The sequence below is a fragment of the Panicum virgatum genome, chromosome 5K (assembly GCF_016808335.1).
Source record: "Panicum virgatum strain AP13 chromosome 5K, P.virgatum_v5, whole genome shotgun sequence".
Taxonomy (NCBI): Eukaryota; Viridiplantae; Streptophyta; class Magnoliopsida; order Poales; family Poaceae; genus Panicum; species Panicum virgatum.
Window position 1 is genome coordinate 43,745,473 of NC_053140.1, and position 67,069 is coordinate 43,812,541.

Genomic DNA, 67,069 nt, shown 5'->3' on the forward strand with positions numbered 1-67,069 from the left:
CTAACTTGAAGTGATACTCATACATCTTCTGATCATAGTCCTCAATGCCAGAAGCAGGAGGAAATGGCTTGACTGTATAGAGCACATAATCTTTTTTGAAGAACTTATAGAGCACATAATCAAGCTCCAGAAACTCGAGAATGCCTTCTATCATCTTCTTCCATAAAAGAAAGTCAATGCCATTAAATTGCTTAATAGCCTTCATGTAGCTTGCGTCTGAAATGATAAAGCCAAATAATAATATTTAGACAATATCATAATCTTATGACTTAGAATCAGCATGAGTGGAAAAAATTCTAAATGTCTTAATGTGCTGATAGTGCAAGTACTTATGGGAACAATAATGCAAGTGATGCATTATTTAATCTTAAAGCACAAAAATAATTCATGCACTTCTTATTAATCTAAGACATAGCTTATTATGATGGAAAATCACTTAAGCTTGAAACTGGCAAAACTTAAGACTTATTTAAATAGTGCATAGTCATGATGGCAAATAGAATTGCACTAAGATTATCAGAGCTTAATAGATTAATAATATCACTCATGAAATATGTACATTGTACATATTAAAATTTCCCAAAACTTTAGCTTAACTTAATTTCTAAATTTAATCTTAAGTTCATGATGAACATATATTCTCAAGATGACAGCGGAAGCATAAGGTTGCAAAATAAAATTATTCCTACGAAATTATTCTTGAGATTTTAGCTTAAAATCAATTTTCCAATTAATAATTAGAAAATTTATGACAAATAAATTTAGGAAATTATGAGAAAATTTTATTGCAGCAGAACTTAATCTTATAACACCAAAATTATGGAAAATATCACTATTCATACTTGAGAAATATCTATCATAGATAAATTAAGCATTAAACTTATTTGCGAAATAATAAACAATAGACATTTCAATTATGAAATGAATACTTATGAGCATTAAATAAACATAAGGCTGATAATTATAAGTGCAATAGTAATTAATTAAAGCCTTTAAACTTAAATAGTAATAACTAAATAAAGCCTTTAAACGCGAACAATAACTTAATTAAAACTTAACTCATCAAAACATTAATGGAAAAGGCTTTAAACATCAAGTGGGCTAAAAGCTCATAAACGACCCAAAGTCAAAAACTGGCCCGTAAAACTCCCCTTGAGCGCGGCCCAAACTGCGCACACGGCCCATTTGGCCCATGTGCCCACAAACCCTAATGTAAAGCGATCTAGACCGTCCGTGCGATCTGATGGCTGTGAGCTGTCGTCACCTCATATGCGATCTGATGGCTATGAGCTGTCGTCACCTCATATAAAGCGGAGAAGGGCTGTCTGAAAAACCTAATCCCTTCACTCCGTCTCCCACCTTCTCTCAGCCCGAGCTGCCGCCCTTCATGTGCGCCACGCGAGCAGCTGCTCTGCTGGCAGCGCAGGCCGCCGCTGCAGCAACTCAGCGCGCCGCACTGCGGCTCAGGCCGGCCGCCGCCTGGCGCCTACAAGCCACCGCCTCAATCCACGCGCGCGAGTCCCGTGGGACCCGCCGCCTGATTCGCGGATGCAGCGCGGGCCGCGCGCGCCGATCTGCGCGGGCGTTGCGCCGCGTGGGCCACAGAGCCGCCGGCCGCGTGAGGGCTGGCCAAGATGCGCCGTCACGGAGCTCGGCCGCCATGACGCCTTGTGGGCCCTCTCGCCGGCGTGCCGTGCGAGCAAGTCGCGCGACATGCCGTCGAGGGGCTCCACCGGGTGTCTCTTTCGGCGCGCCGGTGACCATGCGCACTCCTGTAAACTCTGGTAAGCCACTGATGCTCACTTAGGATTAGGGTTAAGAAAAATTTGGACTTTTGCTTAATTTGTCTTTATTTGCCCAATCCTCTCCTTCTCATTTCTTCCTGATGCAAGAAAACTCATGGATCTAGCTTCAATTTTGCGGAAATTTAACTTAAACAGAGGCTTAATTTTGGGGAAAAACTTAGTACTGAAACCCTAGATCCCTAATTGCATAATTCCTTAACTTAATCATGAAAATTTGTCTCTGTCTAACCATGTATTAGCATAAACATTAATGATTTGCATCTAATCCGAGACACTTAGTATTAACAGATCAAGATTAAACTTAAACTTGACCTGAATCGAATTAGATTAGATCTAATCTCATGATCAGAAACATAATTAACCATGATTTAGATCTAATCATGCATGATTAATACATAAAGCTTTTCTGCATGAACTAATTGCATCTAAAACTCAAATCAAAATTAACTGTGCCATAAGATCTAATCTGCACAGTCATTGCAACTTAAACCGACAACAATAGAGGCATGAACATGACTTAAAAGAAGGTAGATCGTGCATGAAGAGATCCAAACAGAGATCAACAAAAGCTTATAACATAATGGCTCTTGATTAGGACCATGACAGATCTAAGAAGGCTCTTGATACCTATTGCTAGATTTAATTAACCATAGACAGGATCTTAGCTTAGCCTAATCATGATCACTAATTAAAGTTAATGTGGAAAACTTAGATTAAACTGACCAGAGCTTTTCGATTCCATTATTGCCTCCGTAGACGTAGCAGTAGAGTTGATGTAAGGTAGATCGAGGGACACCGTGCTTCCAAATCTTCCAGCACCTTAGAGATTGGTTAGGTTAGGGATACGCTAACCTCGACGGCTTAATTCGCGAGTAATCGCGCTTAGGGAAAACCCCTGGTTTTCTCTTTGTTATATAGTGCTGTTCGCGAGTAATCGCGCTTAGGGAAAACCCCTGGTTTTCTCTTTGTTATATAGTGCTGTAGGCTTGGGGCCGGGCCCTTAAATGGGCTGAGTTTGCCTCCCGATCAAAAGCAACTAACAGGAATTAATAATTGGATTAGGATTGGGCCTTTCGGCCCAATTAGATCTGACCGAGGTCAATAATTCCAACTCTTGGTTGTGGGTCCTATCAGTTATAATGCACTCATTGCAATATGAAGCAATGAGAGTAGAAACTGGTGGTAGAAAATTATGCGCCTGCTTTTTGCTAGCATCTGACGAGTCGGCCGCTTCCTTCTCTCTCATATTTTCTCTCTCAAATTGGACTTGGCCGGCTCTTTGCCGCTTATAACACTTCTTACTGAAATATATTCCAAAGCATCTCGCGGGCCGACGGTCACCGGTGCTAAGTGCGAGCCTGGCCAAGTGCCCTTGCCGACGCTAGTGTCGGAGTCGGAGTCATATATATATATATATATATATATATATATATATATATATATATATATATATATATATATATATATATATATATATATATATATATATATATACATATATATATATATACATACATATATATATACATATATATATATACATATATATATACATACATATATATACATATATATATATACATATATATACATATATATATACATATATATATATACATATATATATATATATATACATATATATATATATATACATATATATATATATATATATATTCCGATGCATCTCGCGGGCCGACGGTCACCGGTGTGCGAGCCTGGCCAAGTGCCCTCGCCGACGCCAGTGTCGGAGTCACACCTCGTTCGTCGGAGTAATGACAAACCTAAAAGAGTTACGGAAAGTGCGATGGCGATGGCGACGATCAGTGGGTCACCAAGCTGACAGCGAGGCGGCAGCCAGCGCCAAACCGCGCACGGCCGCATGCAACCAGCGAGCAATCGAGCCGGCCCCTCCCCTCGCTGTGGCCGTGGCCGTGCCAGCGGGCGGCATATCTAGCCGTGGTCCCGGTCGCACGTGAAGCGAATATCGGCGAGGATCCCTTCCCCGGCTCGCCAAGCCGCCAGAAAAAGAAGAAGAGCTGCCCGGCCGGCTGCGCGCGATCTCTGCGCCCACGCCGCATGTCCCCGGGGGCGGATCCGCCCGCACCCGCACCCCCACCCACCGCGCCCCAGCGAAGCTTCTGCTGGAGCGGATCGCTCCCCGACGCCGGCTAAATCGCGCCCCGGATCCCCGGGTAGATCGCCTCTGAGTTGTACGCGCCGGGGCCGAGATCCGCCTGATGCTGCTGTCCCGGGCTGGCGTGTACGTCGTCGTCGTTGCGGCAGGCGCATAAACTAGCCGGCGTCGGCGTCCGGTCCGTGGTGGCCCGCGCCGCGGCCGTGGGTGGGTTTCTTTATGCTCCGCGCCCGCCGTGTCGGGGGCGGGCACGCGTCGCGCCGCGGTTGGCCGCGGCGGCCCCCAGGGAGTTGGTGCGGGCGCCGGGCAGCACGCATTACGCAACGCAACGAGCATTTCCAGTCCAGGTCCTGGGAGGCTGAGCTAGCAGATCGAGCTGCTGCTGCTACCAGAATCGCACAGGATTTTATTTCCAGGTCCCGAACCCGCCATCTGCAAGCAAAGGGCACGCGGAATCACACACACCATGCATACATCGCAGGTCAAGAATCTCCAAAGTGTATCGCCGTCGCGTGCCCAAGATCGATCACGATCTGCTAGGTCATGTGGTGCCAGTCGGTACTACTAGCACATTGTACCAGTGTTCGATCTGCGGTTTATATATGCGCGCGCAAGGCCCGTCTTCTAAAGTTGGCTTTGTTCCTACGCTGATGGTCAGGTGAGGGCGTGAGGCTCGAGCTCTACAGGTTCAGTCGTTCAGACGACGCGCGGAATCGATTCCCAGCTCGAAAAGCACGCGCGCCTACATCTACATGTGGGGTGGCACACGTTCCCCATCTCCTCTCTCTCTCTCTCTCTCTCTCTCTCTCTCTCTCTCTCTCTCTCTCTCTCTCTCTCTCTCTCTTATCCTCTCTACCGCGCTGGATGGGTGGCCTCGCCCCAACCCCAAGTCGTCGCGCGCCGTCGACTCGTCGTCCTAGCGCTGGGCGCCGTGCAGCACGCAGTATTATTATTATTATTATTCTGAAGCTACCGTCTTAATAACTAGATGTTAGGTGCTTAATTACAACAGCGCTAACGTGGGCAGAGTGACCTGGGCGCTATGTGACAAAGCGGAGGATCACTGTCTCAAATTCGCCTAAGCCATCCTTCTCATTTCTTGGATTGGATCCACCAGCACCAGAGTTTGCACCCCAGCTGGAGGGAACAAAAAGGGCCCATGCTGCTTGCCTTTAATAATTCTTTTCCTCTTTTCTCTCTTTCTCTCTCTCTAATGGTGTTCCTGTATATCTTTGAAACGTCAGCAATCAGCATAGTAGGGAAAGTAATTCGATCTTTAAATGATAATGATGCCATTAACTCGGTACCAACGATCTCCCCAGAAGAAAATTTAGTACCTCTGTCTTGAGATCTAAGGAATTTGGGCTATCCACCTAGTTGATCTGAGTATATGCAAAACTTGAATCTTGATTGATAATAGACAATCCAAATTTTCTTTTGATGACTAGGGTCGTTAGAGCTCAGCTAGCAAACTTATCAAGAAGCTCCTTGATAGTTAATTAGACCTTCTTGTTCTATATTTATGCTCTGGTATATAGTGGTATTGCCAGGAAGTAAATGGGACTATATATCTACATGTAAACTAGTACTTCTCTAACTAACCAGCAAGGGGGTTTGATGGCAAAGATCCTAGGAGATCACCAACAACCAAATTAAAATGAGCTGCTCCTTTTTATTTAGTTTTGTCTAGATTTTTTCTTGCAAACGATAGGGTTTTGTGGCACATGGTATTAACTATAATCTAAAGAGGCCAGACCGGTAGACGCAATTTAAAACTTGAGGCAAGAAAAGCTTGGGAGGCCAAGTCTCCCTTTTAATAAGAGGGGGGATATATTTGCCCTGCAAGGAGATCTCTTCCCCTTCCATTTTAAAAGGGTCTCGTGCATCATCCAATCGATCTCTCTCTCCTCCGGCCCTCTCCCTCTCCTCCACCTAGCTTCCTTCATCTTGTTCTTCCAAGTCTTCCTCCTAAGCTAGGTCTCTTCGTTCTTGGATATGAGTGGGAGCAACTTTGGGGACAGCATGGGGTGGAGCAGTAGCGGGAGATCGTCGTCTGGCTCCAGAAGGGGCAAGAGAGGCGGCGGCAGCGGCGGCGGCGCCGACAAGCCCAAGCAGCCGCAGCGCGGGCTCGGCGTCGCGCAGCTGGAGAAGATTAGGTTACAGAGCGAAATGGCCGAGTACTTCCATCCTCTCGGCCAGCCCCCCAGCTTGATCCACAGAACAGGCAGCCTCAACTTGGTAAGTGATCGCGTCGCCTTTGCGAACCGCTTCGATCCCTTCTGTGCAGTTTATGATTAGGAGTCCTAATTTCTTGTGCTTTTGGGAATGGATCGATCTAGCAGGAGGATGCACGGGCGTCGACGTCCTCGCTGTCGTCGTCGCCATCTTCCTCCTTCTATGCTACCGCAGTCTCATCGCCGTTCCCAGTCCATCCAAACATTTCGGTACATGGACACCTCTTCCCCTGGAACGATTATTAGTTCTTTAGGAAGAAATTGGTCTGTCAAAAGTTCAGATACATATCTAGCTTCCAACATGAAAGATGGATATATATAATCCAAATGGGACTTCCTTTGATGCATATGATTCGGTGGTTGTCTATATTTGACATAGGAAACATGCATGTGAAGATAGTAGCAATTGGTCCTTTTAATTTCCCGAACACACAAGAGGGGGGTTTTCAGTATTGTCAGAGATCAACAGTGAATTGGTTGGTCTTTCGTTTGTCTCAGAAAATTCACCGAAGAGCCATGCTTTTGTCAGTTTTCATTTGAGTTGCATGCGTTTCTAGCTAAGTTGGCACAATAGCTCTAATTTTTTCCTCTTTCCATGCAATTCATTATTTGTCGCCTAGCTTTTTCTTGTTAGACCTTTGATCTCTACCTACACAATGTGTTTTCTTTGTCTGTGTGGTTCTGAATGTGCATGACAATCCAACTCCTAAAAAGGAGCATATCATCTTCTTGTGCACCTTTCCATCGTTATACTTGTAGCCTATAAATTATTGTAACACCAAGATAGCGTTCTTACATTATTTCTGACTTCATCATGTAGACGGCATATGGTGAGAGAGGTGGAGACCTGCGATATGGTGAATTCCAAGCTCCCATAATAAGGTATGGTAGTGTGACCTTATAAAATATTATCACCTGCATGCTCATCTCTTGCTGAATTTGAGATAAGTCTCACTAGCTTACAATAGCTTGTGATCAAGCTCTAACTAACATTGCTGAATTTACAATTATGTATCAACAATCAGATCACCGAGCAGCAGTGCAATCTATGGCGCCCCACATTATGCACATCCTAATAACATCACATTGCCACTCTTTGAACCACAGGTACGTGTAGACCATTATAAGTCTAAAGCTTTGAATATGATGATGTTCACCCTGGATGTAAGCTATATCCTACCATTACTGTTTATACAGTTTTCTGATTAACACGCTTGGATGCAAAACTTTGGTAGGAATCCACTCGATTGAGGGGACATCATGATAGAAGTCGGTCAGCTGATTCAACAAGTATGAACTCTGATGATCCTCAAGACGTCGACCTTGAGCTCAAGCTATGATCCTAAAATTTTCCTCCTTTCCCCTCTCCTTCGATGCGATGTGATAGCTATATTAGATAGTCTTGATGGGCCTTTTCACTTTGTGGTGCAATAAGTTTCTGAATTGGTGCCACTAGCCAAAACCAAAAGGACTTGCCGTCTTCTGTAATGCCTACCACCAGAAGAGAGGAATAGTAATGCACCTTTTTTTTAATCCAAGACATGCATGCTGTGTGTGCATGCATGGGCATGGGATCTGGTGATCATATCTAGCAGTTATTCTTATTCTTATTGTACTGTGAAGCATAGATGTGTTGACTCCTGCCTGCAACTGCAAGCATACACTGACACAGTTCGTACATGGTGGTTATTAATTTATGCAACACAAATTTCATCATTGCTGAGATCAGAGAGAATGTTCATATGTGTATGCACTTGCATGCATGCCAGCTGAATATTTTGATCCACAAGCACAAGATGGAACAGAATAATAAATAACTTTATCTGCATTATCTCAGACACTGCACAGCTGTCTTTTGTACTACTTCTAATGCAGCTCGCTTCTTCTCTAGATCAGACGTTCTATTACTAGCTAGTTTCTTCATATTTGTACTTCAATCATCTTTCCATGTGCACCAAATAAAAGGAGGCTTCTTGATCTACCTTGGCATACAGAATTATATACCGTAATTTGTCTATTGATCATGCCTTCAGTGTGGGTACTCTTTGCCTAGGCGACAGATAAAGATACTCCATAGGGTTTCCTATATACTGACCCTAAGTTATCACATTGTCACACTTTCGGACTTCAAATATATCACTACAAAAAATCTGGTGATCCATGACGATTGAATTTCGTCACAGATCACTGAAAAACCGTCATAAAACAGTATCTATGACGATCTCAAATAACGTCATGTATTGAGCGTCACAGATCACACATCGTGACGTTTCTTAAATTTTCGTCATAGATTGCTTGATCCATGACGTTTTAAAACCGTCATGGAATATCTCCGGGGCCCCTGAAGCCCAACCCAAGCCCGTTTTCTATGACGAAAATTAACGTCACGAACAGTATAATTTTCGTCACAGATTCTATTGCCATGTCACACATTGATGACATGGAGGATGACATGATTGTTGACTTGGCGATGACATGGATAGCAATGATGACGTGTAAATTGAGGTGGTCGATGACATGGCCGGTGACATGGAAAGTGGTGCTAACGTGGCGGCTGATGTGCACGATGACATTGCATTCACAGCCCATTTTAAAACTTGAGCCATTTTTTCAGCCCATAAAAGATCAATTTTGGCCCAGTTTTCAGCCCTTTTATTAGAATTGTCATTTCAGACCAGAAAACATACTAAAATATTCAGCCCATTTACCACAGCATAAAATCAAATATATCTCATATTTACATTGAGAAGCACATCAAAATAGCAAGTTACATGTTGTCATCTAGTATCAAAAGCAACACATCAAAACAAAAATAGAAAAGGTTCTAGCATTTGCCTCAATTTTTCCAATCTCTTCACACGGCTTGTTGCTTGTTCCATTTCATCCTATCATGAAAAGAGCACATTGCCATGGAATGAATTCAGACAAATCATATGTATATTGTGTTTTGTATGAAAGGTATGCACTAGTCGATGATTATAAAGCATCGGAGCTCAAGCAGAAACAATCACACCAAGCTATCATATTAGTTCTAACTAGATGTGATATATCTGAACATGTTCAACAAGCAATGAGACAATAAACAGTAATAGTATACTTGTTTTCTATGTTAGAAACTAAGTACAGCTCGATAGGAAATATAGCAGCAGTAATAGTATAAATTATTTAGACGAATGGTTCAGTTCTAGGACTTCCAATAGTACACTGGGCATACAGAACTATTGGGGAAAAAGCAAAGGCACTATTAGATCTTTCCAAACTGTTAATGGTTGTCATGCTTAACATAGCAGCAGAGTTTCATCAGGAGTAATAAATTATTCATGTAATAAATAATAAAGATCATAAATCAATGAAACAGGACCAAACATATTTTCATTTTTAGGTTTTTCACTCTACTGGGAGTTATCACATTCCATGACATATGTGATAAGGACAAGAAAGGTTCAAATATTCAGAAACTTCTTACAGCATCATGTATTGGCAAATGTATCATTGAAGAGAAAAAAAGGATTCAGTATAGTGGTGAATGAGGACTCATTCTCATAACTGAGTCCCAACCTATCTGTATTTGGCACTAGATATAGTGAGTTATCACAAAGAGGTGCTTGCAGGTAAAAGATACTTAACAGAATGTCGTAGGAGAACATAAAATGGGGCTCAACATGCTGGTAGTTAACTGTCCTGCAAAAATGAGCAGCACATTCAGACAATGCAGAACATGGCTGAGCACTAGACTTGAAATCAGTGACAAGGCCGACAGATGAAGACATGTTATTAGATTCAAGGCAACATGCTATCCAATAAAAAAACACAAGCTACTAACAGTCTGGCACTAGCCTAATGCAGATCTGAACAACAGGATGAGGAGGGGATGAGGAAACAGAAGGAGAGGATGAGGAGGATGGAAGAACCTGCACAACCTGCCATTCTCTGACTGGATCGGAGGGGGGATGCGCACCAGCATCGTCGTCACGCAAGAGAGGGCCCCTGAACCGCAGCCATGGAAGGGGGCCTCCGCCCAGGATTCAGGCCTCCTGTGTCGGAGCTCCACGAGACCCACCCATGGGGAGCGCCGACAACAGGGAGGACACCCCGGGCCCGTAGACGACGGATCCGGGACAAGGGGTGGCGGATCTGGCACTGGCCACCGGAAGCCGACGAATGCGGCGGCCGGCAGGTGCGACCTCACGACCTTGGTGCCGATGGGCAGGGGAAGCGGGGGAAGAAGGGAGTGGAGGAAGGGGACAGGAGGAGCACGCGGCCTCCAGTGGCGTGCTCTCCACAGATCCGGGCTTCACCGGTGTAGACGGAACCGCCGGTGGTGAGGAGGAGATGGGAAGTGGGGAACTGTGGCGGCGGAGATGCGAGAAGGGGAGGTGGAGGCAAAGAAGGAGGCGTAGACTGGAGCGGTGGAGGCAGGGAGCTAGGGTTTGCCAGCCTATTTAAGCATCTGCGCATCAATCCGAATCGTTGGATTGGAGATGAACGGACGTAAGAAGCTGGATTCTGATGGAAAACGGCCCAAGCTAACTTTTTGGCCCATTTAACGTCTATATTTTTGTTTTTTACTTTATTGCACTTCTGTGAAATAATATATAAAAATAATTATTTATATACGTAAATATATTTTTTATATGTAATAGACTACATATAGGGTATTCTATAGAAGTTTCAAAAATTTTGGAACTGATTTATTATTTTCTATATGTTAAATGAATTTCTGGACGGTTATCAAAATTAGTTCCAAATTAACTACATGTAAATCTAATAGGATATGAAAAATTGTACAAAAACTATATTTAGACTTCTATGTTTCATTGCAGACCATGTCCAAGAGATAGGTGAAAAAATTTCATGGCCTTCTAGGGACAATTCAAAATTCTTTTTCCAAAGTACCATATAATAATCATCATAATATCTAACTGTGATCCAAAAAATCTACAAATTGGTGTGGCAACTTGTTTTTGGTTCATAAGCTTCCCAAAAAAATATTAAATGATTTTGATAAAGTGAAAACATACGTTGTTCACAAATGGATACATCTTTCATATAGTTTCTTACAACTCAACTCAAACTTTGAGATTGAACTACCATATAACATTTTCGAACTCGTATGAACTTCAAATATGGATATAACCTTGTGGTTACCATAACTTTAGCAAATATGAAGTTATATTATTGATTGTTATGTTAAAATAAATTTTCTATTCTCTTCTTTGGTGGGAGAAATGATGCCATGTGAATATGATTCATAAAATAGCAATTAACACAAAAACAAATTATATTAAATGAAAGATCGTGATTTTACAAAAAAATCAGGAAAAAGAATCAACAAATTTGAAGTTACTATGATAGAGAAATACCAGTTTCAAATTTGTAGTATGAATTAAAAAGGGAAATATGGACTATCCACTATCCAGCATGCTCGACGCCCCACGTGTCACCCTGGACCGCTGGTCAGGCATGCCCAAGGCCAGTTAGATCGGGGCCAAAATATGAGCAAACACCTAACTCAGGAACAATGGTATATAAAAATATTTATTGCCCGTGGCCCTCACAATCCAAGGTTTGGCGCACTGGTACGGCGCTCGGTTCTGGTCCTTGTGACCGCGGTTCGAATCCCCAATCGTGCCTCCTTTTTTGTTCGAATTAAAGCATGTGATACATATGTATAAAAGATTTAATACCTGACTTATACAAGCAAACATTGTTGTGTGGTGATGGAAATGTGGGTGCCTCTTGTTCTGATGACCAGTTCGAACCCCTCCACTCCTTGCGCTACGTTTTTTCCTATTTAAGCCATACTAACTAAAAAAATAACGCCTAGCATCCCATGAATGAGAGCATACCTCATTTGTCGCGGGATCGACTCCCAGTCCCTGCACAAGGCGGATTTTTTTGATTTTACTGGCACTGCACAAGTGGGCCCCGCTCAGCAGACCACGTGTGCGCTGACTAGACTGCCACGTAAGCATCAAATAAGAGAAAAAAACTTGTATTAAAAATGAAAATATCAAAACATATAGTTAAAATAGCTATGATGATTTTTATGACATTAATGTTAAAACGTCATGTTTTGTGGGCTCCGTTATGACGAATTCAATAAAATGTCATATTTTGTGAGCTCAATTATAACGAATTCAATAAAACGTCATAAAGTTCTGGGCCTAGGGTCCATACCTTCAAATTCGTTATAGATTGTGTGCAATTGTGCTCCATTAAAATGTCATAAAATTTTCGTCATAGATCACCACATTTCTTGTAGTGTAGGTTCTCAGTTATATGTGGTTTTAGAACTTGTAGATACATGCAAGAAGCATTGTTGTCAGCATGCTGGAATAATGTTGATCATATCGGCTAGCTCATCCGCTCTGCAATAAGCTTAAGGTATGATTTCCCCATGCTCAAATTCTATATTATCAGCATGTCCGCGTTTATCTACCAATATTAAACTAGCTGCATTGTAATGGAACTATAAGTGTTTAAATTTTGACATCGATCAATAAAGAACATGGATTGGATTATATCATAATTGTACACCACATGGTGTCGTATATATGTGTGATCTGAATAGCTCTCTTTGTTAGTGCATTTTTTTTATTTATGTACCATTGAAATGCCTCCACACGAGTGTTGGCACTCCCTCACACACACAACACCCTCTTGCTTGCAGGTGGAGGAAGAAGATGATAGGAAGAAGAAGGACTCAGGAAGAGCACACGAAGTGGAGCTGCTTTTTTTTTGTGAGCTGCAGCTGCTCTCTCCTTTATAGACACAAGTAGTCAAGGTGAGCATTTACAAGGTAAGGCGCTATAGTGTTATGCAGTCTCTACCACTACTAGCTACTGCTGCTACTACTAGTCAATACTGCTACCATGCTGCCAACTGCAGCTACTACTATACACAATAGTATTTGTCGCCCAATATTGAAGAGGCAGTCTTGACTGAGCAGGAGCAAGAGCCCCTACCAGTGTAGAACCTAGACAAGCCAGAGCATGGGTAATTATCTAACAATTCTTCCCCTAATTGCACTGATCTTGCTTGATCTCCTCAATTCCAATCTTGGTCCTCAACTCTGTGAGTCGAACGCGCCCAAGTGGCTTGGTGAGGATGTCCCCAAGCTGTCGAGCTGTCTCGACATACTCGAGCTTGATCTGTCCACTGTCGACGCAATCACGGATGAAGTGATATTTGGTGTCGATGTGCTTGCTCCGGTCGTGGTGGACGGGGTTCTTCGCTAAGGCGATGACGGACTGGATGTCCACCATCAGGACGGGTGCCCGAGCTTCTTCTCCGGTGAGCTCTGCCAGCAGCCGCCCCAGCCAAACTCCCTGGCAACATGCCGCCGCCACCGCAATGTACTCTGCCTCGCAAGTGCTTAGCGCGACGACCTTCTGTTTCATCGATTGCCAGGAGATCAGGCACGCTCCAAGGAAGAAGAGCACACCAGTCGTGCTCCTTCGTCCATCAACGTCGCCCGCCATATCGCTGTCGCTGAACCCAATCAGCTCTAGCTCTCCTCTGCTCCTCCTTGGGTAGACGAGCCCGTAGTCGCGTCCCTGCCACATAGAGGAGCAGATGCTTGACCGCGGCGAGGTGATCCTCCCGCGGCTCCGCCATGAACCGGCTCACGTACCCCACGGCGAACCCAATGTCCGGCCGCGTGTGCGTGAGGTAACGCAGTGCGCCGACGATGCTCCGGTAGCTCGTGGCGTCCACCAAGGGGGCAGTACTATCCTTTGACAGCTTCACTTTCTCCTCCATGGGCGTCTGGCACGCCCTGCACTCGCCCAATCCGCTCCGCTCCAGCAGCTTCCTCGCGTAGGCGCTCTGGCGGAGCGTGATGGCATTCCCGGTCTGCTCCACGTCAATGCTGAGGTAGTAGGTGAGCAGACCGAGGTCTGACATACGGAACATTGACTTCATCTTCTCCTTGAACGCGTCGATGTCCCGCTGCTCAGCTCCGGTGACGATGAGGTCGTTGACGTACACGCCGACGATCACCAGGCCTCCCTTCGACCGCCGTGTGTAGAGGGCGTGCTCGGTGGCGCACTTGGTGAAGCCGAGCGACGCGAGGCTGGCGTCGAGCTTGATGTTCCACGCACGCGGTGCCTGATGCAGCCCGTACAGGGCCTTGCGCAGGCGGAGCACCCTGTGCTCCTCGCCGGCGATGACAAATCCCGGCGGCTGCTGCACGTACACCTCCTTGGCGAGCTCTCCGTTGAGGAATGCCGATTTTCATGTCCAGGTGATGGACCTTCCAGCACCTCACCGCCAGCAGCACCAACAGCAAGCGCAAGGACTCCATGCGCGCCACCGGCGCTAAGACTTCCTCGAAGTCGATGCCCTCGCGCTGCACGAATCCATTGGCGACGAGCCGCGCCTTGTGCCGCACCACCTCGCCGCACTCGTTCCGTTTCACCTTGAACACCCACTTGAGCCCAATTGGCCGACAACCGGCCGGCGGATCCACCAGCTCCCACGTGCGGTTCTCCTCCACTGTCGCCATCTCCTCCAGCATCGCCGCGCGCCAGCGTGCCTCCTGTTCTGCTGTGGCGAAGTTTGGTGGCTCCTCTGCGCTGCCCAGATGCAGCTCGAGGTCATCCAGCACATGGGCCGCCTGCCCGGGCGGACTCCCCATGCCAACGATGTCATCCACTAGACGGAATCGGAGTGGCTCGCCGGAGTAATCGGCGTCGATGTTCGGGGAGGCGCTCGGCGGAGGCGTGATGAAGCGAATTGACGAAACAGTGCTCGTTGCGGCGGAGATCAGAGTCCCCTGTCCCGCTCTCGAGGGTGTCCCATGCGCCTCGCTCGAGGGTGCCCCCTGTGTCGCACTCGAGGGTGCCCCCTGCGACTCGCTCGAGGGTGCCCCCTGTGTCACACTCGAGGGTGTCCCCTGTGACTAGCTCGAGGGTGCCCCTGTGCCGCTCTCGAGGGTGTCCCCTGTGACTTGCTCGAGGGTGCCCCCTGTGTTGTACTCGAGGGTGTCCCCTGCGACTCGCTCGAGGGTGTTGCTTCCCCTTCGTCATGAGCCAGCTCCCCCGCACCGGAGTACACCATGTACTCGACGGTGAAAGAGGTGCTCAAGCCGCCTGGCGTCGCTTCCCCATCGCCGGACTCCCAGACCCAGCACGCCGCCTCGTCGAAGACGACATCGCGGGACACGACCACCTTGCTGCTGGCCGGGTCGTAGAGCCTATAAGCCTTGCTCCCGCGCTCATACCCAAGTAACACCATGGGAGTGCTCATGTCTTCCAACTTGGCGAGGTTGGGCTTCGTCTTCTTCACGTGCCCGACACAGCCAAATGTCCTGAGGAAGGACACGTCCGGCTTCCTCCCGTGCCAGGCCTCGAATGGCGTTGTGCCCTCCAAGCTCTTGGTGGGCGCGCAGTTCAGGATGAACACTACCGTGCTCACCGCCTCGCCCCAGAACACCGCCGGCATCCTCTTGGCCTTGAGCATGCTCCTCGCCTTGCCGACCACCATCTGGTTCCTACTCTCGACGACGCCATTCTGCTGAGGCGAGTACGGCGCCGTGAGGTGGCGTTCCAAGCCCTGTCCCGCACAGTAGAGGCCGAATTCGGTCGAGGTGAACTCGCCACCGTGATCCATCCGCAGCACGCGCAGCTTCTTCCCTGTCTCCGTCTCCACCTGCGTCTGGAACTCCTTGATCGCCGTCGGCGCCTCATCCTTGCTCGACAGGAGGTGCAGCCACATGAAGCGGCTGCAATCGTCCACCAGGAGCAGGAAGTAGTGCCGCCCGCCATGCGTTGCCGGCGTGATTGGCCCACAGAGGTCGCCGTGGACGAGCTCGAGGGTATCGCCAGTGCGGTAGCTCGCCTTCTTGGGGAACGGCAGCCTCCTCTGCTTCCCGGCAAGGCAGCTGTCGCACAGCTCGCCGGCATGCTCGATCAGTGGCAGCCCTCGCACCATGCCTTGCCGCGCCATCCTGGCCAGAGCATCGAAGCTCAAATGGCCGAAGCGCGCGTGCCAGCGCCACGCCGCATCGTCGCACCTTGCCGCCAAGCACACCGGGCGCGCAATGCGCAGCGCCAAGGTGTAGGGGCGATTCCTGCCGCACTCGACCTTGGGGAGCAGCTTCCGCTCACGGCCCCTGATCCGGAGCATGCCGCCGTCGATCAGCGCCTAGCAGCCTCGCTCGTCGAGCTGGCCAATGCTGACGATATTGCTCCGGAGCTTCGGGATGTAGTACACATCCGTCAGCGCCTTGTGCTCGCCATTCTTGCACTAGAACACGACCGTGCCGCGCCCCTGGATGTCAACGCCAGAGTTGTCCCCGAACTTCATGGTGCCGACGACTCCGGTGTCGAGCTCGGAGAAGGCCGCGCGGTTCCCGGTCATGTGGTTGCTCGCGCCGGTGTTGAGGTACCACTGCTCCTCTGCCTCCTCCTCCGCCCGCCCGAGGTTGACCCGCGCACGCGGCTCGTCGAGCTCGACGCGCCCGCCACGGTCCTCTGCCTCGGTGTTGATGGCGCAAACCTGTGCCATGAGCAGCGCAGGCTCTTCCTCGTCATCCTGGGCGAGGTGCGCCCGCTCCTGGCGCTGCGGCTCCTTGCAGTCGCGGGCCCAGTGCCCGATCTTGCCGCAATTGCGGCAACGATCCTTGTCGGTGGCACGATCTCCGCCGTCCTTGCCGGCGCCCTCTGCCTTTCGCCGTGGCTTGACGCGCCGCCTGCCGCGCGCCGCCTCCGCCGCCGCTGCGCGAAACAGAGGAGCCCTCCCCATGCTTCCTCTCGCGCAGGCGCGCTGCCCACTGCTCCTCCGTGAGCAGTAGCTGGCCGCCGGCAGTCGTGCGGGCGGGGGCCTCCGCGCGGTCCTCGACCGCCTTGAGCCGCCTGATGACTTCCTCGATCGAGAGCGTGCTCATGTCGAGCAGCGTCTCGATCGAGAGAGCAATCTGCGCGAATCGCGGTGGCACGACGCGGAGATACTTCGCCACCGCTTCCTCTTCGGCGATGTCGACGCTGACCTGCGCTAGCTGGCTCATCAGAGATGTGAGCCGCAGCACGAAGTCCTCGATGGCCTCGCCATCGCGGAACGCGATAGCCCCGTACTCCCGCCGGAGCTGCTGCGCCTTCGCCTTGCGCACGCGGTCGCCGCCGAGCCGCATCGTCTCCAGGCTCTCCCACGCCTCCTTGGCGGAGTCCTTGGTGCCGAGCAGGACGACGTACTCGGTCGGCACCGACTTGAGAATGGCCTCCATGGCCGACTGGTCGTCTTCTTCATCAGCGGTGCCCACGGTCACTGCCGCCCACAGGCGCCTCGCCTTGAGCATCACCTTCATCAGCACCACCCACTCGGCGTAGTTCGTGCGAGTGAGCATGGGGTACTGTGCGCCGCCGACGTCCCGCACCGTCTTCTTCACGACGTACGTCGTCTGGCGCCCACGGCCACGCTCTTGAGAACGCCCGCGCCCATGCTCACGATCCAGGGAAGCCATGGCCACCAAGCTCGAACACTCAAACTCTGAATACCACTTGTTGGCACTCCCTCACACACACACAACACCCTCTTGCTTGCAGGTGGAGGAAGAAGATGAGAGGAAGAAGAAGGACTCAGGAAGAGCACGTGAAGTGGAGCTGCTCTTTTTTTTGAGCTGCAACTGCTCTCTCCTTTTATAGACACAAGTTGTCAAGGTGAGCATTTACAAGGTAAGGCGCTATAGTGTTATGCAGTCTCTACCACTACTAGCTACTGCTGCTACTACTAGTCACTACTGCTACCATGCTGCCAACTGCAGCTGCTACTATACACAGTAGTGTTTGCCGCTCAACATTGAAGAGGCAACCTTGACTGAGCAGGAGCAAGAGCCCCTACCAGTGTAGAACCTAGACAAGCTAGAGCATGTGTAACTATCTAACAAGGAGCACATCATGTACTATATATGTCTACATGGATTGGATTAGGAAGATTTGTTGCATACATATGTACTGCTTATTACTAATGCCGGTTAGCTCCTAATAAGTATAGAATTTTAGAATTACGGCTCCCTTGAAAGACTAGAATTAGATCACGGTTCAAACTCAGATAGGCACACAACTATATACTGGTAACATCATCGAATTCAAAGCTTTAGACTTCCTTCAGCCACATATATAAAGCACAATGTTCAGACTGGATATGCACGAGCTTTGACAGAGAGATTTTGTTGCATGTTCTTGGAAAAAAAAGAAAGGATGTAATGATAACCTCTTACCCTTGTTTTTTGTAACGGATCACATCCATATCATCACTAGCTAATGCATATGTGTATATATAGTAGTATGTGTGTTACTGCATAATTTCGCAGCATCTTCTGTGAACACAAAGAATTAGGCGTGAGAGGCATGCTTTATTTGAATTTTGTGAACACAATCATGCATGTACGCACACCGCGCGACTTTTGTTTCTTCAACAAGATGATTATTGTTCGTTATCTGATAATAATAAAGGGATGGTTATCGCACACAAATTATATATCTGTACACACGCATGCACCTGTGTGGGAGACATTACATGACATCCTAATCCATAAACTATACTGTTAATCATCGACACGATCGGAGCAGATGATCCTCCCAATCCCCATCTACGCGTGTACGAATCTTCCTGGAAAGATCCTACTCATCATGCATGCTGTACCATATGATGAGGCCTCGCTGTCCCCCCAAAGCCGTATCGGCTTCGATCGGGCGGTGAGTTGCCCCAAATCCCGAACCGTACTTTTCTAATCGGTACTTTTCAGTTCATCATCGCATGCATCTGCCGCGCCCGGCCTGCATTTTTATATGCGCAGCAGGCAGTCTCTCTTTTCAGTTCGAGAGGAAAAAGAAGAGGCTGCCTTCTTGATCCTGATGGAAGTTGCTCCGTAGAGAAGGTGATGGCGTGGTATATTCTATACGCGTACCACCCACAGGGTATGCAAGAGCTGATCAGGCATGTGTTTGTGCATGGACGCACGTTACTGGCAGCAGCAACTTGCGGCTAGTGGCGTGCTTAACTGCCGATCATCACCTTCCTCAAAGGCCTTTTAGTATTATTAGTAGTAAGTAGTATTCCTTCCGTTCCAAATTGTAGGTGGTTTTGGCAAATCTAGATGCACAATTTTTGTCATGCATCTAGACATATTGTGTTATCTAGGTGCATAGCAAAATTTATATATCTAGATTTGTCAAAACGACCTACAATTTAGAACGGAGAAAGTATGTGCGTGATGAGAAAGCCATGATCCATGGCCATTGGTTTGCACAAACTGCAGTACCAACATGCAGCACTTGGGGCAGTTGATTGCATGCAGTTGCTAGCTACTTGATCGTACTATATATACAACTGGAGAGAGATATGCATGTCATGCCACTTGATGTGTTTGTACTTTGTGTGCACTGCATAACCGTACAACTAGCTGTATGCCTAGTACGTGACTGCATACTGCTCCCTTCATTTCAAATTATTAATGGTTTTGATTTTTCTAGGTGTATAGTTTTCGCTATGCATTAGATATATATCATGATGTTTAGATGCATAGCAAAATCGATATATCTAGAAAAGCAAAAACAACTAATAATTCGGGATGGAAGGAGTAGTTAATAACGGACGATGGTGTGTATCAAGATACCAAGACTATATGTACTAAGCTAGATGTGATCTACCGCCCATTGTTTTACAAGTAGCCATTTTGGATTGTTATTAGTAAGTTGCTTGTTGTGGTAATTATTGGGTTCTAAAGGAGACACGAGGAAGAGGTAACCCTATATATGTTCTGTCCTCTAAAGTGAAATGGCACGCATTTTAGTTTTGTTAAATGAAATGCAATCGACCAACAGCAGACAGGCCTAGCTTACGTGGGGTACACCCAATGTTGGCCAAAAGTGTATCAGTCGAATTTCCTCCTTAATTTTTCACGTATAGTAGGGCCGGTACGGTCCCTCTAGCTAGGGGCACCACTTTATCTAGCTCAAGCTCGCTGGTTGCCTTGCTGGTTGCTGCCTCCTTATCAACAACTATGATCATTGGCCGTGTTCTAGCTAGCTCTGTCACTGTACACGTACGCATGCCTATTCTGATCAGATCCATATGTTTCAGAGGAGCTTTTTTTTTGTTTGAGATTACACACTACAACTTAGGCACTCATAATGCACGCACACTTACACCCTATGAACACGCGTACGCAAACTCTATCCTTATGAGCATTTTCGAAGATTGAGCCGACAAATTCTCGAGATTGACGAAGTCATCATAGACGTCTCGCTGTCGACGGAAATGTCGCATTGCACAGCGTTTTTAAATCTCAAAATATTCACTCACATGGAGAGTCGAACTCAAAACCTCAAATACTACTGAGACTCTTATAATCATTAGGCTACACAATCTTTCGCATATATTTCAGAGGAGCTGGCTGCTGCATGCTGCGTCAACCAACAACATCGATGTGTGCTGCTGATTTGACAGAGCAAAAGCCCACGGCCACTCGATCGAGGCCGGCCGGCCCGGCCGGATTAGACTAAGGGGCCGTGCTAACAGAAAGTCGCGACGACCACACATATACCAGATAGATGTTCTTGGCGCAGAGGCCAGAGGATGAGTTAGTTTATTCAGGGTAAATCAGGCCCATCATGCCATGCGATGACATGCATCATGCTTCAAGACTAGATTTGTAATTGTTTATGCAGTGAATTAAGCCAAACTAGAACAGTGAAAATGAATCAGGTCTTAATTAGCTTTTCGCCCCTGAACAAGGAGGTTACACACAGGCTATATATATAGACGACGATCGATCTGATGAGCTGATATAGGAGCTTTGCTGGTCTCGTGGATATATACGCATTTAACTATATAATTATATTATATAGTTCCATGGAAATTGGAAACAGCATATATACTATAGGTAGCGTGCTTACCGTACGTGCTCGGTTCGTCGGGCGCCGCCGCGCCGCCCCCGGCCGGCCGGCTCCCGCGCGCAAGATTAATTGGCGACGGTTGCGAGTCCATCGCCGTGATCGCGGTGAGATGTGGGATGGGGCTGAGCATGGGATCCCGTCTCCACGGGCGGCTCGCGGTCTCCCTCGGTCTGCGGACTGATGGCCTTCGTCGGCGTCGGAACGGTCGCACGTCGCGCCGCCGCGGGTTGGGAGACGCCGGGACGGCGGGGGATGGGAGAGGGAGATTGCCTGATTGGGTGGGGGACTGGCTGCCGTCGCGCATTACTGGGCCCAAATCGGCCCGTGACTTAGGGATTCGGAGATGGTTTGGGCCAGTTTGGCGTTTGGAGAGATCCTCCGGCCCAGGAAGTTCCGTTCATGCGTAATTCTTCAATTTCTTCCACAATAATAACTGGTCGTTTTCTAAATTGATTTTCAAAAACATAGGCTCGAGCGCGGCCGCGTTTTTTAATCTTCTTTTAGTTGATGATTTGAGAATATTTTTGACGCAGCTGGATTTCACGAATGTGATTGTGTGGCTCTTGTTACTGACTCTGTTCTTTCTGTCCCTTTTGCAATTACTCTATACGACCGTACTTATGCATTAACTTCTGAACGAAGTGTTCATGTTCATGTTCATGTTCATGTTCATGCCGGCGTTACTGCCTGCCATTGTTCCTCGTTAAAAAATAAAAAACAAAAAAGGCTGGATTTCACGAGATGAACAAACCGATTTCGGCTCACAACAGCAGCGTCTTCCCCATTGTCCCTGTCCATCAATTTTCAAGTCGGTGCAGGACTTGGGGGAGTGGACTCGAGAAAGCTCTCCTCCGGCCTTGCTGTTCGCGCGAACCACAGAATGCCGTTAGCTATATTTGAACGGCCCGTCACTCAAGCTTCTCCGTACCCAAGCAAAGCACACGCCCACCATACAATTCGCAGCTCGCCGCGGACAAAAGGCGAGCCTGCGACGAGCGAGGCCCTCGTCCTCCTCCCCCCCAGCTTACAGGAGGCCGGGAAAACGACCGACCCGGAGCGGGCAGCGCGCGGAGCACCCTCTCGATCGATCCCCTGGATCTCCGACGACGACCATGGGGCCCCTCCTCCGCGCCACCGCCCTCGCCGCCGCGCTCCTGGCCCTCGCCGCCGCGGGCGAGGCGCACACCGTGAGCGACTTCCTCAACATCTTCCGGCCCCGGAACGAGCACGACTACTTCCACAGCGCCAACCAGGGGCAGGAGGAGGACGTGATGCCCCGGGCCAGCGACCAGCAGAGCCTCGTCGGGGCGCCGGTCAGCCGGAGCGGGCTCATGAACGTGCCCGCCCGGTCGGCCCCCACGGCGGTGGCGAAGGACACCATCGTGCTCCCCGTGGACAACGCCGCCGGGTACCCCGGCGCCTGGTCCATGATCAGCGGGAACGCGGGGGTGTCGGCGATGCACATGGTGATCATGCGCAACGACAAGGCCATCATGTTCGACACCGTCACCACGGGCCCGTCGCTGCTGCGGCTGCCCAAGGGGAACTGCCGCCTCGACCTCCGGAGCAGGGAGCAGGGCACCGAGGACTGCGCCGCGCACGCCGTCGAGTTCGATTTCAACACCGGCGGGGTCAGGGCCCTCAAGGTTGCTTATCTTATCTTGCTCGATCCGGTGCATCGATCTGGTTCCAATCAAGAAGGACAATGTGTGTGACGACCATTGGCTTGGGCGCGTACCCTGCTGCTGCAGATCTTGACGGACGTGTGGTGCTCGTCCGGCGCGCTCGACGCCGAGGGCAACCTCGTGCAGACCGGCGGCTACTTCGAAGGCGAGAAGGTGGTGCGCTACCTCAGCCCGTGCGGCAACTGCGACTGGAGGGAGTTCCCGGCGAGCTTGGCTGAAGGAAGATGGTGATGCAAATATTATTGTGCACGGCACGATTACTCACAGCATGCAGCGACATGCCTTGATGACATTGCATGCATGTGTGCGTGAGCAGGTACGGGACGCAGCAGATCCTGCCGGACGGCCGCTCCATCGTGCTCGGCGGCCGGCGCGCGTTCAGCTACGAGTTCGTCCCGGCGGAGGGCCAGAAGAACGCCATGGCCAACAACATGCAGCTGCTCCGCGACACCACCGACGACGTCGAGAACAACCTGTACCCGTTCGTCCACCTCCTCACCGACGGCACCCTCTTCATCTTCGCCAACGACCGCTCCGTCGTGTTCGACTACCGGAGCGGCCAGGTCGTCCGCGACCTCCCGGCCCTCCCCGGCGGGGGCAGGAACTACCCCGCCTCCGGCATGTCCGCGCTCCTCCCCCTCGACCTCCGCCGCGGCGACGTGCTCAGCCCCGAGGTCATCGTCTGCGGCGGCACCCCCAAGAACGCCTTCAAGTTCGGCGAGACCAACGTCTTCAACGCCGCGCTCCGGGACTGCGCGCGCATCAACCCGCTCAAGCCCGGCGCCCGGTGGGCGATCGACCAGATGCCCGTGGCCCGCACCATGGGCGACCTGCTCATCCTGCCCACTGGCGACCTGCTCATGCTCAACGGCGCCGCCAAGGGCTGCTCCGGCTGGGGCTTCGGCCGGCAGCCGGTGCTGACCCCGCTGCTCTACTCACCGCGCCAGCCGCGGGGCTCGCGCTTCCGCGCGCTGGCCGCGACCACCATCGCGCGCATGTACCACGCCTCCAGCGCGCTGCTGCCCGACGCCACCGTGCTCGTCGCCGGCAGCAACACCAACTCCGCCTACAACTTCACCGGCGTCGACTTCCCCACCGAGGTGCGCGTCGAGCGCTTCACGCCGCCCTACCTCTCGCAGGAGCGCGCCGCCAGCCGGCCGGTCATCGAGATGGCGACCGTCCCCGCCGGCGGGATGGCGTACGGGGCCAGGTTCAGCTTCCAGATCTCCATGCCGCCCATGATGCACGTCACCGAGGCCGACCTCAAGGTCACCATGTACGCGCCCCCGTTCACGACGCACGGCTACTCCATGAACCAGCGGCTGCTGGTGCTGGCCGTCTCCTCGTTCATGCCCCGCGGGCCGCACATGTACGAGATCACCGTCGACGCCCCGGCGAAGCCGGAGCTCGCGCCGCCCGGCTACTACCTGCTGTACGTCATGGCGAGGGGGGTGCCGAGCAAGGCCGCTTGGGTGAAGGTACACAAGTGACAAGGCGACTCGATCTGGGGAAAAAAAAACGTGTGCCCCGGAGTACGTAGCCGCACCACCACGCATACGAGGGGTTTGGCAATGGCGCACAGGCAGGCAGGCAGGCATGCCTGAGCATCGATTTTGGTTTTTGTTTTCTTCATCAAATTTGGTAAGGTTCTCCCCAATGTCTAGGGGCAAGTATAGGATATGGATCGACTCAAATTCGTTAGCCGATCCAAGTGTGGCAATGCCCGGTTATTAGTAGCGTTAGTTCGCAATAACATTGGAAAAACATGGATGTACTAGTAGACAGTAGAAATGTATCTGCTGTTGGTATACATTATAAAATCACTTTTTTCTTATGATGGATAAGCAAGATCTCAATTCATAGCAATTCTGTATTTTTTGGACCGAATTATCACGATTATCACGACTGCGATGTTATATATCTTCTACCTACATAAAAGGTCATCATCCACAGTACTAGCTCCTCGTACCTGAACGTTATACTTATACTCCCTCGGTCCCAAAATATAAGATATTTAGGTTTGTCCTAAGTTAAAATAGTATAAATTTGACAAAATTTATAAAGAAAAATATTAATATATAACACATCAGATAAGTAAATTATGAAAAAAATTATAGTGCATCTAATTTTCTCATTTGATATTTAAAATATTATTAATATTTTCTATAGACTTGGGCCGGATCAAACTTATAACAGTTTGACTTAAACAAACCAAAATGCTTTGTACTTTAGGATGGAGGGAGTAGATTCACACGCGCGAGAGATTTCCCTACAAAAATGATCATATCACTGGTGACTTGTGTTTAGAACAAATTTCCAAAAAAACAGCATTTGGAAGCAAAAAAGAAAAAAAAAACAATAGCTGCATGTGGTTTCAAGTTATCCAGCTCATGAGTCATGACCACCTCCCGGAAGTTCGGTTCTCGTTTTATCCTTGTTAGTTAATTCTTTGCATGCATATTAGAGAAACTTGCCTATATTATTTTGGCTAGCTTAGTGTTAAACTCTTAATCAAGGTTTTTAATCTCCCGCTATATATATAGCTTCTGCTATAGTCCGCTATTGCTATTTGAGGCATGGTACCGCTATTTGAACTCATTTGTAATTTAGCCGCTATATCCCACTATTAGCCGTTTTTTAAGTCCAACCGCTAAACCCCTTAGCCCGCTATTTAGAACCATGCTCTATTAATAACTAAAGCAACCAACTACACCTTTTTTGGGAGACAGGAAGTGTGTGTGTGTGGGGTGGGGTGGGGATAAAGGATAAGAAATTTAATAACTATGTTATAGAAAATATAAGAAATACTCCCTCCATTCCAAACTATAATTCATTTGATTATTTTAATTTTATGTTTGACCACTCGTCTTATTTAAAATTTTGTACAAAATATCACTTTTTTGTTGTGGTTTGCTTTACTAATAAAAGTTCATCAAGAATAACTTGAATTTGACTATGTTTTCACAATTTTTTTTAATAAGACGGGTGATCAAATTTAGGATTAAAGAAATTAAACGAACTATAATTTGTAACAGATAAGTAGAAAGCACAAAACAACTTTAGCAGACACTGCACTCCAAAGGACAAATTATATTATCAATGTCGAGAAGCAATAGCTAAGAAAAAAAACAATGGTATTGCGCACTGTGCATACGCACTGTCCGATATGGATCAAAAAAAAGTCTATATCACCCCCCACCTATGGGAGATGGACTACATAACCCCCAACCTATAAAACGGTCTATATCACCCCCTGAACTTTCCAAACCGATCAAATTACCCCCTAAAGCAGTTTTGAAAAATCATAGTAAATCACAGAAAAATTATAAAATGTAAAATCCAATTGTGTTAGACTCCAAATGAGTAGATCTACACAGTGAATATATAATATGGTATGCTTTAGTATATTTTTTTTGCTGTAGCTTTAGATTTATGTTTTTTCTTCGTAGTTGTAAAAAATGTACTAAAGCATACCATATTATATGTTCACAGCGTAGATCTACTCATTTGGAGTCCAACACAATTGAATTTTTTATTTTATGATTTTTTGTGATTTGTTATAATTTTTCAAAACTGTTTTAAGAGGTAATTTGACCGATTTTGAAAAATTAAGAAGATGATATAGGTCGTTTTTTATGTTGGGGGATTATATAGTTCATCCACCATAGGTGGGGGGTAATATAGACTTTGTCGTACATCAAACAGCCGTCGTTGCACGTACAGAACACTCGTTCCTACCGGCCGCCTCGAGCAGCCTGACAACTTCACCCAGCACAGCCGCGGGCTCGTAGGCGCCCTTCATCCCCACCAGCGCAGCCAACGCGTCAACCTTCCTCGCAAAGCCCTCTTCGAAGAAACCCTCATCGTCGCAGCTCCCCGCCTCGTCGTCCTCGGACTCCTCAGCGGGCTGGTGAACACCCGACGTGCCCGCGTCGGACACGGTGTCGTTGGGGTCACTGCTGATGCGAACCACTTGTTGCGCCTGCCGGTGAGCGGCGGCGAGGTCGTCGGCGCGGGAAAGCCGTGTCCGGCGAAGCGCCTCGAGGCCCAACGCCACGGTGCGGAGCGGGACTCCGGCGTGCTCCACGACCGGAGCGGGAGCGGTGAAGCACCGGAGGCCCGCGCCGGGCGAGAGGTCGAAGACGACGTACCGCGGCCGTGGCTGCACGGCAGACTCCATTTCCTTCGACAGACTCTGTATCTGTATACTATAGTAGGCAGCTGATCTGTCAGCTTAGTACTGGTAGAATACAAGAAGGCAGAATCATGATGGGGAAAATACTAATGGATAGGATAACTGATCACCTATCTATCAGCGTCGAGTACTCTTTGTTTGTAAATGTTGCAGTTGCAGTGCAGCGCTTCTTGCCTCTGTGTAGTGTTATGCGAAGCTAAGACGGCCCTATAAATAGAGGTAGCTAGCCCCGAGCCGGTGATGATTTGACCTGCTCCTAATTAAACAAGCATTTGCGGCGGCATTAGAGAAAACCGCCGTTCGATCGGCGTGGCAGCTTCGGACTCCTGCGACGCTGAGGTTAATGTCCAATCCGGCAGAGTGCTTTCGGATGGCCCGGCAAAAAAAAAAAGTTGTCAGGAGTATATGCTACTGCTCGTAGCTTCCGGCAAACATGCCCCCCGTCAAGGGGCTTTCCGCTTGATCAGGACACCCGGAGCACGAAAACTAGTACCAGGCCCTACCACAAATACCCGGACAAGCACACTGTCGAAAGGGTGTTAGCAACAAAAGCGTTCGGCGGGGTGTTTGATAGGATTGGGTTTCGCCTAACCAGCAAGGCAAACAGACACGCCCGTGCATCTCGTTGGTGGTGGAGGAGGAACTCGGTGCTGCTAATGCCGTCCTGTGTCCACAAGCATTTGCAACCGGCCTGACAGCCTGACAGATTATATGCTTATGCAGCAATGGTCGAGCCCGAGATTGTCCTCTGTCTCGGGCTATTGGGCGACGTGGTTAAAACTCGAAAGCTTCCTTTTTTTTTCCTCGGCGGGTAAGTAATCCAGCACAAGTCATCCGCGTAATGATGATGATTAGTGGGAGGGGCGTGCGCGGGGCCGGGACGGCGAAAAGCACAGCGCGGCTCGTGTTTACCAAAGCGCTCGCTGCACTCTGCGCGTCGGCCGCGCGAGGACCCGGAATTCGGGGCCGCGCGTGCACGCGACCGCGGCGTAGTGCGCGCGCGCGTGCGCGTGCGCAGCGCTACCGCGACCGCGTGGCCTTGGGGCGGGTGGCCAGAGCCAGGGCAGGCGGGCAGCAGGGGGATTTGGACCGAGCCCGGCCGGAGCCACGCTTGCCGAGAGCGCCTGGTCGCGTAGAGGCAGAGTTGCCGACCATTGCCATGACCATGCAGCTTCGGTCTCTCTTCGAGCTGGAGGAAGCGTGACGCGCGCTGTGCTCTTCTACCGCTATGACCATGCAGCCTGCACGTTGCGTGCGGTCCACCGTTTACAGTGTGCTACTCGGGGTGCCTGTCCTGTTTTATTATATATAAGGCCAACTAAGAGCAAAACTAACAATTTAATCTTCTGCTGGCTGTAGATTATTGCTATATTATATTAAGCTAATTTAATAGTCAGTCTGTATAATAAGTTGGCTGTATATGTTGATTGCAATATGCCAATATTAATGTTTGATTCTTCTTCTTCTTTCTCTCATTCTCTCACAGTTTATAAGAGTCGTATTACAGCCGGTTGGAAGCAGGCTGTAAACTTGCAGTCCGCTTCTCTTCTCTCTCCCTTCTAACTCAGTACAAATATGACGTGATGCTCTATTTAGCCCGCCTACGTCATCTCGTAATACTTGCTTTAAGCAGGCTGCGTGAGGTGCCACATCACATTTATGCTGAGGTGGAGCAGAAATGAGAGGAGAAAGAGCAGAAGCGGACTGCAAACTTACAGCCAGTTAAGACATAGATTTCAAGGTACTCCCTTCTCTTGGAATGTAAGTCATTCTAGAGTTTTTAAGGATAGATTATGGTTGTGTAGAAAAGACTCTCCTACTCCTAATTATTAAGTACTCCCTCCGTCCTCAAATATAAGTCATTCTGGGATTCAAAATTTGTCCTCAAATGTAAAGTCATTCTAGGTTGAGAGTGGACCCAACCATTTTAATTATGCATCGTTTTGGAGTCTTTTCTAATAGAAAGATGTGCATACAACCATGTAGGGGGAGATACATGTGGGGGAGGTACATAGAAAAAGACATACTAGTTTAATTAGCACATTCCAAATACTTAATAATTAGGGGTAGAAGAGTCTTTTTTACACAACCATAATATGTCCTAAAAACTCTAGAATGACTTGCATTCGAGGACGGAGGGAGTATTGGGAATTGCTAATTAAACTAGCATGTCTTTTCCTATGCACCTCCCTCATATGTACCTTTCCTACATGGTTGCTTGCACATTTTTTTTATTGAAACGAGCTAAAAATGATGCACAATTAAGATGGTTGGGTCCACTCTCAATCTAGAATGACTTATTACATTTGAGGACAAATTTTGAATTCCAGAATAACTTATATTTGAGGATGGATGGAGTACTTTATAAGAGGGGTGCTGGGTCATTTATTAATAATGGAACTTATATCGATAACAAACTACTTTCTCCATTTTAAATTATAGGCCTTCTGGCTTTCTTATCTAAGTTTGACCACTCGTCTTATTCAAAAATTTGTGCAAAATATCACTTATTTTGTTGTGAGTTGCTTTATCAATACAAGATCTTCAAGAATGACTTAAATTTGGCAATGTTTATACTAATTTTTTGAATAAGACGAGTAATCAAACTTATGATAAAAAAAAGTCAAACGAACTACAATAATTTGGAACGTAGGTAGTATTATATCAGTAAGTGATGTAGCACAATTAAAAGCCTAGCAGCAAGCTAAATCATTAGCCTCACTCTAATATAGAGAGAGCTTTGCCAGCACATGAATTGATTACGAGCCTGGGATGCACCATTCTGAGCTTAATTACTGTGGCACAGCCACAGGCTGATTAGTGTCTTCTATTTGCAGTTGCAGTGTTGTAGAACTGAAAGAAAGCCGGCGATTCGCGGAGCAATGGAAGAAGACAGCACATCTGCACATGTACCGCCGGACACGATGGCCTTCATCCTGACAGGACACTAGACAGAAAACATCCAGCGGAAAGACGAGGACGCCGGCTGCCTTCTCGGCGAAATAAAAGATCGTCACGCTGCAGCTCCTAGCTTGATGATGATGCAGAGACGAATCACTCTTTCCACCAAAAGCCTCTTTGAAAGTTGAAACACATGATTACCATACCATTTATCAAAGCGCGAAAATAAAGGACCGGCGCTACGCCGTTTTTCACCGTACAAAAGACGTAATAAGAAATCTGCAAAACCAAATGTGGCGTCTTATGCACGCACGCGCTCTATACACTGAGAAAATAAGAATTCTTATTGTTCATTTATCTATTTATTTTTTATAGATAGTACTTCCACCTTCCACTTTGAGAAGACCCATGCGCATATGAAGATTCAAACTTTGCTATCTTTGACCAATAATTTAACTATTAATTATTTTATTTTTATAATATAAATTTTATGTGATTGGATTCCTATATATATATATATATATATATATATATATATATATATATATATATATATATATATATATATATATATATATATATATATATATATATATATATATATATATATATATATATATATGGCAGGGCTAATCCCTACCCAGGATATGGAATAACTATTCCATACCCGAGCCCGTCCGGACACCCGACCTGCGCTCACCACCCGACGCGGCCGCGCTTCTATCTTTTCAGTTTTTTCCCGACGCCTGGTCTGGTTTTTTCCCGAAAAAATTGCAATATTAGGACTGCAAACACTGACCACTCGTGAATTTGACACTCCCAGTGAATGACACGGTGGGACCATCTGTGCCTATGAAATGTGGGGCCAATGACAAAACTACAAAGGCTAATGTTTGCGGTCCCATTTTTGCAAATTTCTCGCTTTTTCCCTAGCGGTTTCCTCTCGTCCCGCGCCCACGCATCACGAGCATTTGAGGAGCTGCTTTTCCTTCCAGCTCGCCGCCTCCTCCGCGGATCCTGGTGCCGACGCGGTCGAATCCTGCGGTAGCTGGCTCCTCGTCGATTTTGGTGATCACGCCCGGTTCTTGGACTGCGACCTTGTTTTTCCTCCGCCCGTCCCTACTCCGGAATCTGCGATCATGCACGGGTGCCCGCCACACGCCGCCGCCGGCGGAACAACAACAACGCCCAGCCAGAGTAGCACCAGCACCATGGTGATGGCCTGCTGCTTCCTGCTGGATGAACTACCGATCGCCGCCATTGCTGTCATATCAATTAATAAGCATCTCTATTTTGTCGATGGATCGATCAGCAAGCTACAAGTGCCGTGTAGTGATGAGATGATGGCTGCTTCAATTTGATCGTTTTATTTGCAGCTAGCTCGATCTGCGATCAGTGTGCATAATTGGGGATTGAGCTCAATTGTAATCATCATTATAAATATCAAGTGTTTGTATCGTCTTACATTCTGCTAAATTCAATGCTGGGGATTGAGCACGGCACTGGCTAGTACCTACTGCACTGATCAACCTGGACTCACTAGTCACTACTGCACTAGCTACTGAATTCTTGGCAATTCTCTGTTTTTAGATTGGTCTTGCAAATAACAGGGTGGTGTCTACCTGCTGTGTAATGCAGTTAACTGCAATTTATCTGATGTACCATATATGTATAATCTCATCTTGAAGATTTCTTCCACGCAGTGCAAGATCTGCATGCAGACTTTCGTAACCCACTGGTATTGTTATCATCATCATGTACGTAATGACTGGTTACTCTATGTATTACAGGTCTGAACTGCTGCGGCAGCAGCTGCTGCTTTAGTTGTGTTTGCGCCATCTGAATATGTAATCCTTCGCTGTCCAGTGTCAACCTGTTGCGTTGCAGCGTCAATTGTGTGGATTTGTGATCCCCGTGCTTGCTCAATAATTTCACCTTGCTCTATGTTCTAGATTTGGGTATGCTGGTGCTGCGGAACCATGATATCGTTGGATTTTGATTTTAGAAGGATCAATGCCTGGATCTAATCTCATCAGATTAGCTGTAAAGCTATACATGTCACTATGATGATCCGTGACAAGAGAGAACTGACAAATCACCTGAAAGTTCATTTAAGCCAAATTTTGCAAGTCATCTTTGGTTTCTTCGCTCAACCTTGCTAGCTAGGGAAGGAAGGAAACATTTGAAAGGGCACAGGTGCCACAAAACACGACATTTCTTAAGGTAAGAATAGCCCACGAGAGAGCTTGATGGGGTCCAAACAAAAGGTTGGTAATTCTTTACAAGCTCAATAATACAGTAGTACAATCTGCCAATAGATAACCTTTTATGCCAAACACCTTACATGAAAATAATGTTCGCAATCACATCTCAAGCTCATAATCTAAATAAATTTGCGTTCCTTCTCAATGCAGTTAAAGACAGGCTAAAACAGAGGCTCCCTCGTAACCTTTTGTTCCCGTCAAGTGACACAACCGCTATTATACAACTGAAGATTGATGGAGCCCAGCTGATGATTCGGTTAGCGTGTCTCTGCCCTTGCTTGTTATGCGTGTGTCCTGCTGTTCTTTGCTGCTCTCACTTGTTGGAACAATGGGTGCACCTACAAGAATACAAGTATCCCGTATAAGATGACACAGACTTGGCAACATTAATAAATTATGAAGAGGAAATACTATGCAGCATAAATCAATTAAATCTGTTGGGTCTTATAAATTTGCATGCAAAAGATCTGGCTCAGAAACCAAAATGCTCAGCCAAAAATACCATTCACAACTGACGAGGGGCAGTGGTTGACAGGGACCCTAACTGAAATGCACCCTAAACTTTTGTAAGTACAGCCTATCAGTAAATTGCGTCCTGCATACACTTGTTAAAAAACACCAACCTCTGTTCTGTTTATGACATAATTCTTAAATGCATATAGTGATTAGTGTCAAGAAAAAACCCATAATTATTTTGAGGGTAAAGTCCGTTTTTCAACCCTGAACTATCACGATACTCCGATTTTGGCCCTTAAACTACGAAATCGGACATTCTACACCTCCAACTAACGAAACCGTTTGAAAAACAACCCTGGCTCAGCCAAAGGCGGTTTGCTACAGTAAAATTTCCGAATTTCACACATCTCTCAATTAAATGATAAAGAAAGCATAGTTAATATTGTCTAAAAATCATGATATTTTTTTGGGAGGTAGATAAAAAGACAAGAAATTTATTTTGGCTAGATGTGATACATTAAACATAATGGAATTTGAATTATAAAATTTAAAAAATGGGTAGAATTCAAAATTTCTTCAATTTTTGGGTCAGCTAAACCTTTGATAAAAATGAACTAAAAATATGATAATTCATAATTTTTATTTAGTTTAATAAGGTATTTTTTATTGGCCCAAGTTTTTATGAAAGTTTTTGAATTCCTTCACAACGCTCAAATTTGAATCAAATTTGATTCCTCAAATTTTAATTTATGAATTTTCTATAGAACTTGTGCTAATAAAAAGTACCTAACTAAACTAAATAAAAAATTATGAATTATAATATTTTTAATGCATTTTTATCATAGGTTAGCTGACCTAAAAATTCAAGGAATTTTGAATTCTACCTATTTTTAAAATTTTATAATTCAAATTCCATTATGTTTAATGTATCACATCTAGCCAATATAAATTCCTTGTCTTTTAATCTACCTCCCAAAAAAATATCATGATTTTTAGACAATATTAACTATGCTTTCTTTATTATTTAATTGAGAGAGGTGTGAAATTTTAGAAATTCGTAAATTTTACTGTAGCAAAACCGCCATTGGCTGAGCCAGGATTGTTTTTCAAACGGTTTCGTTAGTTGGAGGTGTAGGATGTTTGGTTTCGTAGTTTAAGGGCCAAAATCGGACTATCGTGATAGTTCAGGGTTGAAAAACGGGTTTTACACTTATTTTGAAGCCAAACTGACTGATCACAAATACTCTGATGTCTGACTAGAAGAAACTTCAATTACATGGGATGTATCAGAGATAGGTTTCTAGTCACAAACAGTGACATATATGGTCATGGAAGTATCACGGGGATTCTGCAGCTCAAGAACTATACAGAGGGTGTTCCACAGGTTGAGGTCAGGTTAGCGCTAGCAGAGGTTGGATTGACGACACATTGTTTGCTATCCGATTGTTGCCTCTAGCATGGTCAAAATGGCTGTCGGCAGCAGGATCCATCCGGTCATCCATATCCCTCCGAAGACAACAACCGAAAGCAGATGTATACCGCTGGGTAATTCAGATTTCAAAAACATTAAAAACGTTAAGCAGCATGACAAACAGAGATTGAATAGGGGAAGCATCATGATTAGGAGAGGATCAGGTGGCACTGACCTCTTTTTCACAGAGCTCATCCGTGTACGCCCCATTGTACACCCACCATTCCACAACCTCATCTCCATGGGCATGGCACCTGCACCTGCACCTGCAGCTGATTCAAAAGAAAAAAAAGAATTATCTCTGCTGCACCAATGAGTATTTCCAACATTCAAGAAACAACAATGATGGCATTGATATGAAGCATAGGTAAAGACAAGGTGATAATACACTAACATGCCTTATAGCTCTGGAAAATCAGTAGCGTTCATCTTGATATGAAGTTATAGACACAATCTGGCTTTACTTGGCAATTAAGCTCACCTCTGCATCAGTTTCTGCCAGAAAAATGAGCAGTGCAGAGTTCAGAAAAAATCTCCAACATTATGAAAGAGCGTAAAACTGCATATAACCTTTGTCAAAATAATTATTGCATGGCTACAGGAAAGAAGCTGCATGCATGTATCATATAGTCATATACAGGAAGGATATGTAATTTGGAAAAGGCTTTGGTCTGCCTCTGGCAGCATATTTTCTAATCAGCGCTACAAATTGGGAATCACAGAAAATGATTAGCAATAATGAATACATAAGAAGCGCATAGAGCCACAGAGGTTAACACCCAAACACGTCAAAAATAGTTGTTGTGGCCTTCTTTTGCAGCGTATAAACTAAATAACCTAGTTTAGAACCTGAAGATAATTGACACAAATTTGCTAACTGAACATAACAACCTCAGCAAGGTAAATGTTACAATCTCTATATAACTGAAAGCTGCATATATGAAATTTGTTTCAGAGACACAAGTCATGGGATATGGGCATCTTTGCTCAGAGCAGACAAAGACATTCAACCAGCCAAAAAGCATATAGTTGCTAAATTTGAGTTCCTTTCATCCATACATGTCTACCACGATCAATATTTAATGTACCGCAAGGTTTAACATTCCTGACTATATGATTGGAAGGATAAGATCAATTCTTATAGTCAATTTCTTAAAGTGGAGTTCCGATTAACAGTTGGTTACTGTGGCTCAGCAGCAGCAGTTAGAATATTTGTAATAAATCATAGTTCTAAATCTTTTGCTACAACGTTCCAGCAACAGGAACAGTTAGCTATGAGTGAATACTGAATAGCTCATAAATTGCACGGCCAACTGAAACAATCACAATCCATGAGATATTGTATCATTCGTAAGATCATACACTGAGTTTTGATCACCCAGATATGTATGTATACTGAATGCAGCAATCAGAAACACGCAAGCAGTAGCAGGCTAGCAGCTCACAAAAGAAAAGGATATAGAAGTACCTGTATCCAGTGAAGAAGAACAGAGGACAAAGAGCAGGGAGCACAAATTCGGCTAGGCCGCTGGGACAGGGATGGTCGAATTGAAGGGATCATGCACAGCAGCAAGTACAGGCTCCCTAGACAGTGAAGCACACGGTGACATCGCTTCCCATCCCATTGCCTCTGCACGTGGCCCCATCCGCCGGCGGCGAGCGGCACATATGCAACTGCTGCTACAACCTTATAGGCAGTCAGACCACAACTAGATTGAATCCACGACACCATGGTGGTGCAGAAATTCAGAATAATTAAAGGAGAAAGGTTGATTTGGGACTAACCAGCATCGTCCAAAAATTGGGCTTCCAGATTCACAGCCAAGAAGACCTGCATAAAATAGAATCAAACTCAGAGACCTCCATAGGTTGGAATCAAATCATGGAAGAAGGCCTCCAAAAATTGGAACCAAATCATAGACATTTGATCTGCACGCAGCATGGAAAACTGAGATTGAGTATGGATTAGTTGCTCACAGTAAGGGGAGGGATAGGAAGCTGGCGCCAGCGTGGTAGAACGCCACAAATGCGATTCCAATGTTAGTTGATTGGGACAAACTGAAACTGAAATAAATAGATGTTTACGTGGAAAATAAAAGAAGCAAACCAATTTGATTCTCCTTCTCCTGTGCACTACGCTTCTTGATCTGTGGACGCGGTGTGCATCGATTGCGATGGAATGGATCTGTGGCCATGGGGATTGAAGGATGGATAAGGAAATTGGAGGGACTGAGCAATTTGGTGCGCGGGGTATGTGATTTTTGCAGGTGATATGGGCAGCTAGCTGGATAATCTTTTCAACCATCGATGTTGCCCGGTAGTTCGGCTTGCACCTAATTTGTCGCTAGATTTTAGGAAAAAAAACAAACAAATCTTGTGTCCACGGCAACGGCGGGGGCAGGTTTTGACCTGGGGGCGACGGCGACGGGAGCGGAGCGACCTCGCGGAGCTTGGAACGGAGTCACGAACGATGGTGAACTGATGTATGAGTTCCCACGCGTTAGGTGGATCAGGTCGCAGGACTCTGGCCGGCGGTTGACCGCGACTACGGCGGAGGAGCTCGGAACGGGCGGCGGCGGCGGAACTTGGAACGGGCGACGGCGCGACGAGCGGAATGAATCGCCGGGGCGGGATGGGAGCCGGCCGCGCAGAGCTACGCCGGGATGGCCCAAGGGTCGCCGATGGGAGGCCGAGACGCGCCGGGATGAGGAAGGTGGAACGCCGGGATTTGGGACGCGTCTGGGGGAGGGATTGGCGAGCCGACGGCCGGGCGACGGGATTGGGAAATCGGAGCGGGTGCTGGGCTAGGCGGCGGTGGTGCTGGTAGCGGTGGTGGTGGTGGGGTAGGGCGGGGGGTGTGGGGTTGAGGGGGGACGCGGACCGGGGTGAACCGGTGGGTGCGAAACCAGAGCGGCGGATCGGGTGCAAAAGGTGAGCTCGGCTATGGGATACCTTATTCCAATAGACCTACTATATATATATTACTATGATTATAAGTTTATAATCATAAGTGATATAATATATGATAAATGAATGATCCTATTTGGTTTGTGCTATGCTAGAAATTTTATCAACTTTGACCGCTAATTAGAGGTATTAAATTAAGGCAGTTTTCAAAACCAACTTCAGAACCCTGAAGAATCTAATGAGACCTTTGACCGAGTGATTAGAGGATGGCCACTGTAGCATCACTGTAGCCAATCATCAATTAATTATCGTCATTAGATTCATCGCGAAAAATTACACCCATTTCTAAAAAAGTTTTATAAATAAACTTCATTTAATACTCTATGCATGCGAGATTCCCTTCTCGGGAATCGTGTGCTAAGATGGTAGAATGCAACCAAACAAGGCCAATGTCAAAGTGTTATTGGAAGACTGTACCATATTTTAGTATGCGTTAAAAAGTGGAAAGTGGAAGTAATATTTTGTTCTGTATCCATAAAGTAATCATTCGAGGTGTATAATTTATTTGTTCTTGTAAATTAAATTGTTGGGCCATGTTGATCCATTTGTTCGCAATATTAATTTTCCATTATGTAACCTTTAAATAAAATGTTCACGATGTTTATTGTTTTATTCATGGTATATTATTGTTTATTTGTTATGTTGAATTTTTCATTCATAAAATAGTTTTTTGTTCGTGTTAAAATATTTGTTTCCACTATTCTAAATCAATTATTTAGTATTAAAAAATAATTTAAAAATACTGTATAAATATAAGCAAGTGTGAATTTGTTCTGAATATCTTAGCATAAGAAAGATAATGATACAATTTAAATTTAATCTGAATTGTTGGTTTAAGATGACTCTTGGTGAAAGTTGAGTTTCAAGTGGGCACTCGAGAAACAGGCAACCTCCATTTTTTAATGAACGTTGGTTATTAGGCCTCAGGTTCAAGCCTAAGGTGGCCCGATGCAAATAAGCTACTCCATGGGCCGCAAACTCCAGATTGGGCATGGGTCCATAGGCTGGGCTTCATGAGTGTTCACCATGAATAGAAATCCGCATTGTGTTCAATGGGAATATCCTCGATCTAAAAAAGTATATGTTCGCTCTAGAAAAGAATCCCATTTCATCAGAAGAAGAGCCGTCAGTGGCGTCGAATGATTTTTCGTTTTCTTTTCTTGTGGCGCATGAACTGGCTGCATGAGTAGCAAGGGCTCGAGGTAACGAGGGATGGATCAAAATCCCATTGATCCCCTACCCGCCGCCCTGGGTGTTTAAGGTTGGTTTACCTAATGCTCTAGCCTCGCCACACCTAAACCGAGCTCTCTCCCCCGGCACCTGTTCGAGTCAAAGCGGCCTTCTTTGGGACATCATGTCATGTGGAACCAGTGAGCTACCACGGCACCAACTGCTCCTCCGTCCCCTCCCCATCTCGCAGTTCGACCCACGCCATCACCTTCTCCCACGCTTCTGCAAACCCCCCGGCCGGTATGGTCTCTGCTGCCCGCCCCCGTGGCGCCGCAAGTACGTGTGGTGTGGTTCACTAATCTTGACTAAATCATCGCACTCGCGTGTCTGGAATTCTAGATAGCTTCAGATCCTTCTGGTGTCAGGGAAATTAGTCCAAGTTCAATATGCGTTGACTCGGCGTAATCTACTTCTACAAGTAGTTGCACGATATACGTCCAGGATCATTACAATTTCTGCTTCCTGGATGAGTTAGGTTAATCTGAATATTAGGCAGTTGTTTTTTGTGTGTAAGTTTTACACGAACATCTTCAACCCTGCAGACCCGCGACACCATCTTTCTCCCTCGTCCGTCACACGGGCTACTTACTCCGTGTTTAACCATGGCGGCGGCATGGCCTCTGAAATCTGAATCGGTTGGTTACTCTTAACTAACTGCAAGTGTGACCATGCGCGGCATGGTATTGTTTACAGCACACCCGGTGATCGATGGCAATCGGTGTACAGTAATTTTCTTTACGGCCACGAGCGCGTGCAATATACTCTCTGTCCGAGACAAGAGTCAAAACGAACACGCGGCGAACAGAAATGGATTTCTTCCATCTAATATTTTTTTTCCTAAAAAAAATTCTAATTCGAGTGGCAGAGCCGTTGCCTCGAGCATTTTTCCCTCCAATAAGCAACCAACCCGAACTACTCCTACACTCCCCACAACGCTTCTGGTGAGAAAAAAGGGGGGCGCACGACACGAACTCCTCTTGTCCATGGATGCCAAACCCAACACAACCATCGCGCGCGCAAGCACACATGGGATAAAATAAGAACCGGAGCCCAGCCACTTTATATGCAGAGTCGTCGCTACCGCCTCCATGATCTCGTGCTCCTGCGTCGACCCGTACACGCCCGTCAGTTACCAAGGAGCAACAGGGCGAGAGGGGCTTGGTGCCTGACTTTGCCTGTGCGAGGAGAAGATGCAGGAGGCGTCGTCTCCTCTCCCGGCGCTCAGCAACGGCTACCAGCCGCTCCCGTCGCTCTACCTTGGGTTTCTCGCCATATGGGCGGCCTCCGGCTTCTCCTGGGCGTTCAGCTCCTGGCGGAACCGCCATTTCCAGGTACCCTCTCCCTGAATTTCCTCCATTCGGCCTCTCTCTTCACGTCAGGTTTCCTTTCAGCGATTTGGTCGCAGCGCTCTTGTTGCTCACGGCACGAGCATTGTGGTGAATCGAGGGGGCGTGTTTGACGTGCTGTCCCTGGTTTTGTTTGTGGTTTTGCTGGCTAACAGTTTCAGCAAAAAAAAAATTCTGAATTCTCTCTCTTGTTCTGAACAACTGTAGAAGCCTGATGCAGAGGAGTTGGGAACGAACTTGTGAGTAATTTGTCAGAGTCATACTGTGGTTCTCATGCGGTAGTTCCGTCTCGTTTGGGCAGGTGAATAATCTTCAATGGATCCTGGCTCTGGTCCCGTTGATCAAGGCGCTCCAGATGGCACTCTCATTCCTGTTCTGGTGAGCTTCCGGGTGGCCTTCACTTTGTTCTGTCTGGCTGCCATCGCTCTCCCTGAACACCTGCAGCAAATCTTTTTATCAAAGGCTGAATTCAGACGCCGCGCAGGTACTCGTGCGTGCACCTCCAGACGTGCTCGCTGTGGATGTCCTTCGGCGCGTACGTGACGGGGATCCTCTTCCAGACGGCCTCCTTCGTCTCCTTCATGCTCATCTCGCACGGCTACTGCATCATGTGCGAGCGCCTGTCCATCCGGGAGAGGCGAACCACCGCCGTCCTGGGGTGCCTGCTCTACCTGAGCCTCGTCGGCTACAAGGCTGCGGTCCCGTATTTCACAGTGAGTGTCCTCGTTGAACCTGAATCAAATGTGAAATTTTCGGCGTTGGATATATAGTACATGCTTTGCAACATTTTGTCTGAACTTGTGTACAGGGATACTCGACTGTTGTGTGTTCTGATTTTTTTTTTTGGCGGGTAGCGTGTTCTGAAGTTTTCCTGTGACTTGGAACAGGTCTTTCTGCTTATCAACTATTTCGCGTCATTTTACATCATATTCCGGCGCACATCCCAGAACCTGATAGTTCTGCAGGAGCAGCTCAGCTTCATAGAGGAGGAGGACATCCATTCATTGCACGGCACTCTGAACACAAAGTACACAATGTTCAAGTAAGCAGTTCTTCCCAGCGGTTTCACTTCTGATTGCCTCTTGAGTGCATCTTCCTAATGGTCACTTCTGAAACTGCTATGTGCTGAAGGTCCTGCTCTTGTTTTCCTTCAGGAGATTTCAGGGCACGATGCAGGTGGCCGCAGTGGCATTCATCATGGTACGTGGTGTACTTAGCACCTTTGACCTTTGTGTTATGATCAGTTTGCTTTGGCAATTGGCAGTGCTTCTGACAGTGCGATTTCAGGTGTACATGAGGGCTGACGACACGCCGGATAACTACTGGTTTCGCGTGTTAGTGCGCGAGTGGGTGCAGTTCTGCATCTTCATGTACATTGGGTGAGTATAAGAACTCATGGGCTGACAGCACCCTCCTAAACTCAAAAGGGAGGTAGATTCAGTTTCATTCCCACCTTTTTTTCCAGGTGGAACTTCAGAATCCCTGAAGCATCGCTTCATCTGCCGGTCATACCCCTTATGAAATCAGCATGGGAGATCGCCATGCCTCCTATTTACAGTGTGGTAAGTTTCATCAAGTTTTCTAGCTCTCACACAAGTTCTGCAGACAAGACTGAAACATCTCGTACTGTTGTTTGTTTCTGACGAAACAGGAGATGGACGCAGCCGATTTCAAAGGCCTCGTCTCGGATCAATGGCATGTCGGAGTGGTAGGCACAAATGATCTCGCAAAAAAATTATCTATACGGTTGTGTATTCTTGCAATGCCAGGATCACTGCCTGTCAATCTGACACTTTGCAATGTTGCAGAGGACTGGTTCGGGTTGTTCTGCCCAGCCGCTACTGGTGCTAGTTCAGAACCCTAGCCCAACGGCTTCACCTTCTGCTAGAGCCCCAAAGTTTCAGTTGGACAGGGAGAACCAGGTGTAGTTCTGAAACCGAGATGTCCTTCCACAAAGGTTCTGAAACCGAGATGCAAAAGATCACATCGACCAATTAACAGATTACAAAGCTGACACAAAACAATTAAGTTGGACAGTGAAATACTCGATAGTATTTCTTGGGGAAGAATTGACAATTTCCATGGGCGAACAGTCAGAGACCTTCAGCAATGAACATCCTTTTGTTATCTTAGAACTCTGTTTTTTTCCAGGAAAATGTACATATAGAAATACAGAACATATGGTTTAGGCTAGATCAAAAGCAATCTTATGTGCCAGAGTAATAGTGCACGACAGATCGCCAGAAGGATGTTCCTGGAAATTATAGCTGGAATGCGTTTCTTGTTTGTCAATCGAAACTAGAGACTGGAAATTGTGTCTGCAAAAACAAATGAAAGTTGTTTTCCAGCGGCAATATGGCCAAAATCAGTTATAGATTTTGTGGACTTGTTTTTTAATTATGTCATAAATTTACAAACGAATGAAAGTTGTTTTCCTGCTGCAATATGGCCAAAATCAGTCATGGATTTTGTGGACTTATTTTTTAATCATGTCATAAATTTACAAACGAATGAAAGTTGTTTTCCTGCGGCAATATGGCCAAAATCAGTTATGGATTTTGTGGATTTGTTTTTTTATTATGTCATAAATTTATAATCACCAATATAACCACATGTTTCATGATATATATGTCGCATGCCTTATGCCTTTTTGCAAATCGCAACAAGAGAAAATATATATGCTATAAAAAATACTCCCTCCAATAGAAAAGCTTGTTTTGACAAAGTACAGTCTTACCTTCAATTTTTTTTACTATAATATGTTTATAAATTCAAAAATAAATTTATGGGATTTCAATAGTAGCACTTTAAGACAAATCTATAGGTATGTTTTTCATATTGTCTAAGACTAAATATTTAAAAGTTATTGAGAGCATAAGTTCCATAAGTCTAACTAGATTTCTGACAAAATGTCAAGTATTTCGGATGGGAGGTTATATTTGCTAGTGGTATCACTCCAAACAAAAACACTCTTTGTTTTACCATGACAGGCAAATATGCTCGTGCGTTGCTACGAGCGAACCATAGATATGTTCGCTCAAAAAAATAATACTAAATGAGATTTTATAAAAAAGGTGTGGTATATTATACACTATATGTATCTTTTAATGGTATTTCTTATTAGATTTAAAAGAGTAATAACCCAGTACGTATCGATCGAGGACTTCAGTCTTGATTTTACTCACCAAGCGCTAATTTTACATGATTTCAAACCCTCACCTCTGCTTCTTGCACCTTTAATATCAGGTCCACCTGTCAATGATAGACACATTATGGACCAAAAATTTAAGGACGGGAAGAAATGTTCCACTCTAGAAATATAAATAGGTAGAGATTAGCCACAACTTACCATGAAAATAGTGCCATTGTAGGTATACTTCTGTGGTACCAATGCAACAAAATAGAACCGTGAAAACTCAATTTTCCATAGGAGACTTGCTTTGCTAATTGCTACACCGCATCTGAGTCCCAACTAATATAGTTAAAGATTTATTGGGATATGCCACCTATGTGCTGGCAAATACGGAGGTCTCTAATACTTTGAATTTGTGATCGTTGGATAGGAAAGCAACCGCCTAGATGCAGCTACCTGCTTATATATATATGGATTTCCATCGCCCCCTTGCTGTCGTGTTCCTCGTCCTATTTCCCCTTGCAGCCGCCTTTGGTTCATTCCCCACCAGAGCGTTCACCATCATCGACTTATCTTCCATAGCTTCGGTGCCCCTTGCCTCCATAGACGCCAAATCCACCGCCCTTCACCTCTGCCGATTCGATGCCCCCTTACCTCCATCGTGGCCTGATCCCCCACCCTTCGCTGGCGTCGATTCATCTTCCATGGCTTCGGTGCCCCCATCTTCATCGCCGCCAGATCCACCACCCTTCACCGTTGCTGATTTTGTGCCCCCTTAACTCCATCGCGGCCGAATCTCCGACCCTTCGCCGGCATCAATTCATCTTCCCTGGCTTCGGTGCCCCTACCTCCATCGTCGCCAGATCCACTGCTCTCAACCTCCGCAATTTCTAGATCTACAATTTTTCACCACCGCCAATTTCTAGATCTACAACTTTTCACCACCGCCAACAACTCATCTTTCCTAGCTTCGTTGCCCCCTATCCTCCATCCCTGCCAGATCCACTGCTCCCAATCGCCGCAATTTCTAGATCTACAATCATTCACTGCGAGCGGCTCATTTTCCACAAGTTCGACTCTCGCCGCCACCACCGGCTCCAAATCAATCTCTCTCGACTGCCGTCATTTCCAGACCCACTGTCCATCACCATCACCACCACAAATCATTCTAACATGACACCCTACTAGCATCTCCGTCCAACTTGTGGTCCTTCGATACCCCTCCACTTCACGATTTCGCCTTCGCGACCATGGTGTGGTCTACTGGTAAGATCCAACATCACAACCCAATTTTGTTTCCACCTTGATCTTGCCATCGGATTGCATTTTTTTATGTAGCTTCGGCATCCCTACCTCTAGTACTGTTAAATCCATCACCCTTGCCTGCTACCACCACCAGATCTACCACCCTCGACTGTCGCCGCCACTAATCCCTCTACCCATGGCGCATCACGGTCATCCCCATTCCATCAGTATTGTTTCTAGATCTATAAGCCTTGACTGTTGCTACGTCAATCACTCCAAACATGGTGCCCTGCTACCATCCTGTCGTATAGCTGGAGTCCCCCCACCACTTGTCCACTTCATTGCCTCCTCCTTACGGCAACCAGCAATGTTGAGCATACGACCTCCTCAAATCCCTCCAACCTTGAAGCATAGCTTTGGAGGCAACGAGAAACTTGACGAAAAAGGAGAAAATCTTCAATCAAACCCAACGGTATGAATTTCTACAGATTTTATCTCCCTAAATTAGTTGGCAAAATATAAGTTGTTTAGAATTCTATTCATCAAATAGCTTTGATCGTCAAAAGATGAAAATTTATGTAGATTGAAAAGATGAGGTTGCTTTTGTTAGATTCATCGAATTTTTTAGATTGAAAAGATGATATTGATTTGGTTAGATTCAACATGAAAAGTTGTGATTATTTTTCTTTAAAGTATTATATTATCACAGAATATGCTAGTCAAAATGCTACATTGTATGCCGTGTTGATACACTAAGCAACTTATATTTTGATTTGGTGTGTGTGTTGGGGGAGGGGATCAATTTTATTTGTCTTGTTCCACTCATAGAGGGTCAAAGAAACCATGTGAATTAGATTTATATGTTCATACCTAAATTTGCAACATGAGTGCTAGTGTAAAAAGATAAGTTTTCTTAAACCTCATAGCAAAAATAAAAACTGTCAAGAAAAGGAAACAGTGCATAATTTACAAAATCTTATAAAGCTGGCCATACTAATTGTTGCTAGAGATAGTCAAGCACTGAGCTTTACAAAATCTTATAAAGCTGGCAATACTAATTGTTGCTAGAGATTGTGAGGATACAAATTTGCAATACATATCCTCACTAGCTAGTAATAATTAACATTGCCAGCATATAATGATCTTGTAAATCTATATGCAAGACCTGGTAGTAATCAATGTGCCAATTTAATATTACCTTGCAAATACTATATGTAGTTCATTATTTGTGCTAGTAGTTAATATGCCAATTTTAGATGATCTTGTAAGTTCTGTACGCGACTACGTAGCAATTAATATTACCAAATTTTATTGGCAGCATATTAATTACTACTAGTGGAGTATATGGATTCACAAGGTCATCTAAAATTGGCAGATATTAATTACTACTACAGATAGTGAGCTACTTAATATAGATATTTACATAGTCCTAAAAGATTAGCAACATTAATTACTACCATATATACTGAGATGTACATATCATCCAAGACAATGCTAGTTGCTTCCATACGAAGATACTTGAACTATAGCAAAACTTGATTTTTCTACTATACGACGATACTTGAAACACGGCGAAACTGCAAAGCCTACCAAAGAAAACCCCAACGGAAACCACGGAAACGGCCGCCGACCCGCCGTCCACCACGCTCTGCCGCTGTGCCAACCACGCATGCTACTACAAGCGACAGGCCCTGAGGTGTGCTCCACTGTTCCCACAGCCCCGGAAGCCACGGCCGCGTCAGGCACTGGCCCCACCTGTCAGTGGACGCGGCCCTGTCGTTCCTCGCTTCCTTTCCTTCCTTGCGGCTCTCCCCACCCTTTCTGCTATAAAGTCTCTCCCCCCTCGGCGCTCTGTGGCCCCCGCAGCCAGCGCCCCCCAAACCCCCCGCACGGCTCCACGCGCTCCCGCCGCCGCCACGCCGGCGAGCGATCGCATTGGCGGCGCCCGCGCTCCCCGGCCATGGCGGAGGGCTCGTCCAAGTAGGCGCCTCCGGACCTGCCCGCGCGCCGTTTTCGCGCCCTCATCGCGCGGTTGGGGGCGAATTTTGAATTTTTTCTCACGCTTGTTCTGTTTGGTGGCTTGGTTTTGGTTTCGGGCGCAGGGGCTGTCCGGCCGCCGGCTCTGGGGATGGCTGGAAATCGGTGCTCGACGACCCTGACGTCGTCGAGGTGTCGGCGCTCGGCGGAGGAGGCCGCCGGGTGGACAGGGCCGTACCGGCAAATTCGAGGGCCCTGTGCGAAACAATGGACTGGGCCCTAGTGGCCTAGTGCAGAATCGCGAATACCAAGCGATAGCAGCCGGCAAGCGCGATAAGCGCGATGTGCTGTGTGAAAGCACAAATGTTAGAAGTCACACGTGTGACTGGCAGTTAAATCATCACAAAAGGTCTAATAACTATTTTTTTGTTCCGGAATAATTTCTTTTATTGCTGGAACAATTGTTATTGTTTGAGCAACAAATTTTTTTTCCAAAAAAAGTTTGTTTTAGCAACAAAGCATTGAGGGGCCTGGTTTATTAGGCCGATTTTAGGTTCAAAATATGGAATTCTGGAGAGGTTGTGGTGCTGTGATAGGTCCACTCGAGGTCACACACCTGACCCCGAGTAGCACCCATGTAAAAGGAAGTGATAAGTGATACGCCTACAATGATTTATCTTTTAGGAGCAATTTGGGCCATATTTTGCTACAAATTGGATCAATAATTAACTAAATTAAAATATTTGCATGACTATATCTAATATATATCTAATATTTTGGGGCCCTTCAAATTCGGGGGCCCTGTGCGGTCGCACGGCCCGCACGTGCTTAGATACGGGCCTGCGGGTGGAGCTCTTCCGGTCGCCAGAAGCGGAAACTGACCCAGGTGACGCTGAAACTGGAAACGCGTTTCTCTTTCTCACTGGTTTTTTTTACCCACGTTTCTTGTCTTTTTCTATAAGTTCCGCGGCTGTGGGCTGCTGGAGACATGGGGTGCTCGCCTGCTCGGTAGGGAATTTGCAAGGCATTACTGTGGTGTGGTGATTGCTGATTAGTGAGAATTAGTGCCACGGTTTTTTTAGGTCGTCGATGGTTGTCTGATTATGAACGTCCCTTGGTTTGGTGATGATCCCCACGTCAGTATAGCGAGGAGGAAATGAATTTTAGGTCGGCAATCGTTTAGTACTGGGCGCCTTCTTACTTTTTTTTTTGTAATTTAAACGTTTTGGTGCTCGGTTGTGATTCACTTTTGTGCTGCACCGTGAAATGTGTTATCTGAATCATGCTTGCATATGGGCGATAGAAGCTGAAATTGCGTCTGGCCTTGCAGTCAGCTGTTGGTTATCTGATTGGATGTTGTAGTGCTAAGGACTTCGTTTTGGGGATCTGTTGTGTTGTCGATCTTTTCTAGTCAGCATTTGGGTGATCACTGGAAAGCTGTGGTAGTCTCTAAGCCGATAACATGTATGCATGCATATACGTTAATGGATATCACTTACTATCAGATCAGAATATACCTCAGCCTCATCAGAATCTAGGTTCGCTTGCGTATGCAACTCTTTCATAAGCAGTGGCAGGCTATTTTTTAGCATTATGTTTCTTACATTTTACTTTTGTGGAATATTTACCATGGCTGCATGTTAGCATGAGTACTTTTTATACACCCTCACCTGAAGCAACAAATTTTCTTCATAGCTAACATGGCGTGTGTTGATCACCTGCAACTGCAAGTCTGTTATTGGATATTGTATTTTCAAGATGTCTTGCAATTATTGCATTTGTCTTCTTCTATCCACCGCAAACAGTGATGTTAATCTGTTTATAGTGATTGATTTACAGAATATTTGGGGTGCATTATAATTTTGTTTGTTAAGATTTATTTAGAATCCATATGATTCTCCTATGCGGTAACAGAGTTTGTGCCTTTTTTTTGTGTGAGTGTGACTTATGTTTCTCTAGTTTTACTTTTTGGATGGATGGTACATGGAAGTGCGTCACCGTTTATTTCTTAAGAAAAGGCAACTTGTTTCTTTCAAAACTAATGCATTATGTTTGGAAATGAGATGATTGGTAATGCTAAATTTGGTTCTGCCTTCTTCCAGGCTTATGGCTTGGTACATTATATTCATTAGCTAAGTTTTTTTTTCTTTCTAAATACTCCAACATGTTAAGATGCCATAAAACCTTTCTGTTTTAAATATGTCACTTGTCCAATCTGCAGGCTGTTCCTTCGGACATAATTGAACTTGATGCTGATGTTGATCCTGAATTCCTGATGGAGTTGTGACAATTGACGAGAAGATAGAAAATCACAAGAATAAGAAAGCTGTTATTCATCTGGACTGGATAAAGCGTGCTAATGTGAAGTATTTTGCAGACTTGCTTTCTTTTTAGTACCCTTGGTTATTATTATACTATGTTAGTGGTTAATTTTAGTTTTTCTGTTGGGAAACTTCAGAGTGCTGATTTTTCCTTTTCTGTGGGCAACTTCAGAGTCGTATGTCTACAGATCTTTCTGGCCCAAGTGCCACAAAGGTTGACCCATGGGATGGCCTGGGAGGTTATGATATTGCCGGCTCAAGTGCTATCCCTGATACAGATCCTCTTCCATGGGATGGCCTAACGATGCTTGCTCCATATTATTAGGATCAATTTGGTGTGGCACCTGGAGAGGAGCTCAATAAATACTATAGTAATAGCAGTCCACTGATGGAAAGTGGTAGCAGCTTTAACTCTGGTGCGAATAATTACATGGACATTCCACCTGGTGTGGAGGCAGTTTTACCACAGGGGACTTCTGCTAAGATGCCACATCAGCTCAGTCAAGCTGAGATCGTCAATAGTGAAGTTGATGAGAAATACAAGACATTTAAACAATTTGATACAGTTAATGACCATGGTGATCATTTGTACTCATTAAATCCTCGTCCTGGGACCAAGGTAGCTATCTATTTTTTAAACTTGGACATGCTCTATCTTCATTTTATCTCTTCAATTCAATATTAAGTTGGTTTTTAAACAGCCAACGAAGCCCTGGCTGAAGCGGATTCAGCATGAATGGAAATTCCTAGAGAATGATTTGCCAGGTAAGTGGCTACTGTTTTTTTTTCGTGGTCTAATATTCTAAATATATTAGAGGTTTGTTAAATGCAAACTGTTTCATAGTATTGGTCCTTACCCTTTCCTGACTACATGCTCACCAGATGAGCGGACTTGTTGATCTTTACCAATTTAACCAGAAAATGACATGGTATGCAATTGTTTTCATGTACTTACTGGTACTTTCTACAAATTGAACAGACGCAATATATGTAAGAGTTTACGAGGATAGAATGGACCTGCTTAGAGCTGTCATCGTTGGACCAGCAGGCACTCCTTACCATGATGGGCTTTTCTCCTTTGATGTCCAATTCCCTTATCGTTATCCAAGTATACCTCCGGTAAAGAATATTTTGATGTCACGTGCATCTATGATAGCTTGTTTTTTTCTTTGTTTCCAATTATTAAGAATATGAGTGTCATTATATTTGTTTCAGCAAGTGAGTTACCGCTCTAGAGGATTGCAGATTAACCCAAATCTCTATGAGTCTGGAAAAGTATGTCTTAGTCTCTTAAACACCTGGGCTGGTACTGGATGTGAGAATTGGAACCCAGCTAATTCAACCATGCTGCAAGTCTTGGTCTCCATTCAGGCCTTGGTGTTGAATGCCAAACCAGTTTTCAATGAACCTGGGCATGCTAAGTATGCTAACACTCCTCTTGGGGAGAAGCTATCTATGACGTACAATGAAAAGACTTTTCTGCTATCCTGCAGAACAATGCAGTACTCTCTTCGGAATCCACCAAAGGTAAGATTTATGCTCTGTTTATGTTTTTCCTTGCTATGTTTCTGTCGATATATTTTCCTCTGTTTTCTTTTAAAAGCAACATGGTCTTTAATATTCTTTTTTCATTGGTGAAGAATGTTTTTGGGTGACCAAAAAAAACATGAATAGACTAAGATCCATTGGATCCGCTCCGCACACCATTGTGGAATGAGAAAGCTATCGAGATTAACCCAGGGGCGACGCTACGTTGCCCTTCCCTGGTGCACATTCACCACGGTGAAAAAAAAAATAATTCTATCAGTATACTGAATTTTACCGTGTAAACTAGTACATCGATTTTCTTCTATGCAATGGAATGGGCAACAGGGTCTATTCTATCCTAGCTTCGCCCCTGGATAAACAGTTTTATCAAAAAAAAAAGAGTAGAAAACTGAACCCTTCTCACAATCTTGATGGTTCGAAATTTGATGTATGTTCACTTCTTACAGAATTTTGAGAACTTCGTTGTTGGCCATTTCCGCAACCATGGGCGCAAAATCCTGAAAGTGTGCAAGTCCTACATGGCCGGTGCCCAAGTTGGTTGCCTCGTCGGAGATGGCGAGCGGGACGTCAACGATGGTGGCGCGAGCTGCCCCGCCAACTTCAAGGTCCCGCTGAAGCGGCTACTCGCGGATCTGCTGAAGGCGTTCTCCAAGATAGGTGTCGATTGCGCTGAGTTCCAGGATCCTGGAGCCGCCAAAGCCACAGCAGAAACCCCATCGAGCCTGAAGCCATAAAGAGCGTCAAGCAATCAGGACTCAGAAGTAGGGAGGTTGGCAGATTCTGCTTCGCGACAGGAGAATCGACAGACTTCGCTTCTGGGGAGGCGGCATCGTTGTTGGGTTTCTATCCCCAGAACCATGCGCGATCACCGGACCCATCCGTTTAATCTGGACATTTGGTCGTTAGTTCCTGCAAGTTCACCCCATTTCTTCCAGTTATTTCTAATTCCTAGAGACAAGTTGCGCCTGTGGCGTCTTTCTGCTCTATCTATAAACAGTAATTTCGACGTTCGTTTGGTTTGGTCTGGTGTTTATTACCGCTATGCTTGTTTGCCTTTTGGTGTGTGCCGGCCGGTTTTTATGAGCGCGTTGCTCTTGTCTCTAACACCTAAGCCGATTTAGCGACGATGCTGCTTGTCATGTTGTTGGATGCCTCGTTTCCTTCTTGCCTTCTTGGTAATCTCAGCCAGCCGTGTCGGCTTATGCCTGTCATGTACTAGGCTGTTCTGCCTTGTGCACCCAGGAGATCGACGGATGGATGGCCGGGATGGTCGCGGTGCTACAGTGCCGTCCGGCGCGAAGCCGGCAGGTCTGGGTGTTGCCGGTGGAGGTCAGCTCGGCTATGAGCCAATGCGCCAGCTTTTGCACCACCAGTCCTTCGACGCGCATGTAACACAGACACAGCACACATGTTTGTGAGAATTCGGAAAATGTTTGCTTTCTGGATGACGGTGAAGCCGTTTTCATCCTGGCGCACTCAGACTCCTGGAGTTGTCCTGCAGCCCGTGTTGACCACGGCATCCTTCTGCCTCAAGTCGTGTGCATCTCTGATTCTCTGGTCTGCAGTGCAACAAAATTACCGTGCCAAGAGGTCACGGTTGACCTGAGGTCCTGGTCTCCCTCTCAATTCTGAACCGCATGATCGTAGTGTCTCTTTGCTGCATGCGTAGATGAGGACGACGCATGGAGCAATCCACTAATCAATTATTCAGCTCCAAATTCCTGAAGCCCATTATCCATGGCTGACGGCTCGGATCGGACGTACAGAAGACGTTGCAGGACCTGCAAAATTGCAGCCTCGGTTTCTTCTCCCCACCTACTAGAATAACCGCGCCAACCGCCAACTGCCGGCAGCAGCCTCCTCTGGCCAGAATGGCGGGGGCTCAGAGCCACCTCTACCGTCTCCTCCTCCTGCGCCTCCTCCTGCTGCTCCCCGCGGACCCCGCCGCCACGGCAGCGCCGTACTCCTCGCTCTGCCACTCCCCCGCGGCCGCTAAAGATGTCCCCGTCTCCGACCAATCCCCCGGCGGAGCAACGCCCGCTCTCCCTTGGACCTCCACCGGCCACTTCTCCGGCGGCGGCGACCTCCACTTCGCCCACGGCCGGTCCTACGCCCGCGCCTTCTCGTTCCACCCACGCGAGGGCTCCAGTGCCACCGCCGACCCCACCGTCACCCATCTCTCCGCGACGCTCACCCTCGAGGGGTCCCGCCTCACCCGGCGCCACGGCAGCCGCCCCCACTCCGTCTCCTTCGACCTCGACGGCTACTACTCCACCGCCACAGCCGCCGCCGCGGAGCTCTGCATGGTCGGCTCCGGCTCCTACGCGAGAGAGGACGGCTCCGGCGTCGTTGTCCTCTCCGACGTCGTGCTCCGCCTGACCGTACCGCGCCCGGCCAAGCTCTCCGCGCCCTTCGTCACGGGCCGCCTCGGGGGCGCCGACTTCAACCCCGTCGCCCTCGTCGCCTACGCCGAGGACGACTACGCGTACAGCGAGGCCGCGTCCTGCCCGCCGGCACCGCCGCCGGCTGGCGCGCGACCGATGCTCGGCGCGGGGTTCTCGTGCGGCCTCCTCAGGGCTCTGCTCGGAAGAGGCTCCTACGGCCTGGAGTACAGGCCGCCTAGTGGGCGCGCGGCTACGGCGAGCGGCTTCCCGCTGCGGCTGCGCCATGGGAGCATTTACATCAACCAGATGCGCTGCGCAGCCGACGGCGCCGTGCGCGCGTACATGGTGTTCTACACCAACACCAACCAACCGGCCGCCTCCCCATCCAACGACACGGCCGCACGGTGGGGGCGTGGGCGTGGCTTCTTGGTCGGGGACGAGGCGCTCGTCGCCGACGGGTTCTGGGACTCGTCCCGGAGCCGGCTCTGCCTGAGGGCGTGCCGGGTGGCGAGCTCGGGCCGGTCCGGCGCGGACCTAGCCGTCCGCGAGTGCGGGATCGGGGCCAGCTTCTGGTTCCCGGCCGTGTGGTCGCTCCGCGACAGGAGCGTCGCCGCCGGGATGATCTGGAACGCGAGCGGCAGCATCGACGGCGACGCCGCAATCTCGGTGTCCACAACCTGGGGCGGCTACCCGTACCAGGTTGCCGGCATCAAGTACAACTACACCCGGGTGGAGGAGGCCAAGAAGCACCACGACTCCATGCCGGCGTTGAGCAAGGAGAGGAAGGGCCGGTTCCCCGGCAACTCCTCGTTCCGGGACTTCGCGTTCAGCTTCTCCCTGAAGAAGCGAGGAGGACTCACCGGGTACGCCTGGCCGGTCACGATCGGCTCGGCCATGGTCGAAGGCGACGGGCTGGTCGCCGACGCGGCCTTCGCGGCACAAGAGGTGAACAAGCATAGGCTGTTGAACGTCAGCTACACTTTGCGATACTATGCCCCAGCTGCCTACGGGAACTCGCCTGCCAATTCGCCGCAGCTGCGGCGCGTCTCGGCAGAAGGCGTCTACGACACCAGGGCAGGCTCCCTGTGCATGGTGGCCTGCCAAGCGATCAACGTCTCGTCGTCGGAGTCGGACTGCGAGGTGCTCGTCACCGTCAAGTTCGCTCCGATGGACGCAGTGGCTAGGGAGCGCGCCGTGGGGACGATCAGCAGCCTAAGAAAGCCGGGCGAGGACCCTCTCTTCTTCGAGGCGCTGGAGTTCGCCGGCGACGGGATGTACGTGGAGCGGCTGGCGGAGTCGGTCTCCAGGATGGACATGGAGGGCATCATGCTGGTGGCGTCCATGGCGCTGTCCTGCGTGTTCACGGCCCTGCAGCTGCGCCACGTGAAGAAGCACCCGGAGGCGCTGCCGGCCATGTCGGTCACCACGCTCGTCGTCCTCGCGCTTGGCTACGTGATCCCGCTCGTGCTCAACCTCGAGGACACGTACAGCAGGGACAGCCGCAGGCAGTACTTCGTCAAGCTGACCGGCGACGGGATGCTGGAGCTGCACGCGCTCGTGCTGCGGGCAAGCGCCGTGCTGGCCCTCGTCCTGCAGCTGCGCCTCCTCCAGTTCGCCCTGTCGTCGCGGCGGCCGGCGGATCAAGCGGGGAGCAAGCGCGAGGGCTCGTCGCCGTCGCCGTCCGACGCCGAGAGGAGCACGCTCTGGGTATGCCTGCCGCTGTACGCGCTCGGCGCCGTCGTGGTCTGGATCGTGCACACGAGCGACGGCCACCTCGGCCTTTCCGCGCCGCCGGGACAGGGATTGGTGTACGACCTCGCGGCGTACGCGGGGCTGGTCCTGGACGGGTTCCTGCTGCCCCAGGTCGTCCGGAACGCGCTCTCGGGCTCCAGGGTGCGGGTGCTCTCGCCGTGGTTCTACGCAGGCGGCACCGCGATCCGCGCGGCGCCGCACGCGTACGACGCGTTCAGGAAGCGGGGCTACGTGCCGAGCCTGAGGCCGTCGTTCGAGTACGCGGGCCCCCGCGACGACCTCTTCGGCGCCGGGTGGGACGTGGCCGTGCCGTGCGGGGCGGCGCTGCTCGCCGCGCTGCTCTTCTTGCAGCAGCGGCTCGGGGGCGCCTTCTTGTGCGGGTCGAAGAGCAGAGGGCCAGGAGAATACGAGATGGTGTCCACCAGGTCCTAGTTGGCGTGACTGCGTGCGCCGACGAGACAATTGTGCAACGGTCGTGCACCTAAAGTCGTATCTTTTTACTGTTTGGTGATGTTTAGATTTGGGATAAGATTTTATCCCACAAACTGGTTTTGCGGTCGACCGCGGAGCGCTCGCAACAGTCAACGCACTGCGTGGAGCACGTGGCAGGACCAACAACAGCTGTCCGCTCCACCCCATAATTTGGCTACATTTTCTACTTTTCTTTACCCCTTCCCCTTTTCATTTTCTATTTCTTGCGTAGTTCGAGTTGGTGACTAAGTTTGTTCATGAAAAGTTTCTTCCAAACTAGGTATTAAGTTTTGCTTCAAAAAATTTTCCTTTTGATTTTTTGTTCTCCAAAAGTTATATTTAAAATCTTTGTCTCCCATGTTTGATCTAAAATTTTTGCTTCCAATTTTTTTTGCTATGGAACTTTTACTCCGGAAAGTTTTCTCCCAAATTGTTTTTAAATTTTATTTTCCAAATTTTCTCCTAAAATGTTGTTTCATATTTTTTCTGAAGTTTCACTGAAAGTTGCTTTAAAAATTTTCCCAATTTTTTTGCAATTTTTTGTTTTTGACCTTTTATAAAGTTCTTCACTTTCTACAATTTCTGTCTTTGTGATTTGATCAAACTTGTGTATATAAATATTTACATGTAATTTTTATGTATATAGTGATAGAAAGAGAAAAGGGACATATGAAAAATAGTATGGGTATCGGAGAACACACTAACAATTGTTAACTTAAACCTGGTAGGAAATTTCAAGTACGGAGCGTCATACAGTCGCCCATAAACTAGATGGCCCCAATTTTATCCCATATTTGGATATGCAGTATGGGAGAAAAATAGAGGTTTTGAAAAGGGGAATGAGTGCTTAACAAACCGTTCTAAAAGGAAGGGTGGGTTATGGATGGGACTATTGCAATCAGATGCGAAGGGAGAGGGGGCGGAATTGTGGGTTGCGGAATTCACAAGCCATCTAAACAACATATGTAGGGTGTATCCAATTCCGAATTCTAGACTTCAATACATCAAAACCAGATATTACCATGTAGAGGTAGCCAGGAACCTATAGTTACCGTTATGTACTCTCTCTACCCAAGTTGTGCCACCTCCTAATTGCGTTAATTGCTTGCTAGTATGAGATATTAGGGCAACCTATTGCATTAATTCCTGGTTTACTAAAAAGGCATATTTTACAACAAATGTTAATCATATCGTACAAGTTACAAAAAAAGCAAATACAATTACTTATGATCATAACCTCTGCAGCTAACTGAGATCATAACCTTTGTAGCTTATAACAGTGATGGAGATGCTCTAGTTTGGCAATATGAGGGCAAGGGTAAGTATTCCACTCAATCCCTTTACACAGTGATCAATTCTAGAGTAGTGTCGGCTTATATTCCTTCTATTTGGAAGATTTTTTTGAACAAAATGGCAGGAGCTCTGCCTTTCAATTAAGAGAGAAAGAAAGAGAGTTTAAGGTACACCGCGCAAAGACCCAAACCGCAAAACAGAAAAGAGAAGTCGACCCTGAAAAAAAAATACCGTGAAGACAGCCCCTATGTCCTTTCCCCAAAAAAAGAAACTAAAAGGCTATGTTACTAAACGCTCTGTTCTATTTGGAAGATTAAAGTAGCTCCTAAGATTCATGAGTTTCTGTGGCTTCTTTCCAATAAGTTGATGACAGCTGATAATTTGAGCCGTAGAGGTGTGTCTAAACCTCAAGAGTGTCAGTTCCTTTGGAGCATGAATCCATTCACCACCTTCTGTTTGACTGTGTGGTGGCTGAGTATGTTTGGACCCTGTACAACTTCTTCTCTGGTGTTCATATTGGCAATTATTTTGATTTGGCTAGTAAATGGCTGTGTGAAAAAAAAATCTCTGAATAACAGTATCTCTGCTGGAGTTTACGGCTAACTCGCAATGACCGCGTTCAACAACCAGTTCTGCAAAGATTTAAAAGTAGCCATAAGGAAAATTTGGTTGGTTATGGTGGACTGGAAGCTGATGTTCAGTGGGAATCTGGAGCAAGGTATGGATCAGTGGTTTTTCTACTGGGAGGTGGCCCTCAAGACGCCACTGGCAATGGACTGCTAGCCAAGAAGTTGAAGAAATCTGACGGGAAGGGCGGGACATCCTGGGTGGCCTGAGATTCACTCCGCGAAAAAACAAAAGAAAAAGCCTCTCCCAGCTGTTCTCTTAATGTCTATTGCCTTTTTCTTCTAGCTTTCGTTACTGTTGGTTTTCTGTTAGCTGTGCAAGGTGTGCACTGTTGGTGCCTGAACGTTGTAACCGAATTTGCCTGACGTTGTAAACCTTCTTGCTTTGTCTTTAATGAAAGATGGGGCAGGGCGTTGTGCCTGTTCCTCTAAAAAAAACAATAACTTATGATGTGGTTTTTTTAGATCACACAGTATAACTCCGACACTCACAATACACGCACACTCACACCTCTATGAACACATGTATGCAAATCCTACCCATATGAGCATCTTTGAAGACTGAGCCGGCAAATTCTCGAGATTGACGAAGTCACCACAGACGCCTCGTTGTCGACGGGAACGTCGCCTACCACTGAATGCACAACGCCGTTAAATCTCAGAATATTCACTCCTATGAGGAGTTGAACCCAGGACCTCAGGTGCTACCGAGACTCTTGTAACCACTAGGCTAGGCATATTCATTTTTCAAAAAATATTTATGTTGTTTATGGATAAATTTTGAAGGGTTCATGTACTTATATTTAGAAACTGAGCATATCAACGTTTTGAACAATTCCCACACAGTTATTTCCTCTTTCCACGTGATCAGCGGCGGATCCAGGAGGGGGGCTAGGGGGCTCAAGCCCCCCTAAGCTCCCCTAATTACACGTAAAACACTGTAGGAAAAGCATCAAATCACCATTAAATCTTCACACAAATCAACATCTTTATTGTTTCAGCCTCTCTTGCCTCTCATCCTGCATCCGCCACTGCACGTGATGTAGACGTGGATGCACGGTAGCTTCCGGAAGTGATGCTGCAAATTTCAGCCTCCGCGGTACATATTGAACCCAACTTGATTCTGTAGACGTGGTCACGTGGATCTGTGGATGCATGGATTTTTCTCTTGCCAGTTGTCCATTATTTTTAGACGAAAGGTGGTGGGGGGGGGGGTCCCCCGTTTTCATTTCCAGCAAACAAAAACGTCACAGGTCTTGACAGCAGTTTAAGCGTTTTAGAGCGTAATTCTAAGTGCGCCCTCTCTGAGCAACAGAAAAGAATAAATTCTGAGCAGCTACATCAGGCTCCATGCTCCAGCCAAAACCTGATGAACCGCCCGCTCTGTTTGCCGTCGAGTTCCAAGCTTCTGGAGCAGCCTGCGAACCCGGCACTGTCCAGCCGATGTGTAGAGGTTGCGCAGCTCTTCTGTCCAGTTCTTCCACGATCTCCCCAAAGCGCAGTTCCTCGTCCTCCTTGCATAAGCTTTTCCATCTCCTCAACATCCTGCTTGCTTTCCTGAGTACCATCTGCACATCCGACCACGTCACCCCCTGAAAACAAAGAGCATTTCTCATTTTCCAAATACTCCACAAGAAAGCCGAGGTACACATGTTAAGGACCATATGTTTTTTTATTACTAATCCACCAATGGGCCACAGCTTCAAAGCACTCAGCCCTTGGATGTTCAAGATATCAGCACACGAAGCCCAAACTTTCGTGGAAAAACAACAATCGAAGAAGAGGTGATGAATAGTTTCATCTCCCCCACAGAACAGGCATGTTTTGTCTGTAATATTTTTCCTTTTAGACAAGTTATCTCTCGTCAGCAACTTATTGTTGCTGAGCAGCCACAAAAAAGTTTGTACTACAACATATAGGGACTGTACTGAGTACACCCCAGAGGAGTTCAGACTCCAAATGGACTCATCACCCTCACTAGAGAAAGAGATCGAGTTAGCAATGTTACAGATTTCATACCAGAGGGACATGTCATGACTCGACATAGTTCTCCTGAAGGTAAATTTTAAATCGGTCCCATTCCACGCCTCCGCCACTGTGATGCCCTTTTCATTCACAATATTGTACAGAGGCCAAAATTGAATAGCTAGGCTTGAGTTACCGAACCATTGGTCCTCCCAAAACTTGACCGTTCTACCATCACCTATTTTCCAGGAGTACCCCAACTTGGCTGCCTTGCATGCCCAGAGCACACCTTTCCAGAAAAGTGAAGTATCTAGCTCAGGATAGCAAAAAATATTTGGCTCACAAGTTTTGTATTTGAAATCAACAATTTTCCTCTAGAGAGACTCCTTATTCAGGTGATATTTAGATATCTAAGAAGCCAGAAGGCACATGTTCAGCTGTTGGAGGTCAGGCACGCCTAAACCCCCATAGTCCTTTTTTTGGAAAACCATGAGCCAGTTGGCTAGATGGAACTTCTCTCGCCGCCCCTCTTGGTTATTCCAAAAGAAGTGGGCCATTTGAGAATTGATAGCCTCAATCGCCCACTTAGGGAATTTGATAACTGACATCATATAAATTAGGATGCTTGCTAGGCAAGACTTAAGGAGGGTGGGTCTGCCCCCATAAGAGAGCAGCCTCCCCTTCCAACCTGCAACTCTTTTGATAATTTTATTCACCACCGGCTGGAGATCCTCTCTTCTCAACTTTTTTTTTAGTGGAGGGGAACCCTTAGGTAATAAGAGGGAAAGACTCCACTCTGCAGCAGAAGAGCCTAGCAAACATCAAAGATTCCTCTTCCTCAAGGCCAAGGCCTAACATATCGCTTTTGTCGTAATTGATTTTCATCCCAGACAACTGCTCGAAGCAGGCCAGGATCCACTTGAAATGTCTAGCTTTGGTCAAGTTATTTTCAAGGAAGAAGAGAGTATCATCTGCATATTGCTGACTAATAACCCCTCTAGGACTCACACCCTGCAGCAAACCTGAGATCAGGTTGTGGTGAGCAGCTTTCATAAGCATTCTAGTAAAGACATCAGCTACAAAATTGAATAAAAGGGGAGATAGAGGATCTCTTTGTCTCAGCCCCTTACCGGGTTTAAAGAAATGGCTATACTCATCGTTAATCCTGATGCAAAGAGAGCCATCTCTCACTACACTCCTAATCCAACTAATCCACTTTGGACCAAAACCTCGAGATGTCAACATCTTTTCCAACTAATCCACTTTGGACCAATTACAAGCTCCTTGAGCAACGCCAGCCCATTCCGATCCACTCCACGCTCTCTCTATAACACCACACTGCCCGGGACCCCGGGTGCTTCCAATTGCGCACCTCGCCGGCTAGCCGCAAAGGTCTTCCTCCCGACCAAAATGGCGCTGCCGCCAGCCAAGAACCACAACCACCTGGCCACTGATCACCTATGCTTCCTCCTCCTTCTCTCCGTCGCCGTGCTCTCCTCGGCAGTCTCTTCCACAGACTCCTCGCTCTGCACCATCCCCTCCCCCGCCCCGGAACACGTCGCCGCCAGGAACGACACGCTCCCGCTCATCCACTCCTTCCGGCTCAGCGCCGGCTACTTCTCCGGCGGCGAAGATATCCACTTCGCTAGAGATGAGAGCGGCGGCGGCGGCGGCGATGATGACAGCATGTTCCATTTTCGCCGCTCGTTCACCTTACTCCCGCTCCGAGTCGACCGCACCACCGACGCCACCGTCGTTCGCGTCTTCGCCACGTTAAGACTGTCCGGCGATCGCGCCACCCTCGTCTCCGCGGCGGGCCGCTGGCAGAGAGATGGCTTTGCGGGCGGCGCCCACTCCGTCTCCTTCCACCTGGACGGCTACTACTCCTCCACCTCTGCTGAGCTCTGCATGATCGGCTCCGGCACCTACAACGAGGAGGACGACGACCGGCTTGAGCACCTCCGGGGCATCGTGCTCCGCCTCCGCATTCCCAGCCCGCCCAGCCACTCGGACCCCTTCATCACCGGCCAGCTCGAGGGCGACGGCTTTGGCGCCATCACCCTCGTCGCGTATGCCGAGGGCGACTGGTACAGGTACGGCCAGCAGGCCTCCTGCCCGCCGCCGCCGCCGTTGTCCACCGCGAGAGGCGCCACGCTCCAGGAGCTAGGCGCCAGCTTCTCATGCGCGCATATCAAGGAGCACCTCGTGAGCTTGTACAGGCTGCAGCACGGCGGCGGCGGCGCGCATGCGTCGAGCACCTTTCTGGCACCGCCGCCGCTGCGGCTGCCAGAGCCGCGCATGCACGTCGGCCAGGTGCAGTGCACCCCGTACGGCGCCGTGCGCGTGTACGCGACGTTCTCCAGCAGCACAAACATGTTCTTCGCGGGGATGCTGCGGCCGGGCTTTATGGTCAGTGAGGCAGCGGTCAAAGAGAGAGTTCTGTAGGGGGGAATCTTTCCCTTCGGGAGCCTCCCCCCGTCCCCCCGCCTCGGCCCCCCTCCCCCCACGCTCTCTACCCTTGCTGCCGCCGGAGCTGCCCGCCGGAAGCCCAGCGTGCAGCGAGGAGGGCAGCGGCGGGTCCATCAGCTCGTCCCCTTCCTCCTCTTCCTCCCCAATCCCTTCCTTCCTTCCCCTCCTCTCTCCTTGTTGATGCATCGTGAGCACGGCCGGCGGTGAGATCCATGCCGGGGCTGACCGGATCCGCTCGGATGGCAGCTGGATCTGCGCTCTCCCGGTGTTTCCCGGCCATTCCCGCTCGTTGGCTTCCTCTGCTGCGGTCGGCGGTGCCTCGGCGCGGCGGCGGTGCGGTGTCGGCGGCTGATCTGCTCTCCCGGTGCCTCGGCGCAGTGGGGTGCGGTGTCGGCGCGCGGCGGGACGCGGCGGCGGCGATCTGGTCATGGCAGTGGCGCCTGCTGCGGCCTGGCCGCGGACACGGCGTCTGCAGCGGCCGGGGCGCCGGCGGTATGCGGCATCGGTGGCCTGGGCGTGGCGGCGGCGTCTGCTGCGGCCTAGCCGCAGACGGGGGGCGGCTGCGGCGGTGGCGGCCGCTCGGCATCGTCTGCGGCGGCCGGCGGTGGTCTGCTGCAGCCGGGGCGCTGGCGGGACGCGGCATCGGCGGCCGTGCCTATTGCGGCCTGGCCGTGGGCGGGTCGTGGCAACGGTGGCGGCGTCTGTAGGGGCACCCACGGCTGCAGGCGCCTAGGCAGCGGCGTCCGCGGTCGGGGCGGCCGGTGGGGCACGGCTACGGCGGCTACCTTTCAGCCGGCCTCGCGAACCTGGATCCTCACTGTGCCGTCTCCAGTCACCGCCCGCGGCCGCCGTTTCTGGCGTCCCCTTCACCGGATCGGGCCTGCCCCTGGCCGGATCTGGGCTCCCGCCACGAGTTTGATTGGGGGACGGCCCTCCACTCGCTGGGGCTCCTCCCTCGCCGGGTTTGCGGCGTCCGGTGGCGCCCCCTGGCCGGGCACGGCTCTCCCTCGTCGGAGCTCGCAGCTGCAGGTGGCGGCCTGTCGCCTGCCCCTCGCCGTGTGACGGCCGTCGGCTCTGGGTTGGAAAGGGGTGTTGGCAAAAGCCTTGGATCCGCTTGCGGACCGATGATGATGACGCCCGCGAGCGCCGTTTACCTTCTTGAAGGCGTCATCCTTCCGCCCTTTTCCTCCCTCGCCAGCTTGCCTTCCATGTAAAAATCTAGACCATGTTTGTCGGACGATGATGGCGCCTGTGGCGTCGTTTCCTTCCTGAAGGCGTTGTCTTGTAAGCTTTGCTGGTGGCGGTCATCTGCTCTCTTCTGAGAGTTTCTGCTTCTGCGCCTGCCTTCGTTTCATTTCATCTGCATCGTCTAGGTCGCGCTTGGTCGTCGGATTCTCTTCGCTAGCGGATGCTTTGTCGCCGTTCCGGTCTGGTGGATGCTTTGCTGCCATCAGTCGCGTTGGTTCAAGTATGCTTCGGGCAGATGCTTTGCTGCCGTGGTTGGTTGTGCGGGTGGATGCTTTGCCACCTTTGTTAGGTCGTAGACCTTTGCACCTGAACGTTGTTGTTTCTGCTTGCAGGTTCAGTGGTTGGATTCTTGTTAGAGGGGTGGGTTGTGCCCTTTGTCTTCTCTGTTTTGCTCTGCTGTTGTTCGTGTTATCGTTGTGTTTCCTCGCTTATGTGTACGTTTTTTAGTGTTTCTCTACTTTTAGTCTTTTGTGCTCTTGTGCTGGTCAAGCTCTGCTTGACCGCATCGAGATTGTGTCTGTAACTATTTTCTTCTTAATGAAAAACGTGTTCAGACACGGTCGCGAAAAAAGGGAGGCGGCGGTCGTCGCCGAGGGCCGCTGGGACTCCGCCCTGAGCGCGCTCTGCCTCCGGTCCTCGCCCCGGTGCAGGAGTAGGACTGCGACATCGGGATGAACTTCTGGTTCCCGGCCGTTTGGACGGTCCGGGACCGGAGCATTGTCGCCGGCGCGCTTTGGAACGCCAGCCACGAGACAGCCGGGAGCAGCACCGCCGCCGCCGCTGCGATATCGGCGTGGAGCATCGACTTCGAGAGCAACAGAGGCAACTTCTCCGACCTGAAGTACAGGTACACGATGGTGGATGAGGCGAGGCAGCGCTACTTCGTAGACGTGTTGAGAAGCCACAGGAACAAGACCAAGAAGGGGCGTTTCCCGGCAACCAACTATTCCTACCATGACTTCGAGTTCCGTTTCTTCACGGGTAAGGGTAGCGGCGGCTCGGAGATCGGCGAAGCCCAGCCGGTTACCATCGGCTCGGCGATGGTCTACGGGGACAGGCTCGCCGCCGACGCCTCCTTCTCCCGGCACGGCGAGGTCGACATGGAGGAGCTCGGGCTGCTGCCCGTCAGCTACAACATCCACATCCGCCATGTTCCTCCGAATCTGAACCCGATGCGTCTCAACCTGACGACCATGGTCACTATCGAAGAACGCGTGGTCACGGCGGAGGGCGTGTACGACCCTGCGACGGGCGTCCTGTGCATGATCGGCTACCAGGAGCTCGCCGGCAGCGGCTCGACGGACTGCCGGACACTGATCACCGTGCAGTTCGTCTCGCTGGACGCAAAGGCGCGGGGCCACGGGAGAGGGGTGATCAGCAGCCTGAGGCCCCGGGCGGACCCTCTCTTCTTCGACAGGATGGACGTCGTCCTGTTCGGGATGTACGCCGAGCAGGCCGCCGAGTCGGTCTCCCGGATGGACATGGAGAGCGCCATGCTCGTGGCCTCCGCGACGCTGCCATGCGTCTTCACGGCCCTGCAGATCCTCCGCGCCAAGAGGAGCCCCGAGGCGTCCGCGGCCACGTCCATCACCATGCTCGTTGTCTTGGCCCTGGGCTACGCCGCCCCGCTCGTGATCGGCGCCGAGGCCCTGTTCGTGAGCAGGGGAACCGAGTACGCGCCGTTCCTGAGGAGATTGCCGGGCGAGCTGAGGCAGGCGATGCTGCGGGCGCCGGCACTGATCGCGTTCGTGCTGTAGCTGCGCCTCCTTCAGCTGACCTGGTCCGCCCGGAGATCGGCCGCCAGCCGGAGCAAGGCCGAGACGGCGGCGGCGGCGGAGAGGAAGGCGCTGATCTGGGTATGCCTGCCGCTGTACGTGCTCGGCGGCGCGCTGATCGTCGCCGTTCACGCGTCAAGCGGGCGCGGCGCGGCGCTGGAGGAGGATTTCCTCGCCATACGCGTCGGCCCGGAGCCGGCCACGCTGTGGGAGGACCTCGCGTCGTCCACGGGGATGGCGCTGGACGGGTTCCTGCTCCCCCAGGTCGCCATGAACGCGTTCGCGGGCGGCGGGGCGAGCGCCGTCGTCTCGCCGTGGTTCTACGTCGGCGGCACCGTGGTCCGCGCGATGCCGCATGTCTACGACGCGATCAGGGCCCGCGGATACGTGCCGAGCGCGACGCCGTCGAACGTGTATAGAGCCCCCGTGACGACCGGTTCGGCGTCACGTGGGACGTCGCCGTGCGTGCGGCGCGACGGTGCTCGCCGTGCTGCTGTTCTTGCAGCAGCGGCTTGGTGGCGTCTTCTTGTTCGGTTCGCGGAGGAGATCAAGCGAATATGAGATGGTCTCGACTCAACTGGAGCATTAGTTATCTTGGTCTAATTTAGTAATTTTCCAGGTCAAATGAGATCCGGCCGGACGGCCGGTTTCCTGATATCAGGTTTCATTCCATATAGAACTAGCAAGATGACCCGCACAAATTGCACGGGTAGCTAGTTTTTTCATGCTAACATTTATATGTGGGTACGCTTATTGTCCTTTTTGGTGGCAACTTTAAAAATGACATGGCCTGAGTGAGAGAGTCGATACGGTGTTCCAATACATTTGATCCTCATTCTGTTTCTGCGGGTTGATCCTTCGCTCTCTCTACTTTGTAGTTTTCTATTGTTTGCATCGATGATGCCGTCTCTAATTAATTTCATCGCGAGGATAGTTCCATGCATTGTCTCACTTGTCTATCTAAATTAGAAAAATATATTATATAATACAACTTGTTTCCATTTGTATTATTAAAATTGAATTCCGTAATTGTGGAAGGTTCATTGTCCTCCTTAGTAGCTACTTGAAAAATTACATGGCTTGAGCGAGAGGTTTGGTATGATGTTTCGATATGTTTGTTCCATATTCTGTTCTCATGCATCGATGACATCGCACATGATTGATTTCAATGTGCAACTGGTCCATTGTCACTCTCTTCTCTATCCAATAGAGAAATGAATGTTTTTTAATACAATTTTGTTTTGATTCCATATAGTGTGCTAACGATATCGAATTCTGAAATTGTGGAAGATTGAAAAGAGCAAATAAATCCATTAGGATTGTATCTATGGTAAATACTTTTCCTTTTTTTTCTACATGAAACTTTCTAATTTAAAAGTCACGTAAGTGATCTCCTCTTATGAAAAAGGGAACGGGTACCCCTCCGCGTCGCTCTCAGGCGACGGGAGGGGCGACTACGGGATCCCCAAAAAACTCCCTGCCAGCAGCTCCTGCCGGCCGCCGCCGCTGCCGTGGTGGCACCGAAGCCGGTGACCATCCGCCGTCGTGTTTTTCCATCTCCCCTTCACGTTTTCTCTCCAACTTCAAACATGAGCAGCCATATTTTCCAGCGAGATGCCATCCGCTCGCCGGCTCTTGAGGCCCCAGCTTGGCTTCCCCTCGCCGGATCCGGCCATCTCCGGCCCTGATCTGGTCCCTCCCACCGTCTTCCGGCCATCCCCAGTTGGGGAGCTCAGGGGGCCCTGTCCAGCTACGGCTCCTCCGGGGAGGTGATGGACAGGGCAGCTCCGTGCAGACCCCGCTGTGTTCAAGTAGGGGGCTGTTGGCTTCGGCGACGGTGCAGGGTCGCGCACACTGCCCGACGGCGATGGCAGCCACCCCGGGCCATGGAGCCGGCGCCGGCATCCCGGGGCTGCAGATCTGGCGTCCTGGGGACCGGTTCCGGCGACCTCGGGGCTGGTCCTGCGCGGTGCGGCGCCGGTGGCTTCCCCTTCTGCTTCAACGCGTGGGACGTCGGTGGTCGCAACGACCTGGCGGCAGGCATGGCGGCGGCGTCGGCCCGGGGCTATAGGTCTAGCGATCCGATGACCCCAGGGCTGGTCCTACGCGACGCGGCCCTGTTGCTGCAGCGGCGGCGAGCTACAGCGCGTCCTAGATGCGGCGCACGTCGGCGGTGCCGGCGGTGCCGGCGGCTGGTGGCGCGGGGGGCGCGTGGGTCGTCGGCAGCGGGTGACGCGTGCGCTTGGGGTGCGGCAGCGGCGGCCCGGGGCTTTGCCCCCGGTCAATGACGCGCCGGCGTCAGGTTTGTCGGTGGCGGCGGCGGCCGGGGCCGGTCTTCGCGGTGCAGTGGCTGTGACTCCCCCCACGCACAGCGTTGGTCGGCCACAGGCTGCGTCTGGTTGGAGGCGCGGCCCCGACGGTCCCGCTCGGCGGGGCTGTGGACCCGACCGGCCGCACTAGCGCCATGTTGTGGGGGTCCCCAATGCCCCTGAGCGGTGGCGGTGGCATCCCCACGCGGGGGTGTCCGTCGTGGGCGCGCAGGCGGGTGCCATGGGGCCGCGGCTCGAGATGGCGGCAGCAGCGGCAGAGGGCGCATGGTGCTGCGACGACCGGGGGATGAGGGATTTGCCAGACGAAAGTCTTGCTTGGCCTCTGGCCGGGCCGGCAGCGACGACGTTCAGTGGACGCCGTGTTCCCCCCTTGGGGGCGTTGTCGAGGTGCCTCCCCTCCCGGACAGGTCTCTCTTGGTGAAAACTTGCCTGAATTCGCTCAGGTGGGCGGCGGCGGCGCCCTCGGTGTCGTTCCTCCCTTGGAAGCATCGCCGTTGGAGAACCTGTTTCGTTGCAGCCGTGGCTTGTGGCAGTCGGCGGCGGCGTCCCCCTCCTCGGAGGTGTCGCTGCTTGAGAACCAACCAACTCAGTATATGACATTGATGGCTAGTTGGCGGCAAGGGGTTGTCTCGTCGTTGTCGCCTGGCTGCTTGCAGTGAACCACGACGGCAACTAAGTGCAGCGTGGGGCAGCGTCAACGGACGGCGCTTGCAGCTACGACTTCGTGAGATGACTTGGCTTGCAGCGGACCGTGGTGCGGTACACCGTCGGAAGACAGCGCAAGCGACTACCCTAGCTTCCTAAGGCCGGCAATAGTTTTGTTGTTATTCGTGGTTGTGCCACATTTCTACCCTTATGCTGGGGTGTGCGTGTTTTTCTATTCGTGGTTATGCCACAAATTTGCCCATGTGCTTGGGCTCTGGAGTTGGTTTAGACCTAGT

At 48.8% G+C, this 67,069-nt stretch overlaps 7 protein-coding genes and 1 long non-coding RNA gene across 17 annotated transcripts; 5 read left to right on the top strand and 3 right to left on the bottom strand.

Moving 5' to 3' along the window:
* The first annotated feature begins 5,285 nt into the window (after positions 1-5,285).
* LOC120707600 (protein SPEAR3-like) lies at positions 5,286-7,892 on the top strand. 3 transcript variants are annotated; one of them, XM_039992528.1, is made up of 5 exons: positions 5,286-6,180; positions 6,282-6,386; positions 6,997-7,058; positions 7,202-7,283; positions 7,412-7,892. In XM_039992528.1, the coding sequence occupies exons 1-5, from the start codon at positions 5,938-5,940 to the stop codon at positions 7,514-7,516; spliced, it is 597 nt and encodes a 198-aa protein (XP_039848462.1). In that variant the 5' UTR covers positions 5,286-5,937; the 3' UTR covers positions 7,517-7,892. The 3 variants fall into 3 exon arrangements, with proteins under 3 accessions (XP_039848462.1, XP_039848464.1, XP_039848463.1); XM_039992529.1 differs by having other exon boundaries at positions 5,442-6,180; positions 6,285-6,386; XM_039992530.1 differs by lacking the exon at positions 6,282-6,386 and having other exon boundaries at positions 5,289-6,180.
* A 968-nt stretch (positions 7,893-8,860) lies between these two features.
* On the bottom strand, positions 8,861-9,930 carry LOC120710696. Its single transcript, XR_005689985.1, has 2 exons — positions 9,804-9,930; positions 8,861-9,061 (listed from the first exon to the last, which is right to left on the bottom strand). It is a non-coding gene; the product is annotated as an uncharacterized LOC120710696 (long non-coding RNA).
* A 12,258-nt stretch (positions 9,931-22,188) lies between these two features.
* On the top strand, positions 22,189-24,251 carry LOC120710697 (aldehyde oxidase GLOX-like). Its single transcript, XM_039996294.1, has 3 exons — positions 22,189-22,722; positions 22,828-22,988; positions 23,078-24,251. The coding sequence occupies exons 1-3, from the start codon at positions 22,189-22,191 to the stop codon at positions 24,249-24,251; spliced, it is 1,869 nt and encodes a 622-aa protein (XP_039852228.1).
* A 2,104-nt stretch (positions 24,252-26,355) lies between these two features.
* Positions 26,356-27,119, bottom strand: LOC120710698. The gene has a single exon (XM_039996296.1). The coding sequence runs from the start codon at positions 26,939-26,941 to the stop codon at positions 26,459-26,461; it is 483 nt and encodes a 160-aa protein (XP_039852230.1). The 5' UTR covers positions 26,942-27,119; the 3' UTR covers positions 26,356-26,458.
* Positions 27,120-34,310: 7,191 nt separating this feature from the next.
* Positions 34,311-36,792, bottom strand: LOC120707601. 8 transcript variants are annotated; one of them, XR_005689042.1, is made up of 6 exons: positions 36,458-36,792; positions 36,156-36,381; positions 36,026-36,046; positions 35,834-35,879; positions 35,517-35,735; positions 34,312-34,543 (listed from the first exon to the last, which is right to left on the bottom strand). XR_005689042.1 is itself a non-coding variant. In XM_039992532.1 (6 exons), exons 2-6 carry the CDS (start codon positions 36,351-36,353, stop codon positions 34,526-34,528), a joined length of 492 nt encoding a protein of 163 aa, XP_039848466.1. In that variant the 5' UTR covers positions 36,354-36,381; positions 36,458-36,792; the 3' UTR covers positions 34,313-34,525. The 8 variants fall into 8 exon arrangements, 2 of the variants coding, with proteins under 2 accessions (XP_039848466.1, XP_039848465.1); XM_039992532.1 differs by having other exon boundaries at positions 34,313-34,543; positions 35,517-35,725; XM_039992531.1 differs by having other exon boundaries at positions 34,313-34,543; positions 35,517-35,728.
* A 2,479-nt stretch (positions 36,793-39,271) lies between these two features.
* On the top strand, positions 39,272-41,970 carry LOC120707603. The gene is made up of 9 exons (XM_039992533.1): positions 39,272-39,576; positions 39,893-39,969; positions 40,076-40,304; positions 40,479-40,633; positions 40,746-40,791; positions 40,879-40,970; positions 41,057-41,153; positions 41,243-41,299; positions 41,400-41,970. Exons 1-9 carry the CDS (start codon positions 39,436-39,438, stop codon positions 41,517-41,519), a joined length of 1,014 nt encoding a protein of 337 aa, XP_039848467.1. The 5' UTR covers positions 39,272-39,435; the 3' UTR covers positions 41,520-41,970.
* Positions 41,971-49,466: 7,496 nt separating this feature from the next.
* Positions 49,467-55,053, top strand: LOC120710131. The gene is made up of 4 exons (XM_039995798.1): positions 49,467-49,794; positions 50,262-50,542; positions 51,035-51,203; positions 51,582-55,053. The coding sequence occupies exons 1-4, from the start codon at positions 49,612-49,614 to the stop codon at positions 54,381-54,383; spliced, it is 3,435 nt and encodes a 1,144-aa protein (XP_039851732.1). The 5' UTR covers positions 49,467-49,611; the 3' UTR covers positions 54,384-55,053.
* A 7,641-nt stretch (positions 55,054-62,694) lies between these two features.
* Positions 62,695-64,359, top strand: LOC120710132. The gene is made up of 2 exons (XM_039995799.1): positions 62,695-63,767; positions 63,816-64,359. The coding sequence occupies exons 1-2, from the start codon at positions 62,695-62,697 to the stop codon at positions 64,357-64,359; spliced, it is 1,617 nt and encodes a 538-aa protein (XP_039851733.1).
* The last annotated feature ends 2,710 nt before the right edge of the window (positions 64,360-67,069 follow it).

Excerpts from the sequence above, each read along its gene's own strand:
- LOC120710698 (XM_039996296.1), bottom strand. The coding sequence starts at position 26,941 with ATGGAGTCTGCCGTGCAGCCACGGCCGCGGTACGTCGTCTTCGACCTC.
- LOC120707600 (XM_039992528.1), top strand. The coding sequence starts at position 5,938 with ATGAGTGGGAGCAACTTTGGGGACAGCATGGGGTGGAGCAGTAGCGGG. Across the intron at positions 6,181-6,281 it reads GAACAGGCAGCCTCAACTTG|CAGGAGGATGCACGGGCGTC; the intron begins GTAAGTGATCGC and ends GGATCGATCTAG. Across the intron at positions 6,387-6,996 it reads CAGTCCATCCAAACATTTCG|ACGGCATATGGTGAGAGAGG; the intron begins GTACATGGACAC and ends TTCATCATGTAG.
- LOC120707601 (XM_039992531.1), bottom strand. The coding sequence starts at position 36,353 with ATGGTTGAAAAGATTATCCAGCTAGCTGCCCATATCACCTGCAAAAAT. Across the intron at positions 35,880-36,025 it reads TTCCTATCCCTCCCCTTACT|GTCTTCTTGGCTGTGAATCT; the intron begins GTGAGCAACTAA and ends TATTTTATGCAG. Across the intron at positions 35,729-35,833 it reads CCAATTTTTGGACGATGCTG|CAGCAGTTGCATATGTGCCG; the intron begins GTTAGTCCCAAA and ends ATAAGGTTGTAG.
- LOC120707603 (XM_039992533.1), top strand. The coding sequence starts at position 39,436 with ATGCAGGAGGCGTCGTCTCCTCTCCCGGCGCTCAGCAACGGCTACCAG. Across the intron at positions 39,970-40,075 it reads GCACTCTCATTCCTGTTCTG|GTACTCGTGCGTGCACCTCC; the intron begins GTGAGCTTCCGG and ends GACGCCGCGCAG. Across the intron at positions 41,154-41,242 it reads TGCCTCCTATTTACAGTGTG|GAGATGGACGCAGCCGATTT; the intron begins GTAAGTTTCATC and ends CTGACGAAACAG.
- LOC120710697 (XM_039996294.1), top strand. The coding sequence starts at position 22,189 with ATGGGGCCCCTCCTCCGCGCCACCGCCCTCGCCGCCGCGCTCCTGGCC. Across the intron at positions 22,723-22,827 it reads GCGGGGTCAGGGCCCTCAAG|ATCTTGACGGACGTGTGGTG; the intron begins GTTGCTTATCTT and ends CTGCTGCTGCAG. Across the intron at positions 22,989-23,077 it reads AGCTTGGCTGAAGGAAGATG|GTACGGGACGCAGCAGATCC; the intron begins GTGATGCAAATA and ends GTGCGTGAGCAG.
- LOC120710131 (XM_039995798.1), top strand. The coding sequence starts at position 49,612 with ATGCTGCAAGTCTTGGTCTCCATTCAGGCCTTGGTGTTGAATGCCAAA. Across the intron at positions 50,543-51,034 it reads GAAACCCCATCGAGCCTGAA|GCTGTTCTGCCTTGTGCACC; the intron begins GCCATAAAGAGC and ends GTCATGTACTAG. Across the intron at positions 51,204-51,581 it reads ACCAGTCCTTCGACGCGCAT|AAGACGTTGCAGGACCTGCA; the intron begins GTAACACAGACA and ends TCGGACGTACAG.
- LOC120710132 (XM_039995799.1), top strand. The coding sequence starts at position 62,695 with ATGAACTTCTGGTTCCCGGCCGTTTGGACGGTCCGGGACCGGAGCATT. Across the intron at positions 63,768-63,815 it reads CGGGCGCCGGCACTGATCGC|ATCGGCCGCCAGCCGGAGCA; the intron begins GTTCGTGCTGTA and ends GTCCGCCCGGAG.